Source organism: Plecotus auritus, assembly GCF_963455305.1.
Source record: "Plecotus auritus genome assembly, chromosome: 12".
Lineage (NCBI taxonomy): Eukaryota > Metazoa > Chordata > Mammalia > Chiroptera > Vespertilionidae > Plecotus > Plecotus auritus.
In genome coordinates, this window is record NC_137778.1 from 31827547 (window position 1) to 31887759 (window position 60213).

Sequence of the window (60213 nt, forward strand, 5' to 3'; positions counted from 1 at the left end):
GACTTCTGGGCTGTGCCTGTCCCTGTGCGTGTGTGCGTGTGTGTGTGTTTTAGCCTGTGTGGGTGTCCCTGTGGAGGTGAGAGAGCCTGTCTGCTGAGCTGATCCTTGCAATAGTTTGGTCAATGCTGGGAGCTGGGTGTCTGGGGAAAGCACAGAGCGATGGGTGTTCCAGGCGTGAGGAGTAAAGCTAGTGCTGGAGTCCAGAGAGTGGGCAGGTAGTGAGAAGACAGGACTGAAGAGGAGCGGGGAGGAGAGGGCAGGGATTGATGAGCAGAAAGCTCATGCTGAGTCATCAGTGACAGTCCACTCCGCTAGCGGTGGAAAGAGGCGTGCCATTACCCACACAGGGCCCTTCCCATCTGCCTCTGTCCTTGGATCTACAGAACCAGCTCAGACCTGGAGCACTGCACCCAGCTGCTCCTTTCAGAGCTGGAGCATTGTGAGCCCGCAGAGGCAGAGGCAGAGGCAGAGGGTGAGGAGGCCTGGGGGTGGATGGTGTGGGTGAGTGGGGGGCTAAGCTACACAGAGAAGAGCTCCCAGAGGCTGGGGTTAGGCAGGAGCAAAGAGTTGCTCTGATCACTATCCCCATGGCCTGCAGTCCGGGAGGACTTCCTGGGGTGGGCTCTTGAACGGGACTCCATCGATGAATAGGAGAGATTTTCTGTCTCTAGAAGGCACATTGAGGCAGTCATGGTGATAAGACGTTCTCTTCTGGGATCTACAGAACCAGCTCCAGAGCAAGAGCAGAAAAGTCCTCAAGAGGCAACGCCGACTCCAGTGGCCTCCCCAGAGCCAGAGCAGGCTCCGGGCACAGCCTTCACTGACCTCCAAGAGGCAGAAGAACCGCCTGCAGCTTGTGGGCGACTCGCCTCAGCTCCTGCGAGGCCTGTGGTCCCCGGTCCTGGGCCACAGCGTGTGTCAGCTGCCACGGCAGAGAGGGCTCCCCCTTGAGATGCAGTTTTTAAATATTTGTGTTTATCTTACATTTGCTTAAATTTTACTGTAGTTTTTGTACCATGCAGTTAAAGTAAAATGTATTTTATTTTATTTATTTATTTATTTAAATATATTTTATTGATATTTTACAGAGAAGAAGGGAGAGGGATAGAGAGCTAGAAACATCGATGAGAGAGAAACATCGATCAGCTGCCTCCTGCACACTCCCTACTGGGGATGTGCCCGCAACCAAGGTACATGCCCTTGACTGGAATCGAACCCGGGACCCTTCAGTCCGCAGGCCGACGCTCTATCCACTGAGCCAAACCGGTTTCGGCTAAAATGTATTTTAAATGAAATATAATAAAATGTTAATGAAATTTAATTTAAATAAAATGTAATTTATCTATGATCCTTAGAAATGTACATGCCAGCGACATTAAGTACATTCACAATTTTCCACAACCACCACATCACATCACAACCTCTCTCTAGTTCCAAAGCCTCTTCATGTGGCTGTGGGAGGTGCTGTCAGTGGAACAGGGTGGCTCAGGCAGGGGAAGTGGTGGAAATTCATTTCTATCCTTCCCCCAGCACGTAGCACACATGGCAAAATTTGGAAGAAATGTCAGTGTTCAGCAAGAATTAACCTTGAATCGTATGAACCTAATGTAACTTAAATGGCAACTGGTAATGGATTAAAGAGCAGTTAAAAATCAGGCTACATTGACTTAGTGCAGTGGTCAGCAAACTCATTAGTCAACAGAGGGGCAAACCATGCTCGTGAACTGCATGTGGCTCGAGAGCTACAGTTTGCCGACCACTGACTTAGTGTGTGACAGATGTCCACAGCATCTACACTAATAAAAGAGTAACATGCTAATTGACCATACCTTTATGATACCCACCAGCCAATCAGGAATGAGTATGCAAATTAACCCCAAAAAAAGGTTAATGTGTTGGGTTAATTTGCATATGCAGGCGCTGAGCTGCCCGGGGTGGTGGTGCAGGCATTCTGAACCACCCCAGCTGCTCCAGGCCTCTGGTCACCATGGGAAGGCAGAAAGGCGGCTCCAGCCAGAGCAAAGGCGGTATGGGCAGCCAGGGGAAGGAAGGCCCATTCTTGCATGAATCTTTGTGCATCGGGCCTCTAGTAGTATTAATGAAAAGACTAGTTACAGCACAGCTGTAAGGAGATCATCACTGTGTATTGGGATTGTGTTGGGGGGGAGGGGTTTTGTCCCAGATTGAAAAAAAGGCAGGGTGAAGGGGGTACAATATGAAACCTCTACCCCCAACAAGCTCTGTGTCTAAAATGAATTATTTTTAAGTGATAAATTATTATCTTTAAATTGTCCAAGTTTATATTGGCACACCAAATTCCTTAATTAGGTGGCTTCTAGGTTTTTATTTTTGCTATTTGGCTATAGAACTTGCTGTGGTAAACACCTACTTATTGCTTTTTCTTACCAGACTTATTGCTGTTTAATTACTTTCTTGGGATGAATTCCCAGGGGAATGATGGCTGAACCTAAGGTATTCAATAAATTCTCTGTGACTCTAGCTTGGCATTGCAAATTGTTTTACCTCTTAGACACGTGAGCCATTTTTATTTTATTTTAGTGTATTGCTGAACCACTTATTTGCCGAGGAAATCATTATGTTGGGTAGATGAAGGCTCACCCTGCAAACTGGAAGAAGTTTGGCTTCAGTATTTACCTGTTTCTCTCAAACCTTCAGGGATGTGGAGGCTTAATCTCTGGTTCAATAACCTGCCCTTTGGCGCCCCCTTCTGGGAGATCCACTCAACCGCTGCGTGCCCATTCCAGGGATAGAAGGGCTGGCTGGCTGACAGAAAGCTGGAGATGGGGGAAGGAGTTCACCTGCCATGCAAAGGCCCAGGTGGTGGCTGTATGGAGGCCAAGCCTACACACCTGGCTTCTTTCAGAGTGGGGTCAATGCCACACAGCAGTCGATTATTGCCTTATAATAAAGCTGTTCCTACCACTTGTCTCTCACCTCCCACCCATCACCTACCATCTGAGATCCTGTGCACAGGAGGAAGCTGCAGCTCTAGCTTGGCACACAGGGCCCTTTGCATCAGCCTCCATCCTCCTCTCCAGCCCTGGGTCTCCTACCTGCTCCTCATGAACCCCGTGGACACCTTCCCCTCGCAGGCCACCCCACGCCTTTGACCATGTGATTCCCTCCGTCTGGAGTGCTGGTCCTCCATGCTTCTCCTCTCAACAGCATCTTTTCTTCAGTCCCACCTAAAATGTTGCCTCCTGAGGAAGTCTTCCTCAACTCTGCAGGCAGACAGTGTGTCTTCCTGGGTGCCCAGGGTGCCCCATTTGTGCCACTAAATTAGCAGTGTTCACAGTGTGTGACTGTCCCCTCCGCTCGTTCCCGCCCTGTGAGCTGGCCGCGTGTCCTACTCATATTGCCTGGAGAGTCCTGGCACACGGCAGGGCCTCGAGAAATATTTGTCGGATGAGTGAATGTCCTTCATGACTGTGTCCTACCACTAACTGAGGTAGGACATGCAAGGGAGGTGTACTGGAGTTGTGTGTGTAGCCCCACCCAAGCCCTGGAGCTGGGAGGATGAGCTGGGAGGCAGGGAGATGGAAAACCTTGTGACCTTGTGTGGGTCTGAGATGCTTCAGATCAGGCTCTGAGGGAAGGTGGGTCCCTGAAACTGGCTGAGTTAATCTTAGGGAGCAAGTGCGTGTGATGTCATCTCAGGAAGGCAATGAAGGCTCCGCTGTGCTGCCGAAGGACCTGTGAGGCATCACAACACTGGCTGCCATCATTGGAGGCACTGAGGATGGGCAGGGAGGGGCCCTGAGACAAGGCAGGCAGGAAGCAAAGGGCTGAGGATGCTTGGGCGGGCCCAGAATAGGTGCTGCTCTCACTTCCCAGATTCTCCACTGTCTCCAGCTGCTCCACCTCCACATCTCTGGAGTTGGCCCTTGTCCGCTGCCATCAGAGGGGCCCCGCAGCCATGACGGACACGCCAGTCGAGGAATCCCTCTTCCAAATCATCCACAGCTACCACCAGTACGCGGCCCGGGAGGGGGACGTGGAGACCCTGTCCCTGGAGGAGCTGAAGGCCCTGCTCATGGACAACGTGCCCCGCTTCATGGAGAGCCTGGTGCGTGGGGCCTGGGGCAGGTGGGGTGCAGTGGAAGGTGGGTTGTGGGGTTTGAAGTGAGGGTTTTATACAGGGAGCATCTCCCAGGAGCATTGGAACTTAGGGAAGGGGAGTGCTGAGGCAGGATCAGCGGCCACAGGGAGGACGGCCCTGGCGGCTTTTCCTCCTGAAACTCCCTGCCTGGCCCCACTCCAGCCCAAGCATCGCTAACCCCCGAAACTCCATCCTAACCCCAAAGCTGTGTGTTGTTCTGCTTGTTTTGCTTCCCCTGAGAACAGGTCCTAAACCCTCCCTCTGCCCCTAGGCCCTGTCCCACCTGCCCCTCGAGTCCAGCCCCTTCTCCTGGGGTCTAGCACAGCCTCCTCCTACCCACCCCCATGCTGGGGAGGATAGCCGGGCTAAAGGGAAGCCAGGAGGGACTAGGTGTGGGCAGTAGGAAACGGAGCTTCCCCTCCTTCTCTTGTCCCAGGCAGAGTCTCAGACCAGCCTAGGGGCCCAGCCCCGAATCTAGGCTGCTCAGCCACCCTGCTCAGGCCTGGAATCTTCTCTGCATCAGGACCAGCCATGTGATTACCCGGCTCCCTGGGGACTGCAAGGCCAACCCGAGTGTCTGCCCTCGGTGCCCGCGGTGCTTTGCCCCCGGGGTGACCCAAGGCTGCTGCATCCAGGACAGGCACCCCTAGTCCCTGCAGGTCTCCCTTGCCTCCCTTTGGGGACCATCAGAGGAGAGTCTTGTCCTGGGCTTATTGGAGTGCAGCCACCAGGTCACAGCGGGGGGACTGGGTGGCTGTGATTAGTCCCCTGTTTCTAGGGAAACCTTGTCACCTGGGCACGGGGCCCCAGGGCAGGCACCTGGGCACAGGGTGGAGATGGCAGCCTGGCCAGGGGGGCTGAGGGAAGCCTGGGAGATCTGCCCCGGGCAGGAGGCCTGTGCGCTGTCGGGTCAGCCAGCTCTGTGGCGGGGCTCCCTCATCTTCGCCTGTCCCGTCTCCTCATGCACTGTGACCGTTGACCTCCTCCCTGCTGTCCCTTCCACCTCGAATGCTCCTTCGCTCTCCTAGGCCACCCCCAGGCCTTAGCCCTCAGGGCCACTGCTCTGGGACCTCCGGACCGTCCCAGGGCCCATGGGGTTGGCCTTCCCCCCATTCCGCACTTTCCTTAGGATACAGGCCAGTTGCCATGAACAATCCTGGGCAGATGGCACCCCCTGCGGAAACCTGACCCCAGATGTCTGCGAGTCGCTGGGTCTGGTGCCGGTGCTGCCAGGTGGAGGATGAGGGGTCTCCCGTGTGCATTTGCGGGGGCCGGGGGTGGTGGCCCTGAGTGTACGGAGGAGGGACAGGAAGGCTGCACGGTGCTAGGAGGGCGTGCGCTCACACTTACCTGGAAGGGGAGACACGTGATCACGGAGGTGGTTCTCCGGTGCTAGGCTTGGCCATGCACACAGGGGGTGTGGAGCCCCACCAGCTCTCCCCTGACCTCCCGGGTTCCCGGTGCCACACGGCACCCCTCCATCCTCACAGCGTGTGCGTTCACCCCACCCAGCGCTTCACCATCTCCCAGGCTCTCCCATTTCAGGACCCAATGTGTGGACCACTCCACCTCCTGCGCCGCGCCTCCTCCTGTCCAGAGACAGGGACTCCCACAGTCACCACAAATGCCCCCGGTGCGTGGTGCTGGGAAAGCGTGACAGATGTGTCCCCATGACCTCCCACTCCACCGCTCTTCTCTGGCCAGGTCCGAGGGAGGCACTCCTTGAAAAAGATGAGGCCAGAGCCCTGCCTTTCCCTGGGGGCTCCCAGCTCCTGGTTCCCTTTCAAGTGCTCCCTTTCCCTCCCAGGGCTAGCCACCTGCAAAAGTTTATTTAGCATGCAAAACGAAAGAACACTGGAGGAGAAGATTCAAGGGGGCTGCTCAGAGAGATGCCTTGGCCTTTAAGAGAGAAAGTCATGGAGGCAGAAGTGAGCCAGCTGGGCTGCGTGGACTCAGAAAACAAGTTACAGAGACAGAAGAAGAGCCCTTAGAGCTTAGCAGAAAGAAAGCAAAGATGCACGCCTGAAGGAGGAAGGCACGTGCATGCTCTAGAGAGAGAGAGAGTGTGTGTGTTCGTGCTAGCATGTGCACTGGGTCCTTTGCCTTAAATGTTTTTACCTGTTTTCTAAAGGCAGGAATTTTAGGGGAGGTCTCAGGGAGGATCTCAATAGAATATGCATCTGCTTTCCAGGTGTGTCCTTTAATATGGTGATTAATCAAAATTAGCATAGATATGATCAGGGTCGTGGTCTCTATTAATTGGTTGGTGCTAGGGTGTGTGTCTATGCGGGGGGAGGGGGTGGGAGTTGGGAGTGGGGGGGTGGGGGGGATCCTTGGTCCTGCTCCCAGTCATGGTGTCCCTTTCTCTGGTTTGGGTGCTTTTCTGGTCCTGGAGTTGAAACACAACTGAGGCCTAGATGTTATCTCTAGTTTGAACAAAACGCTGTCTCTGCAGTCAACAGACTGGAGGCGTTGTTCCTATGATTATTTGATGCTGATCAGACCCTCATTGTCCTGAGGGCTTAATGTTTAAGGCAGATGAGTCAGGGTGCTGTTGGATGAGGCCAGTTGGAATGGGCTATCTGTCTCAGTTTCCCATTCCACTTGCCAAAGCATTCTCCTAAATTTTTACTCTCCTGCCTCACAGTGAGGAGAGCAATGGACAGAGAGAATCCGGGCATGTGGGAAAAGTCTCCTTCAGGTACACAGCAGAGTACTGATCAGGACATGCTTGTGAAGAAACTGCCTGAGGCCAAGGAAAGAAACTTCTGTAGAGATCCTAAGTCTACTAGAGACTTAACCAATACACACTTATTAGCTCAGGGTTTCTGTGAGGATGAATCCAGCCTGGCTCAGCTGGTACTACTGCCAGTGTCTCTCACTGAGGTCTCAGCTGAGGCAGGATCTGTGTCACTCTGGCTCTGAGCTCACCTGTGTGTGTGTGTGTGTGTGTGTGCTGGGAGGAGGGTCTTCAGGCTTCAGTTGGATTGAAGGCCTGACTTCCTCTCTATCTGTTGGTCTCATTCAGTGCTAGGCCATGTGGATCTCTCCAGATAGCAACTCATAACACAGAGGCTTATTCTTCAGAGTGACTGAGAGAGACAGAAACAGAGACAGAACACAGGTCAGAGTGAGCAAGTGGGTAGGCATTGATTTTTTTTTTAATTAAAAAAATGATTTTCAAAAGAGGAAGGAAGAGAGTGAGAAACATCTATGTGAGAGAGAAGCACTGATTGGTTGCCTCCTGTACACTCCCTGACTTAGGATCGAACCCACAACCTAGGTATGTGCTCTGACCAGAAATCGAACCAGCAACCTTTTGGTGTTCAGGATAATGCTCAACCAACTGAGCCACTCTGGCTGGGCTAGGCACTGGCTTTTTATGACCAAATCATGGAACTAATGTTGGATCACTTTGCCATCTTCTATGGAATCATTACTGACATCCACACTTGAGGGGAGGGGACACATTCGCACTACAGGAGGAAGATGAAGACCATGGGGAGTCACCGAGGAGAGAAGCTGGTGACCAAGAGGTCCATGCCTTGCCCAGAGTCACAGACTGGTCAGAATGCAGAGCCTGAGATAAACCCAGCTGTGTGTCCTCAAAGTTGGGGTCCTGGCTGCACTCCAGTTTTCTCAGTGGCTCTGAAAAAGGCTGTGCTGATGGCATCATGTACAGACATGGAGATGGCGTGAGGGAGACAGTGAGCACTGGGCAGGCTAGATGGGCATTTGGCCAGTATTTGGCTGAAAAGGAGCCCAGATCTGGAACCACGGAGGTGCACCTCTGTCCACAACCCACCCAGAGTGGAGGGAGCTGCAGCCCCTTTATGCTGAGCTCATGCTTATGCAGGTCTGAACCGCACCCTCAGTGGATAATTGGGAAGCTGAGGCCCATAGAAAGGCAGACACTGCCCAAGGTACATGACATACAGAGTCCTGAGTTCAGGAATGTTCAGACCTTCCAGTCCAAGGCTTCAACCCTCCCAGAGTTGGTTTGGAAATTAGAAATCCTGACATATTGGGAAGCTCATGCCTATTCCTCCCTATGTGGGGGCCATTTTGTTCTGGGATCCAGAATGGGATTGGCACGTGAACTGCATCCAGCACGACCAGCGGTGAACCTGAGGAGGGGCGGTGAAGGATTTCTAAGGCTCTCTGTCTCACCTGAGCCCAGGGACAATTGTGCGCGCACCCCCAGACCTCTGCCTTCCCTGGCTCCTGAGTCTCTGCCCCAGAGTCCAGATTCCCCCCACAAGAGCATGGGTCCCCAGAGGCTCGCCTGGAGCTGGGGTTCAGTGCAGTCAGAACTGGGTTTCAATGCAGTCAGGAGCTTCTGACTCCCTTCTGCTAGGGAAAGCCTGTGGCAACCTCCACAGCCTTAGTGTGCTCTGGTGCGTGGGCCCCGAGACCCCTGCCCCAGGGATCCCCCGGGTCTACCTCCCTTCCCCCCCCCCCCCCCCGTCTCCGAGTCTCCGGGTGCCTATCTCTCTATCTGACAGTCCAGAATCCCCCTGTATGAGCCTGGGTCCACGGGGTTTCGCCCGGAACTGGAGTTCAGTGCAGTCAGAACTGGGGTTCAGTGCAGTCGGGGGCTTCCTTCCCGCTCCCGCCAGAGAAAGTCAGCCAGGCTCTCAGCCGCCCTTCCTCTCTGCGCGCACAAAGACCCTTTGCTGTACCTCCAATTCTCTGTGAGCTTTTCTCTTTCCTTCTAGTTGTAGAATTTCCACTCAGCCAGCTTTCCTGTGGTTCTGGATGGTGTCCGTTGTGTCTTTTAGTTGTAGTTTTGAAATTGTTATGCGAGGCAGCAGTTTAGGTGCTTACCTATGCCGCCATCTTGGTCGGAATTGAAAGATATTTCAGGCAGAGGGAAGCATTAGAAAAATTGAATGAGTCAGGAAACAATAAGATACGTTGGATGGGGTTGCAGGGACTGGGACCATCAGGAGGTAAGTTCCCAGGACAGGAACAGGGATGGCTGAGCAGAGAGGAAGTCAGAGACCAGCTCTGGGGGCCCCGGCAGGATGGTTCCTAGCAGAGACCAGCAGTCCTGGTACAGGAGTGAGAAGACAAGTGGAGGGATTGGTTCAGGCTGGGAGGTTTGCAGGGAGGGTGTGGCCCACAGGCAAGTTAGCACCAGAGATGCTAGTCGGTGGAGAGCAGTTGGTGTGGCGGATCATGGGGTGCAGGCTGCAGAGAGACAGAGCAGGGTTCTGACAGGATAAAAGTGAAAAGGTCTCCCTGAGTTTGAGAGCAGATGGAATGAGGAGGGGGGGAGGGGACAGACAGTAGCAGCAAGAGAGTGAGATGTAGGCAGGGAAAAGCTCAGACATGTCCTAAATGATGACAAGCTGCAGAGGATGGGCAGGAGAGGATGCCCCTGAAGTGGACGGAGGTGATGGTCTCAGAACTGAGATGCTAATGAGACAGTGAGAGTAGGAGGTGGAGGAGTCATCCACATGTACCAATACCTCACCCACCGAGATTCCTGCAGGTGGGACAGAAGGAGATTTTGGAGGCAGTTGCCTAATTTCTCCCTGAAGAATGTGGCCTGATTGAGGGGTTAGCAGGAGACTGTGAGTAGGAGGTAGGGAGTGACCCAGCTGGATGATGGGATCCTCAAGGAGGGGAGCTACTGAAGCAGCAGGGACGTGTCTAGAGGTGGCCCTGGATGTACAGGTGAGTGCTGACTGGCCTCCGGGCACCATGGAGAGGCCCCATCTGTGGGAGAGCCAGCACTTGCTGAGAAAGCACTTGCAGTCCTGCTTGTAATTGAACTCCTCAGCCCCAAGCACATTTTATGACCTCAAAGAGCCCAAGGGTAATGACATGCCCCTTCCTGTGACAGATAAGGGGAACTGTCACCTAGGATGCTCAGCATGAGCTCTCCCCTCCTCCCTCGTGCCCTCTCCTCCCCGCTCCTCTTCAATTTTCGCTTCTCACTTGCTGCCCAGACACTCTCTGGACTCCAGCACTAGCTTTACTCCTCACGCCTGGAACACCCATCGCTCTGTGCTTTCCCCAGACACCCAGCTCCCAGCATTGAGCAAACCATTGTGAGGATCAGCTCAGCAGACAGGCTCTCTCCTCCACAGGGACACCCACACAAGCTAAAACACACACACGCACACACACACACACACACACGCACACACAGACACTCACACTCACAGGGACAGGACACAGCCCAGAAGCCCAGGACACAGGACAAGGGATCCAGTCCTCTGGGCACTGCTGAGTGTCCCATGCACAGTGACCAGTGCCCATGTGCCCCCAAAGCCCTCCACCCAATGCCTACTTCAGTGGTGCCATCTCCCCTACATCCCTGGGGTCGTGCTGGGCAGGAGGGTGGGGGCATGAGGCACTGTGTTCACAACTCCCTCGGCTCCTGCTCCCTGCAGTTCCTGGATCCCCAGATGCTGATCGCGGCTTGAGAAGGAAAAGCATGGCTGGGGCCAGCAGAATGCTTTGCACTGCTGACCCCGGGACATGTCACGCTGGCTGCGCTAGGGAGCAGGGGCAGAGGTGGACAGAGGCCCTGCTGAGAGAGGTGGTCAGTTGTGCTGGAGGCCAAAGGGAGGGCACCCTCCTGACACATTCCTGGGTAATCCCCCCATGGAGAATCCACAATTACATTCACCAAGAAGGGGCAGTTCTGACAGCATAAGTAGCCAAAGAAAAGCAGGAAACAGGCCATATCTGAGCAAGAGACACTTTATTGTTTCTTGGGGTTTCTGGAGGCCTCAGGCTGGGCTGGGCTCACTGTCCTCCCCCAGAACAGAGCGGGGCTCCGTGGCTATGATTGTGGTAGTCCGTGGCTATGACTCCCAACACCGACAGGAACTCGGAAAACTCGATCTTCTTATCCTTATTCTTGTCCTCGTCCTCAAAGATATGGGCCAAGAAATCTTTGCCCTTTTTTTCCTGTTGAAAAGACAAATTGAGTTCCAAAAGTGTTATGGGAGGAATAGGAGGAGGAGGAGGCACAGAGGGGGAGAAAAGCACCTGGGGCTGCACAGGTGTAGCTGGTGTGGGCCACTGGGGGGTGTCTGGAAATGAGGGGGACAGTAGCATTACCCTGCAGGTCACTGAGGGAGATTCCTTGGACCAAATATCAGCATGAAAGAGAGACCTAGTGGTGGTGGGCAGACTCTGCCCAGAGCTTCACTGATCAATGAGCTGGTGGGTGGGTGGACTTTAGACCCTGACCTGCACCCCCAACAACTTCCAGGACCCCATCTACCTAAGTTCTACCCAGAAACTAAAGAGAGGCCCTACCCCTTGTCTCTTCATTCCTAACCCTTCTCTCCTATCTCCTATCTGCCTTCCCGAATCTTCCATGCTCAGTGCCCTCTTTTGCTCACCTATTCTCTGTGTCACCTAGTAGCCTCTCTTTCTGTAATCAGTTCATTATATTCTGTCAGACTAAATCAGGTCTTCGAATGAGCTTTTCATTGTAATGAAAGGTGTTAAATTTTATCAGCCATGGATTTTCTATCATCTTCCCTTGGATCTCAGAGAACTTAATGGAGGCAGAGCCTGAGCCTACGGGCTTCAGTCTCCTGGATGGACAGTGACAAGTGGGAGGGGACCCATTCTTCACTCTCCTATTTGACCACCTCATAACCACCCTTGATCTCCAGATGCCTTTACACTTGGCCATCTGTTTCATCTCTTTCATCCTGATAATAACTCAGGAGAGTCTTCTTAGGCCTTTTGACAGATGAGAATATGGAGGATGAGAGAATGGGATTGACTTGTCCAAGGTCTTTCACCATGCCAGGCCCAAGCAATCTTGAGAAGTCACCCAGACTCACACAGGCCTTGAGGAAGTTAGGGAAATTCTCCTTCAGCATCTTGAGCAGGCCCTGCTTGTCAATGGTGTCATCGGGTTTGGTGTATTTGTGGAACAGGACGATCAAGTCCATCACGGACTGCTCAACTGGAGTATGGCTCATCTTGGTTTTCAAGGAAGCTGCTGGAAAGAAAGATGAGGACCTTTGTTATCCTTCTCCCCAGGTGAGGGTCCCTAAGTCAGGACAATGGGGTGGGAACTGGGCATCTAGTGAAGGGAGGCTCAGGTGGAGCAGAAGGAACTGTATCAACCTAGGAGGTGGGATGAGATGCTCACAAGGAGGAGAGTGTGACCAAGGCTGGGGGCTGGCACATGCAGGTCAGGGTCCAGAGGAGATGGAGGAGAACATAGAAGCCCACTGTGGACAGAACCACAGGAGGCAGAAGCAGAGAGGGTAGGGGTCTACCACACGGAAAAGGACTGACATTTTAATTGAGATCTGAGCCAAACAAAGCATTTGGATGACTCTACTCTTTAAGAGCATCAACACCAACTCCTCCAGGGTCAATGTCAGGGTTAGAATCAAGGGGACAAAATAACTTCCTGACTAGTCTGGCCTCACCCGCCCTGAGCTGCTCTTGGAAAAAGACCCCTGAGGAGCCCATTGTGAACATGAAGCAAGCTGTAAGTGAAATGGGCCCTGGAGGCTCCCAGTGATGAGTGTGAGTAGGAAGGTCAGTGTGAGCAGATATACAGCCCTGTCCTGAGCTCCCGCAAGTTTTCCTGGACCATCCCTACCAGTGGGAAAGAAGGACTGCTGACCAGTGTTGGCATCATGTTTGAAATAATCAGAAATACCTGCCTCAGTTTTAGACTCTTGGGTGGAATGTAGGGAGATAGGCTCCTCAGATGACCTTTGTACCTCCCTGCTATCTGGAACCCCAAGGCTAGACCACATTTAAGTAAAGAGGTCTGACTTCCCTAAGCCAGTACTTCCACCAACAGTCCGGACCCCAAGCAGAGAAATAGGACAATGCAGCCCTCACACCCCAGACTTTCCAAAACTCTCAAGAAATGTGTATGGCTCACATGTGCGGGCATCTAACAAAAACTACATTTCCTCATCATCAGGGAGAAAGAACCTTGCTGCTATTCCCTAAGTGGAATTACCCAAGGCCTTCTGTGAACTTGGCCAAGGTCAGAGCTGAGCTCTGTGCACAGAAAGTCCCTCGTCATTCCCTCAGCTGGGGAGAAGGTCCAAAACCTTAGTTGATGGGTCTCTGATCCATGTCATGACAGATCTTCTCACCAGGACAAAGTTAGTGGGAGTCCCAGGCTTGGGTTTAGGAGAACCATCAAGACTTTGATAGAGACACCCACTCTCCCCAGAGGTTGGGGTGCAAATTGAGTCTTCCCCAACCTGTGGTCTGAGAGTCAGGTGAGTCCAGAGAGTAAAGAAGAGAAGGAGACAAGAAGGGTCATTTCCTCAGCTCCCACCAGAGATGTTTCCACAGAGTTGTCACACAGAGGACAACAGAGCAATGGGAGCATTGGTCCAGCCATCTTGTAGATGAGGTCCTCAGGACCCCAGTGTAATGAAGTTACTTATCTCCATTACAGGCAGAGTCCCATAAGAGGCATAGCCCCATTTCAGGCAGAGCCCCATAACAGGCAGAGCCCCATTACAGGCAGAGCCCCATTACAGCAGATCCCCATTACAGGCAGAGCCCCATTACAAGCAGAACCCATTATATCTGGACACAAGCTCCTGAATCCTCTCCCATCACTGCTTTCCCTACTCCTGGACCCAGAAGAACACACTGGGCCCTGACGAAACCCCCTGGCAAAGAGACAGGCGCAGACTTACCAAAGCTGACGAGGTGTCACTGAGGAGAAGGTAAGTGTGCTGTGCATCTGGGCAAAGACTGGTCCCTTTATAAGGCTCAGACTGGCTCCTCCCAGGCACTGGGTGCCTTTTGGTCATATCTGTCTACTTCCTGGACCATTGTTTCATTCAGGTGGGTGGCATACACCTAGGAGTGTGTGATCAGCATGTTCCTGTAAAATCCCAGGCAACTCTCAAGGGAAAACACCTAGAGCCTTCTTCTGTCCTCACTTTACTGGGGTTAGGGGTGTGGAAGACAATGGGATGTGTCTTGAAAGCACAGGAATTGTGGTAGAGAAAACTGGGTTTCTGAACTTAAAGAGGATGGGACTCTGAAAGGCTACATGGTCTGTGTTTGCTCATCACCCAGTCCTTCCACAAGTTTGTTCTGGTATCTAACCAAAACTCTCTAGCGGTTTATAAGTTCATAATGATACCATGCATCACCTTACCTGTCATATTGATATTCCTCCTAAACCTTCAAAATTTTATGAGATGGCGCTGTTACCCTCATGTTGAGGACGGGGAATTGAGGGATTAAAAGATAAGGAAAGTTCCCATGTGTACAAGGTTAATAGCATGCTCAAGATGTGATCCCAAAAAAGCCTGATTCAAAACTTCCTCCTAACCCCAATACTAGACCTCTGGGGTCACTGCAGGGCCTGTGAACTCAAAGTCCAGGGTCACCTCACTCCAATCTTCATGTTGAGTCCTCATTGGAGGGGTAGAAGGCAAACAGTTGGCATGATCCACAGTGACAGACCAGAAAACACAGAGAGAGTAGTGGCTCAGCATGTCACCTGCAGGTGAGGGAAGACAGGAGGTCAGAGCTCTGAGTCCTGGCGTTAGCCCCACACTCTAGAAATTCACTTAGTAGCTCCAGGGCCCACCGGGGCCCACCAATGAAGCCACTGTGTGAACTCAGGGATGGTGACCACCATGAAATGAGCCAGCAGGAGATTGGGCAAAGTTGCCACTCCTCCCATGATGATGCCTTCCTATAAATTCTTTAATGATGTTTCTCCTTCCCTTATGCAAAACAGTCTGCTTAAGGTCTGCTATGTCCTAACCTGCTGTGAAAAATCTAGTTCAGGAGCGGGAAACAAGAGCTTGGAGGTCAGGATGAAACCTGGGGACCTCTGGGGACATACCATGCTGATTCACAGAAGAGTCCTTGTTCCTGCTCTCTGCTCCCCTTAGAACATCCTCCCATGGAGTAAGGGGACTGCTCAGGCATTGGGCACCCTGGGACCAGGCCCACCGCTGAGCTCCCAGGTCAGGCCCCCCAATGCACTGGGCCTCCATGCTTCAGCCTGGCCTTTCTGTCCCCAGTTATGTCCATATTTGCATCAGCACCAGACCTCTCTGGTTCACTCATTTAATTTATTCTCACCCCCACTCAAAGCCTCCCAGGAAGGATACACAGAAAACCTGGAGCACGAACTGCCTTCGGGCAGGGGAACTGAGATGGCAGGCCCATTTGGGCCTTGGTGTAGCTTTTGAAATTTGAACAATGTCAAGATACTTTAAATTAGTTTCTAATTATTTTAATTTAACTTTTGCTTTGTTCAATCCTGACCTCACTTTCACAGTCTGAACCATGTATAGTCCTCAGCTTCCGGAATCTAAACATCATTGATCTGTTGCAAGGTCTCTCTCTTATTTTACTTATATACTTATTTTCCCTTAATCTTCATTACTATTCAATTTCTCCCAAAAAGCCAAAAAAAAAGAGAAATATATGTTTTCTGTTTATTTTTATGAATACTCATCAATGTAAATGATTATTTTGGCCTGTGTTCTATCTATGCCCTTTATTTGATACAGATCAATCACACAAAAAATACAACGAACTGCAATGTACAGCCCAATGAATTATCTCTAACACCTGTGACTGCCACCCAGGTCAATGAATAAAATATTGCCACCACCCCTACCAGTCACTGCCCCTTTCCTCTCTTCCCCAAAACCATCATCTGGACTCTTATGGTAAGGCTCTCTCTTTGTTTCATTTGTATTTTACCACTTAAGCAAATTTACTTGAAGGGGAACTATTCTGTATATTCCTCTATGTCTGCATTAGTTTGCCCAGTATTACATTTATATGCTATATCCATGTAGTACTGTTTGTTCGTCATTATCTTGGTATGAATAACACATCATTTTCTGCTTTAGATATCGCATGCCCTTAATTTCCTTGTTTTCCTTTTGTATGGTTTCCAGCTCAGGTGACTAGGGATTTTGACCTCTGACCTCATGTTCCTGTGGGGATCAGCCACCCTGTCTGGTGAGGATGTGGAAAGGGCCCAGGGCAGGCCCTGGTTGTGTAAGTCCAGGGTGTTTAAGGAAGAAGAAGGGGATGAGTCCATGTTTCAGGGACCAACTTCAAAACAGCCCTGTTTATTGTCAGAGACATTAGTGTTTGCAACTATTGTGACTAACAGCCAAGTCCCACCCCAGCATCTCCCTTATCACTCACCACCACCAGAAAGGCTATAGGTATCTTCCAATCCCTGAGCCAATAGTCCTTTGGCAACATGGTCTACACATCCAAGTCATCACTTGGAACCATCTCGCAAGCATTTACTGTTTATACTGATCCACTTTTTCATTCATCACAATGGACTCTGGACCCCAGCTGTCCTTGGCTGTTTGGAGCTGAGACCTGGACCATTTGTTCAAGGTACAAAATTTAAGGAGAACCCACTGAGCACCACTCACTGTGCTTTAGAATAAACTTATGGCAAGAGAAATTTTTAAAGAATTTATCTCCCTTCAATGCTCACACTTTAGAAGTGAAGACAAAAAGAATAAAATAGAAACTGTGGATGTTGGAGATGTACAGTGACACCCTGTATAACCCAAGAAGAGAGGGGCAACTTTCTGGGGAGGAGAGGTGGACTGAGATACCTTACATGTGGCATTTGAATGAATGTCAACATCTAGTGTTCAAGCAAGCAAACCAGGGAAAGAGATTCCAGCGTCCAGACCATGACATGTGAGCAAAACTACAGCACAGAACAGACATGACATCAGGAGGACAGAAACAAGTCTAGAGCCAAGGGTGTTGGAAGTGAGAGGTTTGGGACAGGCACCAAGTATGTCCAACCCAGTTCCCGACCCCTCGTCTGAACTAACAGAGCCCGGTTTTGCTGGGGGTTAAGGTGCCCAGTACGACCATGTGTGTTGAGTCTCGTCTAAGCCATTCTGACAGTCCGGTCCCTGCTTTCCCTGTGCCCCTTACAACCAAGAGTGAACATGTGTCCCAATGAAACTGAGTGATGCTGGGCCAGGCTTCTGGGACTCTGCTTTTCTGACAGAAGGGGACAGGGAGAGCTGGCCCTGCCCTGCCTCAACCCATGCCTGGGTTGCTGGTCCTGTCACAGGCAGTCGTCAAAAAATACCCAAGTGAGTTGAAGAGTTATAGCTTCATAAAAACCTCCAAATGGATGGTTTTAGAAGCTTTAGTCATAATTGCCCCAAACTGGAAGTAACCAAGATGTCTTTCAAAAGGTGAAGGAATAAACAAACTGTGGTAAGCCATACAGTGGAATGTTATCCAGCAAGAAAAAGAATTGAGCTATCAAGCCACACGAAGACATGGAGGAAACTACAAGGATAGTGCTGAGTAAAGAAAGCCATTCTGAAACAGCCACATACTGTATGATTTCAAATATATGACGTTATAGAAAAAGCAAAACCCAATATATTGACAATAAAAATATCAGTAATCATCAAGATTCAGGATAGGAGGGGATGGCTGAATAGGTGGGGCACCGGTGATTTTTAAGGCAATGAAACTACTTTGCATGATACTGTAATGATGAATATGTGGCATTACACATTTGTCAAAAAACCACAGAATTTCACAATATGAACTGAACCCTAGTTAAACCAGGGACTTTAGTTCATAATAATGTATCAATATCGGTTCATTAATTATAACAAATGTTTTACGCTAATTAAGATGTTAATAAAATGGGGACATGTTGGGAAGAGGGGATATATAAGAAATAAACTCTCTGTTCCAAAATTTTCTGCCAATCTAAAACGGTTCTAAAAATTAGAGTATATTAATAATAAAAATAATAAGATCATGTTTCTTTTTATTGTAAGACAAGTTTGATTGAAATTAATAGCCCTCAAGAGTTATCTAGGAGTACCCTCCTGACCTATGATGCTGGGTTTATGAGTAAGCATTCTATTTTCTTCTTTTCTATATTTCTCTGGAGCTCTCTTACAATCTTATCTGAAAGCTAGCTAATAAATTGAATCTGTTGTTTGAGAACTAAGTCTCTGAATGTAAACTTATTAGCATTTTAGATTTTCTGTCCAACAGGAAATTACTTAACCAATTTATTTTATTTATTTTTTAAAATATATTTTTATTGATTTCAGAGAGGAAGAGAGAGTGAGAGAGAGATAGTAACATCAATGATGAGAGAGAATAATTCATCAGCTGCCTCCTGCATGCCCCACACTGGGGATTAAGCCTGCAACCTGGGCATGTACCCTGACCAGGAATCGAACCATGACCTCCTGGTTCATAGGTTGTTGCTCAACCACTGCGCCATGCTAGCTGGGCCCAATTTATTTTAATTCTTTGGCCTATTGACCTCTCCTCCCCAGGAAGTTACCCTTCTCTTCTTGGGTTATAGAGTGTGTCACTGTACATCTCCAACATCCACAGTTTCTATTTTATTCTTTTTGACTTCACTTCTAAAGTGTGAGCATTGAGGGGAGATAAATTCTTTAAAAATTTCTCTTGCCATAAGTTTATTCTAAAGCACAGTGAGTGGTGCTCAGTGGGTTCTCCTTAAATTTTGTACCTTGAACAAATGGTCCAGGTCTCAGCTCCAAACAGCCAAGGACAGCTGAGGTCCAGAGTCCATTGGGATGAATGAAAGAGAGGCTCAGGATAAACAGTAAATGCTTGCGAGATGGTTCCAAGTGATGACTTGGATGTGTAGACCATGTTGCCAAAGGACTATTGGCTCAGGGATTGGAAGATACCTATAGCCTTTCTGGTGGTGGTGAGTGATAAGGGACATGCTGGGGTGGGACTTGGCTGTTAGTCACAATAGTTGCAAACACTAATGTCTCTGACAATAAACAGGGCTGTTTTGAAGTTGGTCCCTGAAACATGGACTCATCCCCTTCTTCTTCCTTAAACACCCTGGACTTACACAACCAGGGCCTGCCCTGGGCCCTTTCCACATCCTCACCAGACAGGGTGGCTGATCCCCACAGGAACATGAGGTCAGAGGTCAAAATCCCTGGTCACCTGAGCTGGAAACCATTCAAAAAGAAGACAAAGTGATGAGCATGTGATATCTAAAGCAGAATTATGAAAAAATTATGTCACATTCATATAAAGATATATATAGTACACTAGTACAGTGAAGAACAAACACAGTACAACATATAACTTATAAAAGTAATACTGAGAAAAAAAAGCAGATACAGAAAAATGCATAGAATATGTTTCCCTTCAATTAAATTTGAAAGTGGGGGAAATAGCAGCGTTCAGGTATGTATGCTTAGGTGGTAAAATAAAAATGAAACAGAGAGAGGGTCTCATCACAAAAGTTCAGATTATGGTTTTGGAGAAGAGAGAAAGCAGGCTGGTGTGGGTGGTAGCAATGTTTTATTCATTGACGTGGGGGACAGTCACAAGTGTAAGAGATTAGACTGTGTATTGTATTTTGTAGTATTTTTCTGCATAATTTATATTTTAAAAAAATGGATTGAACACGGGCCAAAAGAACAATTTACATTGCTGAGCATGCATAAAAATAAACAGAAAACATATATTTCTTTTTTGGCTTTTTGGGGGAAATTGAATGGTAATGAAGATTAAAGGAAAATAAGTATATAAGTAAAATAAGATACCTTGCAACAGATAAATGATGTTTAGATTCCGGAAGCCAAGGACTATACATAGTTCAGACTCTGAAAGTGAGGCCAAGATTGAACAAAGCAAAACTTAAATATAAAAATTAAAAATGAGCTTTAGGTATCTTGACATTGTTCAAATTTCAAAAGCTATACCAGGGCGAATGTGGGAACGACATTTCAGTTCCTCTGCTCCAAGTCACCCCCTGCTCCAGGTTTCCTGTGTATCCTTCACAGCAGGCTTTTAGTGGCGGTGAGAACACATTACATAAGTGAACCAGAGAGGGCTGGTGCTGGTGCTGGGACAGAAGGGCCAGGTGTGGAAGCCCAATGCATTGGGGGTGGGGAGGCGGGGGCGGAGGACGAGGCTGACCCAGGCTCATCGGTGAGCCTGGTCCCAGGGTGCCCAATGCCTGAGCAGTCTGCTCACTCAATGGGAGGATGTTCTTAGGGAAACAGAGAGCAGGAACAAGGATTCCTTAGTGAGTCAGCATGGCCATTCCCCAGAGGTCCCCAGGCCTCATCCTAACCTCCAAGCTCCTGTCTCCTGCACCTGAACTAGATTTTCCACAGCAGGTTGGGACACAGCAGACCCTAGGGCATGGCCACTGACTCCTAAGCAGACTGTCTTGCATAAGGGAAAGAGAAACATCACTCTTCAGTGATGATTTATAGGAAATCATCATCATGGGAGGGGAGGCAACTTTGCCCAATTTCCTGCTGGCTCATTTCATGGTGGTCACCATCCCTGAGTCTAGACAGTGGCTTCCTTGGTGGGCTCAGGCAGCCCCTGAAGCTGCAAAGTGAAGTTCAAGAGTGTGGGGCTAACGCCAGAACTCAGACCTCCTGTCTTCCCTCACCTGCAGGTGATGTGCTATTCTCTCTGTGCTACCTGGCCTGTCACTGTGGGTAATGCCACCTCTTTCTCGCCTAGCGTTTCAGTGAGGACCCCACGTGATGATGGGAGTGAGGTGATCCTGCCTCCCTATCTTGGACTTTGAGTTTGCAGGCCCTGCAGTGACCCCAGAGGTCTAGTAGTGGGCTTAAGAGGGAGGTTTGGAATCAGGCTTTTCTGGGATCATATCTTGAGCTTGCTGTCTATTAGCCTCGTGCACATAGGAACTTTGCTTACCTCTTACTCCCTCAATTCCCCGTCTTCAACATGAGGGTAACAGCACCATCTCATAAGGTTTTGAAGGTTTAGGAGGAATATCAATATGACAGGTAAGGTGATGTGAGGTATCATTATGGACTTATAAACCACTGGAGAGAGTTTTGTTAGATGTCAGAGCAAACTTGTGGAAGGACTGGGTGATGAGCAAACACAGATCATGTTGCTTTTCAGAGTCCCATCCTCTTTAAGTTCAGAAACCCAGTTTTCTCTACCACAATTCCCGAGCTTTTAAGACACATCCCATTGTTTTCCCCACCCCAGCCCTAGGTTGCCTTACCCACAGAACAATGCTCTAGAATAGTGCTATCCCTTGGGAGTTGCCTGCGATTTTACAAGAACATGATGAACACACACTCCTAGGTGTGTTCCACCCACCTGAGTGAGGCAATGGTCCAGGAAGCAGAGAAAGAACATGGCCCAAGGGCTCCCAGTGCCCTGGAGGAGCCAGTCTGAGCCTTATAAAGGGACCAGTCTTTGCCCAGATGCACAGCACACTCATCCTTCTCCTCAGTGACACCTCGTCAGATCTGGTAAGTCTGTACCTGTTTGCCAGGGGGGTTCATCAGAGCCCAGTGTGTTCTTCTGTGTCCAGGAGTAGGGAAAGCGGTGATGGGAGAGGATTCAGGAGCCTGGATCCAGTCTCAACTCTGCCTGTTATGGGTCTTTCCAACTTCATCCCACTGGGTCGCGAGGGCCTATCTACAACAAGATGTCTGTACTGATGCTCCCATTGCTCTCTGGGCTCTTCTGTGACAACTCTGTTGAAACATCCCTGGTGGGAGCTAAGTATAGGAACCTTCCTCTCCTCCTTGTCTTCTTTTCTCTCTGGAATCACAGACTTTGCACCCCAACCACTGGGGACAGTGGGGTCTCACCCAAAACCTTGAAGATTCTCCTAAACCCAGGCTAGCAATGCCCACTCACCTTGCACTGGTGAGAAGACCTGCCACTACATGGATCAGAGACCCATCAACTAAGGTTTTGGACCTCGTTCCCAGCTGAGGGAATGACCAGTGACTTTCTGTGCACAGGGCTCAGCTCTGGCCTTGGCCAAATTGATAGAAGGCCTTAGGTGGTTTCACTTAGGGACATAGCAGCAAGGTTCCTTCTCTCAGATCAGGAGACAATGGTAGTTTTTGTTAGATGCCCACACGTGTGATCCATGCACATTTCTTAGGTGCTTTGGAAAATCTGGGGTGTGAGGGCTGCATTGTCCCATTTCTCTGCTTGGGCTCCAGACAGTTGGTGGAGGTACCGGCTTTGGAAAGTCAGACCTCTTTACTTAAATGTGGTCTAGCCTTGGGGTTCCAAATAGCAGGGAGGTACAAAGGTCATCTGAGGAGCCTATCTCCCTACATTCCACCCAAGAGTCTAAAACTGAGGCAGGTGTTTCTGATTATTTCAAACATGATGCCAACTCTGGTCAGCAGTCCTTCTTTCCCACTGGTGGGGATGGTCCAGGAAAACTTGCAGGAGCTCAGGACAGGACTGTATATCTGCTCACACTGACCTTCCTACTCACACTCACCACTGGGAGCCTCCAGCACCCATTTCACTTACAGCTTCCTTTATGTTCACAATGGGCTCCTCAGGGGTCTCCTTCCAAGAGCAGGTCAGGGGGGGTGAGGCCAGACTAGTCAGAAAGTTATTTTGTCCCCTTGATTCTAACCCTGACGCTGACCCTGGAGGAGTTGGTGTTGATGTTCTTGAAGAGTAGAGTCATCCAAATGCTGTGTTTGGCTTAGGTTCCAACTAAAATGTCAGTCTTTTTTAGTGTGATTGACCCTTACCCTCACTGCTTCTGCTTCCTGTGGTTCTGTCCACAGTGGGCTTCTATGTTCTCCTCCACCTCCTCTGTACCCTGAACTGCACGGGCCAGCCCCCAGCCTTGGTCACACTCTCCTCCTTGTGAGCATCTCCTCCCACCTCTTAGGGTGATACAGTTCCTTCTGCTCCACCTGAGCCTCCCTTCACTAGATGCCCAGTTCCCACCCCATTGTCCTGAATTAGGGACCCTCACCTGGGGATTAGGATAACAAAGGTTCTCGTCTTTCTTTCCAGCAGCTTCCTTGAAAACCAAGATGAGCCATACTCCAGTTGAGCAGTCCGTGATGGACTTGATCGTCCTGTTCCACAAATACACCAAACCCGATGACACCATTGACAAGCAGGGCCTGCTCAAGATGCTGAAGGAGAATTTCCCTAACTTCCTCAAGGCCTGTGTAAGTCTGGGTGACTTCCGAAGGTTGCTTGGGCCCTGGCATGGCGAAAGACCTTGGACAAGTCAATCCCATTCTCTCATCCTTCATATTCTCATCTGCAAAAAGGCCTAAGAGGACTCTCCTGAGTTATTATCAGGATGAAAGAGATGAAACAGGTGGCCAAGTGTAAAGGCATCTGGAGATCAAGGGTAGTTACGAGGTGGTCAAATAGGAGAGTGAAGAATGGGTCCCCTCCCACTTGTCACTCTCCATCCAGGAGACTGAAGCCCATAGGCTCAGGCTCTGCCTCTAGAAGCCTCCATTAGGTTCTCTGAGATCCAAGGGAAGGCGATAGAGATTCCATGGCTGATAAAATTTAACACCTTTCATTACAATGAAAAGCTCATCCGTAGACCTGATTTAGTCTGACAGTTAGAATATACTGAACTGATTACAGAAAGAGAGGCTACTAGGTGACACAGAGAGTAGGTGAGCAAAAGAGGGCACTGAGCATGGAAGATTCGGGAAGGCAGATAGTAGATAGGAGAGCAGGGTTAGGAATGAAGAGACAAGGGGTAGGGCCTCTCTTTAGTTTGTGGGTAGAACTTAGGTAGATGGGGTCCTGGAAGTGGGTGAGGGGGGGAACATGTCAGGGTCTAAAGACCACCCACCCACCAGCTCATTGATCAGTGAAGCTCTGGGCAGAGTCTGCCCACCACCACTAGGTCTCTCTTTCATGCTGATATTTGGTCCAAGGAATCTCCCTCAGTGACCTGCAGGGTAATGTTACTGTCCCCCTCATCCCCAGACACCCCCCACTGGCCCACACCAGCTACACCTGTGCAGCCCCTGGTGCTTCTCTCCCTGTCTCTGCCTCCTCCTCCTCCTATTCCACCCATAACACTTTTGGGACTGAATTTATCTTTTCCACAGGAAAAAAAGGGCAAAGATTTCTTGGCCCATATCTTTGAGGACGAGGACAAGAATAAGGATAAGAAGATCGAGTTTTCCGAGTTCCTGTCGGTGTTGGGAGTCATAGCCACGGACTACCACAATCATAGCCACGGAGCCCCGCTCTGTTCTGGGGGAGGACAGTGAGCCCAGCCCAGCCTGAGGCTTCCAGAAACCCCAAGAAACAATAAAGTGTCTCTTGCTCAGATATGGCCTGTTTCCTGCTTTTCTTTGGCTACTTATGCTGTCAGAACTGCCCCTTCTTGGTGAATGTAATTGTGGATTCTCCATGGGGGGATTACCCAGGAATGTGCCAGGAGGGTGCCCTCCCTTTGGCCTCCAGCACAACTGACCACCTCTCTCAGCAGGGCCTCTGTCCACCTCTGCCCCTGCTCCCTAGCGAAGCCAGCGTGCCGGGTCCCGGGGTCAGCAGTGCAGAGCATTCTGCTGGCCCCAGCCATGCTTTTCCTTCTCAAGCCTGATCAGCATCTGGGGATCCAGGAACTGCAGGGAGCAGGAGCCGAGGGAGGTTTGAACACGGTGCCTCATGCCCCTGCCCTCCTGCCCAGCACAACCCCAGGGATGTAGGGGAGATGGCACCACTGAAGTAGGCATTGGGTGGAGGGCTTTGGGGGCACATGGGCACTGGTCACTGTGCATGGGACACACAGCAGTGCCCAGAGGACTGGATCCCTTGTCCTGTGTCCTGGGCTTCTGGGCTGTGCCTGTGTGTGTGTGTGTGTGTGTGTGTGTGTGTGTGTGTGTGTGTGTGTGTGTGTTTTAGCCTGTGTGGGTGTCCCTGTGGAGGTGAGAGAGCCTGTCTGCTGAGCTGATCCTTGCAATGGTTTGCTCAATGCTGGGAGCTGGGTGTCTGGGGAAAGCACAGAGCGATGGGTGTTCCAGGCGTGAGGAGTAAAGCTAGTGCTGGAGTCCAGAGTGGGGGCAGGTAGTGAGAAGACAGGACTGAAGAGGAGCGGGGAGGAGAGGGCAGGGATTGATGAGCAGAAAGCTCATGCTGAGTCATCAGTGACAGTCCACTCCGCTAGCGGTGGAAAGAGGCGTGCCATTACCCACACAGGGCCCTTCCCATCTGCCTCTGTCCTTGGATCTACAGAACCAGCTCAGACCTGGAGCACTGCACCCAGCTGCTCCTTTCAGAGCTGGAGCATTGTGAGCCCGCAGAGGCAGAGGCAGAGGGTGAGGAGGCCTGGGGGTAGATGGTGTGGGTGAGTGGCGGGCTAAGCCACACAGAGAAGAGCTCCCAGAGGCTGGGGTTAGGCAGGAGCAAAGAGTTGCTCTGATCACTATCCCCATGGCCTGCAGTCTGGGAGGACTTCCTGGGGTGGGCTCTTGAACGGGGACACCATCGATGGATCGGAGAGATTTTCTGTCTCTAGAAGGCACATCGAGGCAGTCATGGTGATAACATGTTCTCTTCTGGGATCTACAGAACCAGCTCCAGAGCAAGAGCAGAAAAGACCTCAAGAGGCAACGCCGACTCCAGTGGCCTCCCCAGAGCCAGAGCAGGCTCCGGGCACAGCCTTCACTGACCTCCAAGAGGCAGAAGAACCGCCTGCAGCTTGTGGTCGACTCGCCTCAGCTCCTGCGAGGCCTGTGGTCCCCGGTCCTGGGCCGCAGGTGTGTCAGCTGCCACGGCAAAGAGGGCACCCCCCTTGAGATGCAGTTTTTAAATATTTGTGTTTATCTTACATTTGCTTAAATTTTACTGTAGTTTTTGTACCATGCAGTTAAAATAAAATGTATTTTAAGTGAAATATAATAAAATGTTAATAAAATTTAATTTAAATAAAATGTAATTTATCTATGATCCTTAGAAATGTACATGCCAGCGACATTAAATACATTCACAATTTTCCACAACCACCACATCACAACACAACCTCTCTCTAGTTCCAAAGCCTCTTCATGTGGCTGTGGGAGGTGCTGGCAGTGGAACAGGGTGGCTCAGGCAGGGGAAGTGGTGGAAATTGATTTCTATCCTTCCCCCAGCACGTAGCACACATGGCAAAATTTGGAAGAAATGTCAGTGTTCAGCAAGAATTAACATTGAATCGTATGAACCTTATGTAACTTAAATGGCAACTGGTAATGGATTAAAGAGCAGTTAAAAATCAGGCTACATTGACTTAGTGCAGTGGTCGGCAAACTCATTAGTCAACAGAGTGGCAAACCATGCTCAACAGCCGCATGTGGCTCGAGAGCTACAGTTTGCCGACCACTGACTTAGTGTGTGAAAGATGTCCACAGCATCTACACTAATAAAAGAGCAACATGCTAATTGACTGTACCTTTATGATACCCACCAGCCAATCAGGAGTGAGTATGCAAATTAACACAACAAATGGTTAATTTGCATATGCAGGCGCTGAGCTGCCCAGGGTGGTGGTGCAGGCATTCTGCACCACCCCAGCTGCTCTGGGCCTCTGGTCAGCATGGGAAGGCAGAAAGGCGGCTCCAGCCAGAGCGAAGGTGGTGTGGGCTGCCAGGGGAAGGAAGGCCCTTTCTTTTCTTTCTCTTTTTTTTTTTTAAATATATTTTATTGATTTTTTACAGAGAGGAAAGGAGAGGGAGAGTTAGAAACTTCCATGAGAGAGAAACATCAATCAGCTGCCTCTTGCACACCCCCTACTGGGGATGTGCCCGCAACCAATGTACATGCCCTTGATTGGAATTGAACCTGGGACCCTCCAGGCCGCAGGCTGACGCTCTATCCACTGAGCCAAACCGGTCTGGGCAGGAAGGCCCTTTCTTGCATGAATCGTTGTGCATCGGGCCTCTAGTAGTATTAATGAAAAGACTAGTTACAGCACAGCTGTAAGGAGATCATCACTGTGTATTGGGATTGTGTTGGGGGGGAGGGGTTTTGTCCCAGATTGAAAAAAAGGCAGGGTGAAGGGGGTACAATATGAAACCTCTACCCCAACAAGCTCTGTGTCTAAAATGAATTATTTTTAAGTGATAAATTATTATCTTTAAATTGTCCAAGGTCATATTTGCACACCAAATTCCCTAATTAGGTGGCTTCTAGGTTTTTATTTTTGCTATTTGGCTATAGACATTGCTGTGGTAAACACCTACTTACTGCTTTTTCTTACCAGACTTATTGCTGTTTAATTACTTTCTTGGGATGAATTCCCAGGGGAATGATGGCTGAACCTAAGGTATTCAATAAATTCTCTGTGACTCTAGCTTGGCATTGCAAATTGTTTTACCTCTTAGACACGTGAGCCATTTTTATTTTATTTTAGTGTATTGCTGAACCACTTATTTGCCGAGGAAATCATTATGTTGGGTAGATGAAGGCTCACCCTGTAAACTGGAAGAAGTTTGGCTTCAGTATTTACCTGTTTCTCTCAAACCTTCAGGGATGTGGAGGCTTAATCTCTGGTTCAATAACCTGCCCTTTGGCGCCCCCTTCTGGGAGATCCACTCACCCGCTGCGTGCCCCTCTCAGGGATAGAAGGGCTGGCTGGCTGGGAGAAAGCTGGAGATGGGGGAAGGAGTTCACCTGCCACGCAAAGGCCCAGGTGGTAGCTGTATGGAGGCCAAGCCTACACACCTGCCTTCTTTCAGAGTGGGGTCAATGCCACACAGCAGTCGATTATTGCCTTATAATAAAGCTGTTCCTACCACTTGTCTCTCACCTCCCACCCATCACCTACCATCTGAGATCCTGTGCACAGGAGGAAGCTGCAGCTCTAGCTTGGCGCACAGGGCCCTTTGCATCAGCCTCCATTCTCCTCTCCAGCCCTGGGTCTCCTACCTGCTCCTCATGAACCCCGTGGACACCTTCCCCTCGCAGGCCACCCAAGTTCATACCCCCACGCCTTTTGACCATGTGGTTCCCTCTGTCTGGAGTGCTGGTCCTCCATGCTTCTCCTCGCAACAGCATCTTTTCTTCAGTCCCACCTAAAATGTTGCCTCCTGAGGAAGTCTTCCTCAACTCTGCAGGCAGACAGTGTCCCTTCCTGGGTGCCCAGGGTGCCCCATTTGTGCCACTAAATTAGCAGTGTTCACAGTGTGTGACTGTCCCCTCCGCTCGTTCCCGCCCTGTGAGCTGGCCGCGTGTCCTACTCATATTGCCTGGAGAGTCCTGGCACACGGCAGGGCCTCGAGAAATATTTGTCGGATGAGTGAATGTCCTTCATGACTGTTTCCTACCACTAATTGAGGTAGGACATGCAAGGGAGGTGTACTGGAGTTGTGTGTGTAGCCCCACCCAAGCCCTGGAGCTGGGAGGATGAGCTGGGAGGCAGGGAGATGGATAACCTTGTGACCTTGTGTGGGTCTGAGATGCTTCAGATCAGGCTCCGAGGGAAGGTGGGTCCCTGAAACTGGCTGAGTTAATCTTAGGGAGCAAGTGCGTGTGATGTCATCTCAGGAAGGCAACGAAGGCTCAGCTGTGCTGCCGAAGGACCTGTGAGGCATCACAACACTGGCTGCCATCTTTGGAGGCACCGAGGATGGGCAGGGAGGGGCCCTGAGACAAGGCAGGCAGGAAGCAAAGGGCAGAGGATGCTTGGGCGGGCCCAGAGGAGGTGCTGCTCTCTCTTCCCAGATTCTCCACTGTCCCCAGCTGCTCCACCTCCACATCTCTGGAGTTGGCCCTTGTCCCGCTGCCATCAGAGGGGCCCCGCAGCCATGACAGACACGCCAGTCGAGGAATCCCTCTTCCAAATCATCCACAGCTACCACCAGTACGCGGCCCGGGAGGGGGACGTGGAGACCCTGTCCCTGGAGGAGCTGAAGGCCCTGCTCATGGACAACGTGCCCCGCTTCATGGAGAGCCTGGTGCGCGGGGCCTGGGGGCAGGTGGGTGCAGTGGAGGGTGGGTTGTGGGTTTGAAGTGAGGGTTTTTTACAGGGAGCATCTCCCAGGAGCATTGGAACTTAGGGAAGGGGAGTGCTGAGGCAGGATCAGCGGCCACAGGGAGGACGGCCCTGGCGGCTTTTCCTCCTGAAACTCCCTGCCTGGCCCCACTCCAGCCCAAGCATCGCTAACCCCCGAAACTCCATCCTAACCCCAAAGCTGTGTGTTGTTCTGCTTGTTTTGCTTCCCCTGAGAACAGGTCCTAAACCCTCCCTCTGCCCCTAGGCCCTGTCCCACCTGCCCCTCGAGTCCAGCCCCTTCTCCTGGGGTCTAGCACAGCCTCCTCCTACCCACCCCCATGCTGGGGAGGAGAGCCGGGCTAAAGGGAAGCCAGGAGGGACTAGGTGTGGGCAGGTAGGAAACGGAGCTTCCCCTCCCCCTCTTGTCCCAGGCCGAGTCTCAGACCAGCCTAGGGGCCCAGCCCCGAATCTAGGCTGCTCAGCCACCCTGCTCAGGCCTGGAATCTTCTCTGCATCAGGACCAGCCATGTGATTACCCGGCTCCCTGGGGACTGCAAGGCCAACCCCAGTGTGTGCACTCGGTGCCCGCGGTGCTTTGCCCCCGGGGTGACCCAAGGCTGCTGCATCCAGGACAGGCACCCCTAGTCCCTGCAGGTCTCTCTTGCCTCCCTTTGGGGACCATCAGAGGAGAGTCTTGTCCTGGGCTTATTGGAGCGCAGCCACCAGGTCACAGTGGGGGGACTGGGTGACTGTGATTAGTCCCCTGTTTCTAGGGAAACCTTGTCACCTGGGCACGGGGCCCACAGGGCAGGCACCTGGGCACAGGGCGGATGGCAGCCTGGCCAGGGGGGCTGAGGGAAGCCTGGGAGAGCTGCCCCGGGCAGGAGGCCTGTGCGCTGTCGGGTCAGCCAGCTCTGTGGCGGGGCTCCCTCACCTTCGCCTGTCCTGTCCCCTCATGCACTCTGACCGTTGACTTCCTCCCTGCTGTCCCTTCCACCTCGAATGCTCCTTCGTTCTCCTAGGCCACCCCCAGGCCTTAGCCCTCAGGGCCACTGCTCTGGGACATCCGGACCGTCCCAGGGCCCATGGCGTTGGCCTCCCCCCCCACGCGCCCCTCCCCCCTTTCTGCACTTTCCTTAGGACACAGGCCAGTTGCCATGAACAATCCTGGGCAGATGGCACCGCCTTCTTTCTTTAGGCAAAGATTATGTAAAGCCAACCCCAGGATTATGTAAAACTGACCCCAGATGTCTGCGAGTCGCTGGGTCTGGTGCCGCTGCTGCCAGGCGGAGGATGAGGGGTCTCCCGTGTGCGTTTGCGGGGGCCGGGGGTGGTGGCCCTGAGTGTACGGAGCAGGGAGGGGAAGGCTGCAGGGTGCTAGGAGGGCGTGCGCTCACACTTACCTGGCAGGGGAGACACGTGATCACGAAGGTGGTTCTCCCGGGCGAAGCTCGGCCATGCACCCAGGGGGTGTGGAGCCCCACGAGCTCACCCCTGACCTCCCGGGTTTCCGGTGACACACTGCGCCCCTCCATCCCCACAGCGTGTGGGTTCGCCCACCCAGCGCTTCACCATCTCCCATTTGGGGACCCAAGTGTGTGGACCACTCCGCCTCCTGCGCCGCGCCTCCTCCTGTCCAGACAGGGACTCCCACAGTCACCACAAATGCCCCCGGTGCGTGGTGCTGGGAAAGCGTGACAGACGTGTCGCCATGACCTCCCACTCCACCGTCCTTCTCCGGCCAGGTCCGAGGGAGGCACCCCTTCTTGGAAAGATGAGGCCCGAGCCCTGCCTTTGCCTGGGGGCTCCCAGCTCCTGGTTCCCTTTCCAGCGCGCCCTTTCCCCTCCCCCCCTCTTCCCCCGCTCCTCCCCTCTTCCCTCCGCCTCCCCCCTTCCCCCTCCCCCCTTCCCCCTCCCCCCTCCCCCCCCTCCTCCCTCCCCCCCCCCTCTCTCGTGCTTGAGAAGGGAGTTGGATCAACCTTGCTGCTTCTCTTGGCTCAGCCCATCGAGGGGGCCCGACCCGAATCGTCGCTCCTCCTTCAGGGGCCCGGGTCGCGCGGCCCGCGGAGCTGTCCTCGGGGAACAGCAGGATACCCCGTGGAGTCTGCTCTTACCCAGAAGAGACGCCGGCAAGCGCTCCATCAGAAGCCGGACTCTGCGCGCTGCACCGCGGAGGAGCGACGTTGCGGTGGGCCGTCCTTCCGTCGGAGGTCCTGGGAGAGGAGAGGCGATCTGGGCTGATGCGCCATTCTAGGCCGCGCCGTCTGAGACCGAGGGAAACAGGGCAGCCCTGACGCCGGTAGTCGCAGAGACTTGAGGAGCAAGAGCTCCCGGTCTGCACCCGGGTTATCTGACTGCTGTCTGCGTCTCACCGGCTGCAGTTGCCCCCGCCCCGCCCCCGCCTCGTGCCCCTTCTCCTCCTCTCCCTCCAACTGCTCTTCCTCATTCCTCCCCCACCCCTCCCTTCTTCTCTCTCCTGGGGCTCCTTGAACCTATCTTCCTTTTGTGCCATGGAACCCCTCACCCTCCACCGCTGGCCTACCAGCAGTCATTGTGCCTGCAGCAGCCAGGGAAAGAGGTCTGCTGTGGATGTGCTCCGCTCTGGCCCGCTTCTGGTTGTGCCTTCTTTCTTTAGGCAGAGATTATGTAAAGCCAAGAGGACAGTCCCTCAGGGAGTCCACGTCCTCCCTCCCCCGTAGGCCTATCTGATGTGCAAAGAATCCCAGAATCCCTGACCCAGGTGTCTTTTAGCCCACGTGTAGAGTGTGTGCATCTTTCTTCCCTGCCTTGTCAAGTCGAGGGCAAAGGTGTGTGTGTGTGTGTGTGTGTGTGTGTGTGTGTGTGTGTGTGTGTGCGCGCGCGCGCGCGCTCCATCTCAGGGCTTGTGGGTAATGTGGTTCAAGAGGCTGCTAGCATTTGGTATAAACAACTGGTACTGGATAGATTTGATGAGTTATTTTAAAACAAGAAGAAAAAGACAGATAGACCTATGGAAAATGAACCAAGGTCTTGGGGACAAAAACCTTATAAGAAAAAAATCCAAGTGGCTACCAAACATGTCATAGTGCTCAAATCCATTAACCATAAGAGATATTAAAAATGAAACCCCAGTGAGAGATTTTACAGATTGGGGGGGGGGCAAATTAAGTGGGAGTAAAGGGATGCGATAGAAGGTTAAGACCTAGTAAAGCATGGGAGGAGTTGATTGAAAGACTAATACTGTTTTACTTCTTTATCTGTGTGTAGGTTACACAGGGGTGTGCCTTATTTTATAATCATGTTATATTGTACATCTAGGTTCTGTGCATTTTAGTTTATGTATATTAAACATTTTTTTCAAACGCTCCTTCCACTCCACAGTGAATCTTAGGGCAGAGAGAATGTGGTTAAGATTTCAAAATGTTTCAAGAGAAAGGTGTGAACATGACTCTTTCCTGCAACCAAGGACAACCCTATGGAGACAAGGCCCATGAGGTTGAGCTGTTAGCATGATGTGAGCTTGAAGAATACTCTCTAGGAACCAACCTGTAGTTGAAAATAAAAGCTAAATTCCTTTATTTGTATCATCTGAATATCCTGAAAAGGCTATAGGTTAAGCCAAAGCTATTCACATGTCTGCTTTGCTTTCCCGTTGCTTACTTCCCACCCCACAGCTCCTCTTTCCGCACTCCTTCAAGCTCACCAATAAAATCCTCCTGCAGCCCTTGCTTTGTGGGTCCTCATCCCTCTCCCCCTGCGTTCTTCCAGCTTCTTCATTGAAGAAGGGACCAAAGAAGGAGAAAGAGGAGGAAGAGAAGGAGAAGGAGGAGGAGGAGGAGACTGGAATATGGAGGGAGCTTCTCACAGGCCATGACTTTCCCTCAGGAAGGGGGTCAAAGATAGAATTTTTTTTTCAGCAAACAGTAAAGGGGAAATCTGGAGATATTACAGTCTTTAAAAACTTTATCTTCTAAGTAATTAATCCTATTCCTTTAATAAATCAGAATTCCTGCTGTCCTCAACCCCTACCATCTAAATCCTGATTCCTGTCTACAGAGACAAAAGCAAGAAATTATACCACAGTTCAGAATTTATTAAATTTCAGACTTCCAAGAGAGTTAAAAAAAAAAAACACACCCACAAATACATGCATAAAACAACTTCAATGCTATCAACAGGATCACCATTGTTTTATACTTAAAATGTAGAGAGACGATCTCAGAGGGAGGAAACTTTTTTGGGGGTGTCTTTTGTTTTGTTTTGTTAATCCCCATTCTCCATTGATTTTTGGAGCAAGTGAAAGGGATAGAGAGAGAGAGAGAGAAAGAGAGAGAGAGAGAGAGAAACATCAGATGTGAGGGAGACACATTACCTGTTGCCTCCCGCATGTGCCCCAAGAAGGGGTGGAGGGGGACTTCGGGGATCTTGCAACCCAAGTATGTGCCCTTGACCAGGAATCGAAGCCCCGACTCCTTAAGCCACGCAGGTCAGGGCAGACTCAGGAAACCCCTGAAATTAAATAAGTCAAGTTTATCTTTAAAACAGAAAGGGGAAAAAACCTCCCCAAATGTCACTGATCTTGTATTTAAAACCACTGTTGGTTAGGGGGCTTCTCCAAAGATTTTTGGATGAAAATGAATCACATGTCGTCTGTAAATCAATCACATTGTTAGCATTCTCAAATCGGAATCTGTTCCAAGTATTCAAAGGGAATGAACGAAAGCCACAAAAACGCTCCCAGAATCTGTAGTTTGTTTTCCCCTTTTATTTTATTTTTTTTTCAAATTTTTATTAAGGTATTATATGTGTACATATCTTACCATTGCCCCCCACCCCCTGTTTTCCCCTTTTAAAAAAGTATGAATTTCAGACCAACACTTGTGGACACACATGGCCAGGTACAGAGGATCCTTCCTGGGACAGTGAGGGGCCCAGGAGGCACGGATGGCTAAGGAAGCTAACATTTGGCTCAGGGTGTGGCTCAGGGTGTCTGGTGTAGATTCTAGGGTCCTTTCGCCAGGTCCATGCAGACCTGAGCGCTCCCTCTCAGGATCTTTCCATGGAGTGACCTGGCCCAGTTGTCAGGCAGTAAAAGGAAGTCACACAAGATGCATTGGCCGGGAATCGAACCCGGGTCTCCTGCGTGGGAGGCAAGAATTCTACCACTGAACCACCAATGCCCTTTGAGCTCAATGTTCCTGCTACTGACACACCAACGTCCCTTAATATTAAACTGCATAACAGCTCAGTTGTCTTGGGAAGATGGAGCTCACAAACCAACAGACATTCTGGTCAAAGGCTTGAGGCATCAGAAAGCAACATATTCAAATTCCAATATCAAAATATCTGTTTTGTCAGCTCACACCACAACTCTGATAAAGACCCTTTCCAACTGTATAACAGACCCCTGCAGAAAAACATGGGAAATTCATCCAGATCCCTTGTTCATGACCCCGCATCTGCAATTGTCCACCTCAAACTACTTACCTTAGAGAGTCTGAGGAAGTAATCTAACTCGCTAGGTTAGGCAAGTAAAATTCTAATCCAAGAAATAAGTAAGGCCCTACCTGGTTTGGCTCGGTGGGTAGAGCATCGGCCTGTGGACTGAAGAGTTCCAGGTTCATTTTGGGTCAAGTGCACATGCCCAGGTTGCAGGCTCAATCCCCAGTAGAGGGTGTGTAGGAGGCAACCAATCAATCAATCAATGATTCTCTCTCATCATTCATGTTTCTACCTCTCTCTCCCTCTCCCTTCCTCTTTGAAATCAATAAAAAAAAAAATATTTTTTTTTTAACGGAAAGAAGTAAGAAGCAAAAGCAGAATTAGATTGCCAGTAGAAGCGGGAAGGGCCAGAATAAAAATAGAGATAATGAAGAAGCACATTTTTGGTAAATGGAGTTAGTTCTTTGTAACCATTTTTTTTTTTTTTTGGTATGGGAATAATGAGTCAGTCTTGTAATCATTATAACAATAGTATGTGTCTGTTTTTAAGGCATTCACAGCATTTGGATGGATACATACTATATCATGATTATGAAAATATTAACTAATATTAGGTTTGCAATCAATTTGTGAGAAATATTTATGAGAAAGGGAAGGAGGACAATTACATCAATAGATAAAAGGTATTTATTTATATTGCTGCAGATAACACAGTGATGTTTTTATTTTAATTAATTAATTAACTTATTTATTTATTGTTAATCCTGACCTGAGGAGATTCAACAGAACCAAGGGAAGGTGAGCCAATAACTCTAAGATGCATTGCCAGGTGCAGGATTCTGTTGGTTCCAATGATTTTTCTCAAATAGGATAATTTTTACAGAAACAGCCAAACACTGTCACGGAATCATATAGAGGCAGTTATCAGCATGCTGACGAACCCTTGAGCAGGAGGAAGACCAGTCGTTAGATTGTATGCGACCAGTGAAGGAAACCATACAATTCAAAAAAGGGAAGGGAAGAGGAGCAAATGTCTGGCACCAGCTTATAGATTCCCCTCCAATCTGTAAACTGCTTGGAAAGGGGCGATCCAGGGGTATTCTGTAGTAGTTCCTGCTAGCACGTGCACTGGGTCCTTTGTCTTAAGTGTTTTTACCTGTTTTCTAAAGGCAGGAATTTTAGGGGAGGTCTCAGGGAGGATCTCAATAAAATATTCATCAGCTTTCCAGGTGTGTCCTTTAATATGCTGATTCATCAAAATGAGCATATATAGAGTCAGGGTCGTGGTCTCTACTGATTGGTTGGTGCTAAGATGTGTGTATGTGTGTGGGGGGAATATCCTTGGTCATTACATCTGGTCCTGATCCCAGCCATGGTGTCACTTTGTCTGGTTTGGGTGCTTTTCTGGTCCTGAGCCCTACACAACTGAAGCCAAGATGTTATCTCTAGTTTGAACAAAACGCTGTCTCTGCAGTCAACAGACTGAACGCGTTGATTATTTGATGCTGATCAGACCCTCATTGTCCTGAGGGCTTAATGCTTAATGGAGGGCACGTGCAAGGGAGAAGAGGCAGGTGAGTCAGGGTGCTGCTGGATGAGGCCAGATGGAATGGGCTGTCTCAGTTTCCCCATTCCACTTGCCAAAGCATTCTCCTAATGTTTTACTCTCCTGCCTCACAGTGAGGACAGAGAGAATCCGGGCATGTGGGAAACGTCTCCTTCAGGTACACAGCAGAGTACTGATCAGAACAAGCTTGTGAAGAAACTGCCGGAGGCCAAGGGCAGAAACTTCTATAGAGATCCTAAGTTCCAGTGGGTGGTGCTCACACAAGGTAGGGATCATACTCCCACCGGCTAGACCAGACAGGATTACTCATAATTCATGGGCCACTGCGCAGAGCGCTCAGGGAGGTCTCACCTCAGTGTGGGAGGCTGACCTACCTAAAAGCTCAAAAAAACAAGCCCCCCAGGGACCAAGCTGTTGACAAGTCACTCAACTGGACCCCAGAACAAAACCGCATAAGATTTATAGCACTACCAAAATAGCCAGTCCCCAAGAAGGTAAACTATGACAATGCCCACCTTTCATCAAAGAATGCCAGGCGTGCACAGAGGAGAATAATCAGTGCATTGAGACCCAACCATAACTGACACGATGCTAAAAGTAGCAGAGAGGACATGAATGCTGTTATCATGACTGTTGCGCATGTCCAAAGAGTACATTAGAAACCTGGAACATATGCGAATATGTAGAGTCAATCTTTAGAGATAATAAATTCACTAGATTAAATGAACAGACCAGACATTGCAGGAAAAAGATTAGAAAACATAACGCCATGAGCAATGGAAAATATCTAAAATGAAACAGTGCAAAATTATTATTATTATTATTATTGCAAAATTATTTTTAAGTCATTGCGTGATACGGCAAATTTAAAATGCCCAACCTAGGAGGAGCTCCCGCCTTTTCGCGTTTGCCCCCTTTGACTCCGCCCCGCCCACTCTTTCTGACTCCGCCCCGCCCACTCTTTCTGACTCCGCCCCGCCCACCTCAATCAAGTGAAGCCAGCGGAGCGCCAGCGGCCAGGCCATCGGGTGCAGCCTGAGCAAAGGGGGAGAGCCGTCACGGGAGCCCACGGGCCGTTCGGCTTTCCCCTGCCCCCATCCCCCCTTGCCCTCCATAGGGCTCAGAATCTGAGGCGCTAGTGGAGCAAGGCCGGGTGGGGTTATTCGGCTGCTCCATTGCCTTCAGAATCGACCAAAGCACGGGTTTCAAACGCAACGTGGACTCCACTTCTTCGGTTCTCCGAGGTTTGGGAGTCTGCACGGCCCTCTGTCCAGCAACAAGGGTATGGCTCTACCTAGCAGTGACTGAGGACTTGCTCCCTGTAGGTCTCTGTGGCGCAATCGGTTAGCGCGTTCGGCTGTTAACCGAAAGGTTGGTGGTTCGAGCCCACCCAGGGACGCCTTTGTTATTCTTTAAAAGCAAAGGTCAAACCTTTGTTATCTCTCTCTTCTCTGCACTCTCTTTCAACCATTACCGAAAAGAGACTTCCTCCACTGCTTCCCAAGTTTGTTGCTGTCATTATGGGGTTACAAATAATGGTGTTCTCATAGTCTTATACACATATCTGGACAGTTGTTCAAACATTTCCATAGGGTAGAAAGATCAATAGCTCTAACGCAGTGTTTACGTGCTTTCTGCAAGACTCCATTTTCTCTCCTTTTGTCGACTTATTATATATCACTCTCTGTTATTTCAGCGGCTGCTTTAGGCTCTAGAGCACACATCTGTAACTTACCACAGTCTGCCTTCAAGTGGTAGAGTACCTCTCCCCATTTCCCTCCTGCCTGCCCTTATGCTGTGGTCGTCATGCATTGCACCTGACCTATGCTATAAGCCCCGAAATCCACCGTTATTACTGTTGTTGCGTCTATCCCACGTTCTTAAAGAGATGTACATGATAAGAAAGACGTCTTACATCTATATATCTATATCTGTTCCCATGCAGGTTCCATTCCTGTCGTCCTTCATCCTTCGTGTACACCCTATCTTTTTTTTTTGCCTTGATTCCCTTGACCATCCTTGCCTTGGAATTTTCTTTGGAGTTCTGAGACCACCCACTGTTCATGGTTATCTTCCTGTCTCTCTGTAATACCTCTGTGACAAACCACCACCACCAATAACATATGACAAGAGATGTACCTGTCACACAGTGGAAATTTGATAAATGTTAACACTGTTACAAGAGCTGTAATAGAGATAAATACAAGATGCTACCGGAACGTTCGGGAGAGCTGGGAGTGAAATGGTAAGGGGGTCAGAGGAATCCAACACGGCTGCAGAGCAGCTGGAACCTCCCACCGCTGGCTCCCAACCCTGGACGGATTTGCGGCTGAACTGCAGGGCAACCTGCTGGTAAAACTAGCTGAAGCATAGCTGCTCTGAAATATTGTGAACAGGGAACACAGAGGAAAGACAGAAGGAGACGAAGAGGGGGTGAGGCAGCTCCCACAGGTGTGCAGCTTGGAAGCCTTGGGCTTTGGGGGGTGCACTAGTGAAAAAATTGACCTGCAGGGTTACTATCTCAGGAGAGACACTGGGGGCGGGGGGCAGACCTCCAAAAGTCACACACCTCTAACTAGAGATATTCAGAGACCTGGACTGATTCCGCTGAGATCTGCTGGTCACCGGCCTCAGGTCTCCCAGGTTCCACAGACTGTTCCACGGTCTCATGAGCAGACCACTTGCTACCCAAAGGCTCATATCACCAAAAAGGGGAACATGATTGACAACTGTCTCTAATACATCACATGTAAGGCCAAAAGGTACTTACAAAGATAGATCTTTGTACATGGATGGAGGGAGAGATGTAGGTAGGGATGGAGGTGCACACAGAAGGTGGGACCCATCATTTTACGTGTCTGTGTCACAAGTGACATCTGCCCGGCAGTGGATCATCTTATTTTTGTTACTTGGAGGGGATTTTCATTAGCTTCCAAATGAAGGTGAAGAGGAAAATCAAATAAATATTCCTCGACATTTATCAAGCACCTCTGAAGAAAGGGAACTTGTGAAAATTGGAAGTGGGTCAATTTCATTGTCATGTGCTGCAATGCACTGCCCTCTAGTGGATGAGTGAGACATGGCACACGTGTTGTAGGGCTCATGGTTCTGTCAGCAATAGAAGCAGCCCATTGTCACTGTTATGTGACCCCTGAGTCCTCTTTCAGGACATTCCTGTGCAAGATAGAAAAGAAATCACAGGCCCCATGACCTCAAAGACACGGTGACCTAAGGAATAGGTTTATTTTTTCACCAGTTTATTTTTTTGTGAAATAATTTCAAGAGCTCATGTAAAGACAGCACCGTGAGCAACACATAACAGCGGCTGGTACCTGGAGACACAGCTCAATACATTTCACCAGCCTCAGTTTGGCTTTGGTAGGGCAAGCTGCCAAGGGTGGTGGCCCAGAGAGCAGAGTGAAGCCAGGTCCCTGGGGAAGAGAGGGCTCAGAACGTGGCGTGGGGCTCTGAGGGGTGAGCTTCAGAGCCAGATGTCAGAGCTGCAGTCACCCCCAGGGTAGCGGAGCTCATGGGCCAGTGCTGGGCCAAGGGGCTCCTTCCCGAAGTCCACCAGGAAGTTGGGGTTCAACTTCAGCCCTCCCTTTACTGTGTCTACATCAACCTGCAGCATCACGGAGCCTTCCCTGGTGGCAATGAGGCGGGGGGGAGAAGAGAGAGGTCAGAGGGGGCCATCCCCTTCCCCCAAGGCATTGTGGGTGCACAAGTACCCAAAGAATCTTCAGAAAGCCAAAGACCTCTGGGGGCGGGGGAGGGAAGGCCTGGGGAGGCAAGCCCAGGCTGTCTGCTTCTCACCTGATGAGATCAGGGTAAAACTGCTTGTCCCAGGCACTGTACAGCGACGTGGTGACATAGAGGCGCTTCCCATCTAGGCTAAGCTGGATCATCTGAGGGCCTCCAGCCACCCGTTTCCCCTTGGGAAAACCAAGGGTCAGTCCCCAGGGCCCTGGAGGGGATCACAGGCACCACCCAAACCCCAAGAGCTTGCTGGGATGTTTCCCCTCCCTTCCCCCATACCCCTCCAGCATGGACCTGAGTGTGCCCGTGGGCAGGGAGAGCGCCTCACCTTGACCACCAGGGGCTCTGGCTGGCATTTCAGCTCCTGGTCCTCCAGCACTTGCACAGGGCCTCCCTTCACAATGCTGCCTCCCAGGAAGAGCTGGGTGGGAAGGGGCAGAGAATGTAGGACGACAGCGCAGGAAGAGCCATCTGCCTCAGTCAGGATCTCTCCCTCCCTCCCTTTCCCAGGTAAGCCAGGGCTCCCCACAGTCCTGGCCTGTGCCATCCCTCAGCCCCCATTTTTGCCTTTCCTGTACCTCCCTTATCACCCCCAGCCCCTTCACACCCTTTTCCTTGTGTAGCTTCTCTTCTTCTCCCCGTCCCCCCGCCACCCTGGCCACTAGGGCTCCCACCTGTCCCGTGAGTCGGGGCCTCTGTGGGTCAGAGATGTCATATTGACGCAGGTCCCCATGCAGCCAGTTGCTGAAGTAGAGGAAGTGGTCATCCAGGGACAGCAGGATGTCAGTGATCAGGCCTGGGGTGGGGGTACGGTTCAGAGGCTTTAAGGACTCCTGATCCCTGGGCCAATATCAACCTTCTGATTCCCACCCACTCCTGGGCACCCACCTGGCATTTCAGGCAGGATCCATCCCTTCACTTTCTTTGGGGACACCTGGATGACCTTCTCTGCCGACCAAGTGCCTCCCTGCATGGGGATTAGGAGGTGGAGAGGGGAGCCTGTCAGAGTTGGGGGTGGGGGCAGATCTGGGTCTCCCCAGGGCTTATGTCTGCAGGGAGACAGTGGATACAGAGCCTCCGTACCACCAGGGTCTAGTTCCAGTGCAGGCTCCTTAAGGCAGGAATCATGTCTGCTTCCCCACTGTATGCCTAGCACCTGGCACGGTGCGGACCTACAAGCTCACACCATCTTTTGTTCAATAAGTGAATGAATAACTATGGCCAGTTAGGGTTAAGGTGGAAATAGGCTAGGACCGAGAGTACAGAGGCAGGCAGGTGGCCCTGTTTGGGGCCCTGGAGAAGTCTGGGCGTGTGGAGACAGGCCGAGAGGCCTGGTGAATCCTAGGGAGAGGAGAGCGTCATGAATACAGAAGCCTGGACAGAGGCGACAACAGGATGGCTGGACAGGGCACGTGTCACCTCATTCTTGAAGAAGCGCTGGATGTTGGAGCTGAGGGCACAGCCCACGAAGCCCTGGGCAGCAGCTGGGTTGTGCAGGAAGCGGATCTCCAGGGGGATGAGCCCATCCTGTAAAGGCAGGGTCTGCACGATCTCATGGCGCTGCCAGTCCCACACGTACAAGTGGCTTCCGTACAGTCCTGCGTGGGAACGGGGCCGGAGGGTGGGCTCAGATTTGGGGCAGGAGGGCCTGGGCAACAGCTGGGGCCCGACCCTGAGCAGAAAGTTGGATACGGGTCGGTGGGATCAGGACACTTGTGCAGTCAGAGCACTCAGCACATCCTATCCCTTCACCCAAGAGGCTGGGGTCCAAGTGAGGGAAGGGAGGGGTTGGAGAGCGGGGTTTGGGAGCAGAAAGAGGGCATGTGCCCACGCTCCTGCTGACCCCTGGGGGAATTCTCACCAGCCTCCACATCAGCGGGGTTGAAGCCTTCTCTTAAAACTTTGGGAGCTGCCCATTCGGTGCTGATCATGACATTGTGTCGAGGCTGGTACCAGAAGTCATAACCCAAAGGTGCAGCGCCCCCAGGCTTCTCCCACGTCCCCTTCACCTCAAAGGTCTCTCCATCCAGCAGCACGAAACCCCCTGAGCAGGGAAGCAAGTAGGTGGCAGTAGGGGCAGTCCAGACAGAGGACCCCTGCCCAGCCTCACCCCAGGCATGTCCAATAGGCACCAAACCCACTGCTTGGCACCCTCTCCTCCCACTGGGGTTGGCAGCTCCTTAAAGTCAGGTGTCCAAGGGGTCTCACCAAGAGTGTCAGGTGGGAGGTGGGGACTTCCTCGGTGGCCCTACCTCACATCCCACCTCATCCCTCTCCCAGACCACAGGGGGTGCTTCCCTCCCATGGAGCCAAGAGGCCTTCTGGGACTCTGCACCCTGTGCTTCTCTCATCTCGCCTCCCACTCTCGGGGTGCGATTCCTGCTGGGGTCTAAGCTCCAGTCTGCTCACTTTATTTTATTTATTTATTTATTTTTTAAAGTATATTTTATTGATTTTTTTAAAATATATTTTATTGATATTTTACAGAGAGAGGAAGGGAGAGGGATAGAGAGCTAGAAACATCGATGAGAGAGAAACATCGATCAGCTGCCTCCTGCACACCTCCCACTGGGGATGTGCCCGCAACCAAGGTACATGCCCTTGACCGGAATCGAACCTGGGACCCTTCAGTCCGCAGGCCGACGCTCTATCCACTGAGCCAAACCGGTTTCGGCTATTGATTTTTTACAGAGAGGAAGGGAGAGGGATCGAGAGCCAGAAACATCGATGAGAGAGAAACATCAATCAGCTGCCTCCTGCACACCTCCTACTGGGGATGTGCTCGCAACCAAGGTACATGCCCTTGACCGGAATCGAACCTGGGACCCTTGAGTCTGCAGGCCGACGCTCTATCCACTGAGCCAAACCGGCCAGGGCTATTTATTTTTTTATAGAGCAGACAAATTATATTTATTTGTACATCAACGTGAACACCCAATGTTTTTTCCTTGCTGTGTATGTTATGACAGGTTGACACTTCTTTTCTAATACAATTCGATGTCTACTCCTAATGTCATTAAATGTAGGAATGTGGCCCTGACCAGTGTGGCTCAGTTTGCTGGGCATCGTCCCTTGCACCAAAAAGCTGCCGGTTTGATTCCTGGTCAGGGCACAGGCCTGGGTTGCTTGCATGCAAGAGACAGTTCATTGATGCTTTTTCCTCTCTCTCCCTCTTCCTTAAAAATCAATAAACGATTCTTTAAAAAAAAAAAAAAGTCTAGGAATGTCATGGTCCTACCATCTCCCAGAAAAAGCAGTTAAGTAGATCTAGAGCAGTGACATTAACTCGATGACCTTAACGGACATTTCACTCTAATCTGCCCCCCCCCCCCGCCTTCCTAAAGATCATAGTAGCTAGCACCCATCTCCTGGGCTGTGTCTGCCACATAAGACATTTTGTAAGTGTCAGCTCCGATCACCATCACAGACATAGCAAATGTAAAGATTAAGGAACCCAAGAACTGTGAGATTTGCTCATAGTTCGTGAAGGTTGATTTACATGAATGTGTTCTCTGGGGCCGTATCTGTGCGCATACACTCCCCATGGCAGGCTGTTCTAACTACGACTTTGAAGTGAATTCATTAGTCAAGGCCCACTTCCATAGAAATAATGGAAAGAGCTGAAGTTACTTGACTGTAGTTTAAATGTTGGGTGCGACCAAGCCCCCTGGTTCTCCCTGGAAGGTTATCCCACCCTTCCCCAGCTTGGGGCCTGCTCCCCGTCACCCCCCGAGATATGCTGCAGTGCCAGCAGGTACCTTTGCCATTGCCCTTGGGGTCTCCCAGGGCGCTGATCATCACCTCCCCGCTGGCCAGGCAGTGGCTGGTGTGAAGGTAGCCCAGGCCACACTTGGCATGGATGTCCTCGGGCTCAATGACCTGGAGAGGGGAAAGGAATGGCAGCAGAATCTTACAGGCCTGGGGGGCCCCACTCCCCACTTCTTCACCGCCCCTCCCCCCCATTTCTTCCTGCTGACCAGACTCTTTTCCTTCAAAACGACACAGTTTCCCTGTGGGAATGTGGCAGGGATTCAGTCTGGTCACTTAGGAGCAAAGAGAGTGTCAGAGAGACTGCCAACTCCTGAGGCAGAAAGCACTGGCTTCGCCCCCTCTGTCCCGAGGCACTCGCAGCCCCGTGGGGCCATAAGCTGCTTGTGGGAGGGGTCAATGCCACGTCCACTGTACACCAGCAGCCGGCAGCGAGCGCCCACTGAGGAGGAAACGCAACCAAGTGTTGAGGGGAAGGATTGGAGGCTCTTGCCTAAGGGAAGCCATGGGCTCCTAACTGGTCTCCCCACTCAGAGCCCAAACAAGTAGCCCCCACTGCCCTCCAGTCCCTGCCCCGCGGTGCTGATTGAGGCTGCCCAGGGTGGTGGGTACAGAGAACATGCCTTGTGCAGCTTCGGGGCGCGGGGCTCGGTGCCCACATCCACCACGTAGACGCGGGAGGAGATGAGACAGGGCAGCACCAGCTTGCTGCGGGACTTGCTGCTGTCCCCGTAGCAGCTGCTGCACGTGTTCCATCCTGAGTGATGCAGCTCGTCCTTCAGGTGGGGCACGGGCAGCCGGTGGATGACCTGGATGGGAAAGGGGCAGAGGGAGGTGCTCGGCCAGGCCACGCCTCTGCTTCTTAGGGACTAGGTGCCCGCCGGGCCCACTTTGGCTTGCAGTGCAGTGCAGGCTGGACCCTCACACGCCCCTCGCACCTCTGGGGTGCCTTGTGCAGTGAACAGCTGCCCCGCCATAATCAGGAGGACGAAGGATCGTGGAGCTGGGGAAGGGCATCCTGGGGCCAGGGCTGCAGCAAGCATCGTGGGGTACTTGGCTGCCCAAGCCCCACCTACCTGGCAATACTGGGGAGACTTGGGGTCAACGTCCACTGTGGCTAGATAATCCGGGGCCTCAGTGCCGGTGTTTCGGTAAATACAGGGCAGGTAGACAATCTCCTCCCTGGGCCCTGGGGGTAGAAAGCAGGCTGTGAGGATGGTGGGGTGGAGAGGAATAGGCGGGGACAGCGCTGGCTGTGCCTGAGGGTAGAGGCCAGGGCTTGAGATCCCCCACCCCCAGCAGCTGTGGCATCAGTAGAGGGCGCTGGCTTGCAGAGTTCCTTCCCAAGGTGCTGAGTCTCCAACATCGCCCCCTTACCTTTCATGGCCTCTAGAGGAGAAGAGTACCCGGGTCCACACCTCCCGCACTTGGTGGCTGCGGAAACAATGGGCATGGGGGTGGACCACACTCCGGAGGGTGAAGGTTCCTCCCTACTAGCTGCAACCCACGCCCTACCATGACCAAGGCAGACTTGCTGTGTAGGGAGCAGCTATAGGGTTAAGCCTTGTACTGACCTGTTTGCAAAGCCACAAACAAGTCCCAGCTTAGAGGACACAGCCCGCTTAGCATAACTAAGCTTGACCTTATGCTCCCTAGATCCTTCCTGGGTAGCTAATGGGCTGTGGGAGGTGCAGCAAGTGCTGCCAAAACAAGTGAAACTCACAAGAACACTGTAACTATGGTGACCACTACCTTGTTTACCTCTGACTATAAAATAAAGGCGCAGCTTGCTCTCTGGATCTTTTCTCTGTGGCCTTAGCCAGGCACAGGAGATCCACCCAGCTTATTATTTTTATCTGTCTTTTCTACATCCTTCTCCGCCCTTTCTCAGGCTCGCCAAGTTTGGCTGTGCGGGCACAGCACATTGCTGTCCCAGGTCCTGACCTACTCCAGCCCCTCCAGTGCCTCCAATCACCCTCTCAGCACCTCAAAGCCCTGATGGTGCTGGGTGTGACCAGAAGGGCTGTAGACATGTGACCTGAAGGTGGACAGACACTCAACAGGACTCAGGGGGAGGGCAGGAGAAGGACCAGTGCGGGGGAGGCTGGATGGCGCCGTGGTTATGCTGTTGACTTGGGTCCCATTTTCAGTTGGTCATGCAGTAAACATGGGAGCTGAGACACATGACTTAGCCTCCCCGTATCTGCTTCTGCCGGAAGTAACCGAGAGGGCTGGGCCGGGGAAAACTGGCTGTTCCCCAGGAGCAGCCCTCAGGGCTCAGGGTGGTGCTGTTCACTTCCTTCCCCAAAAGGTCTGTTCCAGGCTCTGACACTCCCCTCGCGGTCCTGACCCAGGCTTGGCCAGAGCCTGGATTATATAACTGGTCCATCACGTTCTGGTGAGGCTTAGGAGGCTGAAGTTGAAGACTTCCGGGCTCCTGGATGTCCTTAGACCAGCTTAACCCCGGGGTGGCCCCCTTTCTTCATATGCACAATAGAGGGTTTGGCCCACTCTGAAAGCCCACCCACCAGGGCTATAGGGAGTGGCTCTCCTGTCCCCTGAAGTCTGGCAAGAGGAGCCACATTGATCTATGGGAAGAAAGTCAGTTGCTGAGAAGGAGGGCTGCAGGACCAGGCATCAGGGTTCGGGCCTGACCAGGAGGAAGGGCTGAGGAATCACACAGAGGCAGCTGCAGGCTGAAGGACATCCCTGCGCGGAGCTCTCAGGCCTGGGCACTCCTACCCTGTCCCGGGGCCAGTCTGTCCAGTGTCCTGACAGCTGGGGCCGCACGTGGGGAGCCAGAAGTAGCCAGGGTGGAGCCTGCACTGTGCCTGGGCCCAGGCCTTCAGCCAGGGAGCAGGTCCCACTCCTCGCAGCTGCCAAGGGCTTAGGAGGCTGAGAGGCAGCTGCAGCGTTTGAGAGTCCAGGTGTGATATCTACTCTCTCCGCGTCCTCCCCTTCACTTGCTAAAAGTGCCTCATAATCTCCGACCTTCTTCTCTAGGTGGCTATGCAGGTCAAATAAAACGGTGTGCAGGAGGACTGTTGTAAAGGAGAGACACTCCTGATTTAAGCATGGGTAGGTACCAGGAAGGGGTGGGGATCCCAGGCCGATTCCCACTTGGTGCCCTGAGTGGGGTGGGTGGGAGGAAGTGGGAGGTGGGGGCAGGGTGAGAGAGGTCCAGTCCAAAGGAATTAAGGGGAGTTGTTCTGTTACACAACCAGGCGGTCAGAAAGTGGCAGGGAAGACGAGGGGGAGGGGAAGGAGGGTCTGGACGCAGAGAGGGAAGGAGATTCAGTACTCCAGATGTGAAGACAGAGATACAAGCCCTGCCAAGCCAAGCAGAGGCTGAGAGCGAAGGTACGAAGGAGGTGATGCCTCCTGCAGGGTCTCCCCCGAGCCCACCCCTCTCTAAGCATCTCAGGCCAGATCTCCGAACATCTTTGGGCTTGAGATGAAGCCAGGGAAGTTCATTAAGTTTTCCCAGTGCCAGGCTGCTTGCTGGGCATCCTGCCAGCCCAGGAAAGAGCCAGATTTAAGAGGACAAGGACTTGGACACTTCCAGCCAGACCCAAACTCCTCCTCAGCCTGACATCCGTTCCCGTGGAGTGGGGAAGGGGAGGACTTTAGAGACTGAGAGGATGATGGTGAGGCGGCAGCAGGCCCCTGGGAGGGACTGTGGGCTTCCCCCTCCCCCAAGAGGGACTGGTGATTTGGGGTAGCTAGAGAGCAAGCCTGTGCATTGAAGGCCTGGGTTCCCTGCTCCCGAAGAAAGAAGCTGGCCCAGGGTTGAAATCAGGATTGTGCCTCTTATGGTGACTGCCAGGGACACAGAGGTTCCACTCGCAAGCACCTGATCTTCTCAGCCGCAGAAAGGCACCCTGTCCCCAGGCAGCCACCTTTCCCAGCAGCCCCTCTACCCTCCTTCCCAGTCCCTCCAGGTGTGGGGAGAAGGAGGGGACAGAGGATACGGATCCAGCCTTTTGTTCTGTAACCAGCTGCCTCCCACCCAGGTTTCTGCCACTTCCTACAGGTGGTCCAGGTGGTGGTGCAGAGGCCTGCTCCTTACCCATGCTGGCTGGTACGTTTGGGTCCTGCTGGGTCTGCCAGGAGAGGGCAGAGGAGGGAAGCTGCGCTGTAGTGAGAGGCAGGAAGTTCCTGGGAGGCTGTGCCGGGCCAGGGGCAAAGGGAAGGAATTTATTTGACCATTGGGTTTGGGCGGAGCAGAGGGAGGGCTGGGCTGCAGCCAGAGGGAATGACTAAGTGCAGCTGGCCAGGAACATGGCCTGGGCAGCTGGAGTTTGAGTTACAGGGAGTGAGTGTGTGTGTGTGTGTGCCTGTGCACATGCAGTCTGTGTTGTGCCTGCATGTGTATCTCCTTCATGCGTGCCTGGGCATGTGTGAGTTTGTGTCTGAGCCTGTGCGTGCTCCTGTCACCTCCGTGGTGCCCATGTGGGCGCTACTGTGTATGTGGCTGCATGAGTGTGTGCCTGTGTCTAGGTCTGAATATGTGCCTGTGAGCACACATCTGTGCTTCTGTATGTGTGTGTGTGCCTGTGTTTCTGGAATTGGGCGTGTTCTGTGTGCTTATGGGACATGTGCCTGCCAGGAGATTCAGCCTGTGTGGGCATGTGCATATGTGCCCTGTGGGTGGTGTGATAGCATAAGCGTGCATGTCCTGCACGTGTCCTGGGCCTCCTGGACCTGTCCTTGGACTTGTCTGCTGGGTTTAGGGGCACCCGGAGCTGTGGGCCTGCTTGCTTCTCCTTGCACAGCCAAGTCAGCTCTCCCCTGAGATGGTCCTCTTATTCCAGACATCTGTGCTCCACCAGGCCCAGCCCTGCCCTCCCACGGCCAGCAACCCCGTCTTCCTGCCGCAGCTGCCTGCCGGGAACCAGGACGGGTAGCGTGTCCAGATCCCACTTTCTCCTGCCCATTCATTCCCTTTGAAATGAGGGAAACTCCTCAACACTCATTATTACCTCCCTAAACCTCAGGAGGCGGAAACGGAGTGCCGCCCCCTCACGTCCCAGCGGGTGCCTCAGCAGCTCCCCAGGGTCGGGTCCAGAGCCCAGGGGCAGTCCCCATGCTGCGAGTGTCCCTAGCTGACCTAGGATCAGTCACAAGACTCAGGGTCTTCATCTATCCAGGAGGGAGCCCCCCAGCTAAGGATTCCGTGATGGCCAGGGCGCTGAGCCTGCGACTACAGTGTCCCAGGGACAGGCCAGGGTCCCCAGGCAAACGACAGCTGCTTGCTGAAGAACAGAAGCCAGATCCAGGCCTGATCTGTTAACTCTCTCTGCGCTGCCTCCTCCGGAGTCGCCGGGGTTTGAATGTCTGGACAAGGGAACTCCCCCAAACTGGTCTCCATCCTGAAGCCAAGCTTCCTCTTTCCTCCCAGTTGGGTGCCCGACAGGGTGATCCCTGCCCCACTCTTCGAGGAGCTGTGTCCACAGTCATTTTCCTCTCCCTGATGAAAGCGCTGGGTGCCGTGTTTACTGGGTAGTGAAAGGGACACATTTGGGTTTGAGGTCGCCAGTGGAAAGAGCCACAGGGCTTCTAAACCAGAGTGGAGGGAAGGAGGGCCAAACTGGTCCCCACGTGAAGGATGTCTGTCCCCCTGACTTCCATGGGCGAGGAAGGGTCATGAGTCCACAAAGGGAGATCTTCTTTGGCTGCCCAGGGCAGGGGTCCCCTCCCATCCCCAACATCACTCACGACCCGTGGCCCTTTCCTGCGTCTGCATCCTCACCACGGCACCCCTTTCCTGCGTCTGCATCCTCACCACGGCACCCCTTTCCTGCGTCTGCATCCTCACCACAGCACCCCTTTCCTGTGTCTGCATCCTCACCACGGCACCCGGGCGCAGCTGCCCTGCGGAGGGTGGCCCCTGAGGCCTGCTTCTTCCACTTTGCTAGTCCCCTGGCTGCCTCCACTCACCTGCCTGCATCCTGCCCCCAGGGCTCTCCTTCTCCGGAGGGCCCCATCTCCCACCTCCTCTCTACTCTCCTGCTTTTTGGCTTGAAGTAGCCCAACACCTAAGACACCTCATCGCCAGCCTCTTATCAAAAGCTCTGGAATGTTTAACTCCCCAAAAGCAGTTCTTTTGCTTGTCCCAGAGCCTGTGGTTGACTGCAAGTTCTTTCATGCTCTGCTCTGACCTGGCTGGTCCCTGTGGCTCCTCCAAGGCACCCTCACCGCGGGTTTCTGCCCAGATGCACAGCCCCAGACAGACACAAAGGTATGCAGAATGCTGTTCCCCAAGCCCGCGGCGCTGTGCTGTGCTTTGTGCCGGTGGAGAGGAGGGTGGGGGGCCCCAAACCAGAAGGAATGGTCAGGGTTTGGCATTTGATTCTGGAAGCCTCAGGACAGAGAGGCTCTTTCTCTGAAATGGGGAGAGGAGTGGAGAGCAGATGTTCCTGACGGAGCAGTTGGGTCTTCATGAGGAGGTGGAGGCGCCTGTGAGGGAGGGAGGACTGAAGGGCATGCATCCAAGTGCTAACCATGGTTGTCTGGAGAGGCACTGGGAGAAGGGATCGAAAATCCACGTTTACTTGATTTACTTCTGTGTTTTTTAAACTAATGAGCATATATTACCTTAGTTACCAAAACCCCAATTAAAGAGACAGAGATAGAGATAGGGATATATGTATGCGTGTGTGTGTGTGTGTGTGTGTGTGTGTGTGTGTGTGTGTATATATATATATATATATATATATATATATATATATATATGAGAGAGAAATGAAGGATGGAAGATCATACGTGGTACAGGTGACGGCCACAGAGGGAGCCCATGGGGAGGACCGACCCTGGTCCCTTCCTCTGTGCAGCTGTCCCACCAACCTGCCTGCCAAGTCCTTTGGAAGACGCACATGCGCATGCTCCATCATTCCTTCGCTCTTGCACTCCACAAACATTTCTGTTTTGGCAAAGAAAGTGGTGAACGAGACAAGTGTCTGTGGTCATAGAGATATAACATTCTAAGGGAGGCAGCCAATGACCAAGTAAACATATAAACGAGTAACATCATCTCAGGTAAGTGCTATGAAGGAAGTAGGAAAATGTAGGGTGACTGAGAGTGTGACATTAGACAGGGTTCTCTGGGACACACAGGCACAGAATTGTATGCAAGGAACCGCGTGTAGGAACTAAAAACACCCAGCGCACAAAGGTATACAAAATGCCTGTAGCGGACCAGGTGGCAGCCTGTGAGGCCTGAAGCAGGACTGGCTGGACAGGTTGAGGTTTTGGGGAGCTAAGCAGAGTTTCTGAGGCCGAACCTGCTAATTTTAACCACTGTCATTTAACATTTAACAGACCAACCATAGGACCTCGGAGGAAGGGAGTGGTGTTTACTAACCTGTTAACGGGTGTGACTGGGGTGGGCCTGAGCTCTGCACCCCAGCGGTTAGTGCGGGTTCCGCCCACAGCAAACCTGGAGAGGTATTTAAATAGCCTTTTCAGCCCTGGCCGGTTTGGCTCAGTGGATAGAGCGTCGGCCCAGGTTCAATTCTGGTCAAGGGCACATGCCCGGGTTGTAGGCCCGATCCCCAGTGAGGGGTGTGCGGGAGGCAGCTGATCCATGATTCTCTTTCATCATTGATGTTTCTCTCTCTTTCTCCCTCTTCCTTCCTCTCTGAAATCAATAAACAATATTAAACAAAACACATAAATAGCCTTTTCATCTCACATCAAGGAAGCAGAGTTTTACTCATTCATCCAGCTGTTCACACTCATCTCACAGCACCTCCCTGAGTTCAAGCTCAAGGCAACAAGGTAAATAAAATAAAAAGCCAATGCCCTCTGCCAGGGCTTCCCATGAAAGGCATGACGTGAGAGGCACTTGGAGGGCTTCCTCTCCACCTCCATCCCACTCGGAAATAGTCTCTTTGCCCCTGGCTGTTTGCCCCTAGCTCGGTTGGTTGGAGCATCGTCCCATACACCAAAGGACGGCAGGTTCGATTCCAAGTCAATATTCGTTCAGTGTTCAAATTTCCCCTCAATATTTGTTCAGTGTTCAAATTTCCCCTACTGTCACATACATCTTTGTATTACAGTTTACTTATTTGAATCAAGATCCAAAGAGGGTCCATACCTTTCTATTATCTCTTCTGATAAATCTCTTAAATCCTGTTCATCTCACATAGGTGAGAAAGGGAGGTGCCTTGAAGACTCATCTGTTTAAGTAAAGAAGGGTCTGACCAGAACAGAAATTAGGTTCCGTGTCTTGCTACACATCTAATCTACAGGGAAAGAGGTGACGTGGATTTGCAAACCAATCCTGTGGCCTAGAAGAGGTACCAGCAACCTCGGTTACAGGGACTCAGGCGAAAGCTTGCCGCCACCCCCACCGCGCCTCAGCCTTCCTCAGGGGCCACGCCTGGCTCCAGAAGAGCTGAGACCAGAGCCATAAAGTGGCTTTCATGCAATCATCTCCCCCTTTACAGAGGTCCGCTTGGCTCGCGCATTCTCGGTTAAGAGCCCTGGAAAGAAAGAATTGCATCAGTCTTGGTTAATGGCCCCAATTAAGCCATGAAAACCCTTAGGGTAGCCTCAATTTTGGACATGTTACAAGACTGTAAAGAAAATATCCAAAGGAAATTAAAAGCCATTTCTATTTGAGGCTGGAATGTCATTTGGTCCCTGGAGTCAGATCCCTGAGCCAAGCTTCTCTACTGAAGCTCAAGACAAGCAGGAACATATCCCCCCAATTTCCTGGGGAGCCCAGGACCCTGGTTTTGTCAGCTCAGCACAAAGATGCCACCCAGGAAGGAAGTAGGGGATACTTCTCCAAGAGTCCCAGAAAGACCGGCATCCCCAAGGCTTGACAGACCCATCTTCAGTTCTACATGGAATCAGAGGGAGGCCCGGGAAGAACCTCGGGCCTGTCCTGGATTCTGGCTTCCATACACCATCTCTCTCCTGCTCTTTCCACCAGGACCTGCCCAGGGTCACAGCCATGAGTAGAAATGTGCAAAGTGTCACCCTGGGAAAGGAATATTGTGTATTTCCTCTTTCAGCTTGCCAAAAGTCTGCTCAGAAACAGGAGTTTAAAGAGGCTGAAACGGAAAAATGTTGATTGCTCCTAATACACAAAGCTCTCCAACCAATCAATTGGAAAAAGACAAACAACACGAACAGAAAAATATTCCAAGGATATAAAAATGAAAGATCAATGGCTAACAAACATAAAAAAGATCCCAATCTCACTAGTAATGAGAGAAATGCTTGTGAAAGTATATTATCTTAAAAAATAAAAAAAGATTTGTAATATATATAGGTTGGAGAGAGTGTGAGAAAGGGCATTCTTGTACTTTAATGGCAAGAGTATTAAATTGTGGAACATTTTTATAAGACAATTTAGCAACACCAAGCATCATTTTTAATAGAAATCCACTTTTAGTGACCTACTCTGTGGAAATAGACAAATACTCAAATATATGAATAAGATGGTCATTGCAACTTGTTAACAATAGTGAAAAGTTGGAAAAAACCAATAGAGGAATAGTTACATGTGTCATGAAACATCCATAATGTATAGCATTCTATATACTGGTATGGAAGATATCCAAGAAATATGCTGAGGGGGGAAAAGCGAAAAACACTATTAGTTAAACCACAGAGTCTTAATTAATTAATTTGATTACTTCATATATTATTTAATATATAATATAAAAGGTATGTACGTTAATTAATTTGATTATATTATGCATGGGGTTATATGATAATAGGAGAGAATTTGTGGAGATAAAGATTTTTTTATTATACCAAATGCAACTACAGTGTTGACCTCTGAGGACTGGGATTATAGAGGGCAATTTTTATTTTTCACATCATGTATCAACTATGCATTTTTTAAATTTTACTGTAAACTTGAAATACATGCATAATTAAAAAATGAATAGCGAATAAATACAATAACACTCTGCCTTTTAGATGAGTGACCGTGTAACAGGTTAAAATCCAGTATTGGTGAGAACACGAGGAAAAGGGCACACTCATTCAGGATTGGTGAGTGTCAACTGGTACCATATCAACAAATGCAATTTGTCAGTACCTATCCCAAGTTAAACTGTGCGTACCATTGTACCTAGGAATTCCACTTCCAGGATGCAGTCCATAGACATACCTGGACAAGCAGGCAAGAGACGGGTAATAATGATAACACACAGCTATCACTTAGAAAAATGCTTCAGATGTCCTTGGTACTGTCTACGCACTTAAACACAAAGACATGGACCACACACCCTAACCTAAAAGCTTACTCTGTAAAAAAATAAAAAATAAAAAAATAAAAAATAAAAATAAAAGCTTACTCTGTGCCAGGTGCTTTTCTAAGCTTTTGTTTTTAAACAAACTTTTCTTTAAAAAAAATATTTATTGATTTCAGAGACAAAGGGAGAAGGAGAAAGAGACAGAAACATCAATGATGAGAGAGAATCATTGATTGGCTGCCTCCTGCACACCTCCTCAAGCGGGGGGAGGTGGGGGCTGGAATCGAACCTGGGACCCTTCAGTCCACAGGCTGATGCTCTATTCACTGAGCAAAGCCAGCTAGGGCTTCTCTAAGCTTTTTACAGGCTCTGCTTTATGCGATCCTTACAACAACCCTATGAAGTGGCACTCTTAGTATGCCCGTTTTACAGAGAAGGAAGTTATAATACCAACGGGAATTAACTCGCTCTAAGTCATGCAGCTACTCAGTAGCAGAGCCAGGGATTTGAATGCAGGCGGTCGGCTTCAGACTGTGTGTGTGACCACTACTCGGGAATGTAGTAAGTCGTACAAACTTCACACCAGCTCCTTGAGAGAGGTCTTTGTGTTGTATTGTTAGGGGCTTGCTAGCACATGTAGCCCCTTTTTATGTTTATTGGGAGACAGAACCCACCGCCACGATAGGAACCGGAGGCCAGATGCTCACTTTCCCGGGTCCCCTTGCAGCTAGGAGCAAGCATATGGCTTGCTTGGGACAGCCAGGTGTGCCCAAGGAGGACTCTGACACAGACGAGTAGGAACAGCGGGGAGTGGGCTTTGCTTGATGAGGGGGCAGGTGAGTATGGGGTTGGTGCCAAGCCGCAGAAGCTCCCCGCTCAAGCTCCGCTGGTGCAGCCAGGGCTGCACTTGGAGGGGCAGAGGCAGTGTTCTGAGGGTGGGGTCTCAGAAGAACAGGCTCTCTGGCTGCTCCCAGCAGCAGTTCAAGTACACCCACCGCTTTTTTACTCAGGGAACCAGCACTGCTTGACAAATTGGGGGGATCCAGGAGGCTGTGGCAAGCAAACCCAGAAGGTGGCCCAAAAGGGATGTTGAGGCCCAGGCCACTTGAGCAAGTAACAGTTCTTCCCTCGATAGTCTTTTGAGAGCTTCTGGTCCCAATAGAAACCAAATATGGGACCGTGGGACACCACGTGACTTTGAGACCCAAAGCACCTAGCCGGCCCAAGTCTCACAAGAGCCAGGGTTCCTCATCCTCAAGTAGGGTGGATCCTGAGAATATCCCGGAGAAAGAAAGAAGCCACAGGGTGCCCTCTCTTGCCAAATAGCATCTCCTTCCTCAGTCTACTCTAAAGGCTCCAGGAGAAGTTATGCAGGAAAGATATTGAGAAGAAAACTCATTCTAGCTTATATTACAGGAAGATAGTTATGGCAAAACCTTCCAAGTCTAGAGTATCGTTTATCCTCTGAACCAGCAACCAGAGTCCATGCTGGGCCCAGGAACAGAGAGAGGTAGAATGGGACCTCTCACTCTTTCCCCTATTAACCCATTCACAACATTTTTGCTTGAAGGCCCCGACTCTGGGCTCTGTTGGTTTTGAGGTTTGGTATCCTGTACAAAGAGGCAACACCAATAGTTCCTTGAACTGGAACCAGAGACAACTACCCAGCCATTTGGGGCAGAAATGGGAGACAAGATATTAGCTGGGTAATTAATGCTGATGATTTAAAAATAATAATGTTCCTGTCCTATGGCAGGGTCAGGGAGGGAGATACCCCAAGGATACCGTGTATCTCCATGTCTAATGGTTAAATTAACAAAAGACTAAAGCAGCAGAAGCAAGATAACTGAGCGTTCAGTTCCTCCACGAGCGAAGGTTTAGATCGCTCCATAAGAAAGAGCCATTGGCCCTAGCTGGTTTGGCTCAGTGGACAGAGCGTCGGCCTGCGGACTGAAGGGTCCCAGGTTCAGTTCTGGTCAAGGGCACATGCCTGGGTTGTCAGCTCGATCCCTAGTGTGGGGCGTGCAGGAGGCAGCCAATCAATGATTCTCTCTTATCATTGATGTTTTTCTCTTTCTCTTTCTCTCTCCCTCTCCCTTCCTCTCTGAAATCAGTAAAAATATATTTAAAAAAAATAAAAAAGAAATAAAAAAGAAAAAAGAGCCATCTTAGCCCTGGCTGTATAACTGAGTGGTTTAGAGGCTGAGTTCTGGTGCCAGACTACCTGGGCTCAAATCTGGGCGCCAACACATGCACGCTGTGTACCTCTCTCTGCTTTAGTTTCCACACCTGTAAAATGCGGATAATAATAGCTCAGACCTTGAGTGGCTATTTGAGAATTATGTGAGTAATACTTGTAAAGCACTTAGGACAGGGTCCGGCATGTAGCAAGCACTCTATAAATGTTAGCTATTATTAAGACAAGGGAACAAGAGGAAAGTCATAAATACCAGCCAACCACAGTATCAGGGTCAGTTGCCAGAATGAGAACAGTACACACAAAACCTCGTACGGGAATGCTTATACCACTTTCATTCATAATAGCCAAAAACTAGAAAGAAACAATAGTGATGTCTCTCAACATGTGGATAATTAAACAAACTGTGGCACATCCACACCATGGCGATTACCTAGCAATAATAAACAACAACAACAAAACACCATTGTGCAGCAAAGGAAACCATCAGCAAAATGAAAAGGCAATCTACTGAATGGGAGAAAATATTTGCAAATCATATATCTGTTAAGGGGTTAATACCCAAAAATAAATAAGAAAATCATACAACTCAATAGCGAAAAAAAAAAAATTTAAATTGGATTAAAAAATCGGTAGATGATCTGAATAGACATTTTCCCAGAGAAGACATACAGATGGCCAACAGGTCCATGTAAATGTGTTTACATTGATAATAATCAGGAAAATACAAATCAAAATACAATGCGATATAGCCTCATGCCTGTTAGAATAGCTATTATTAAAAAGAAGAAATAGGCCCTGACTGGTTTGGCTCAGTGGATAGAGCGTCGGCCTGCGGACTGAAAGGTCCCAGGTTCGATTCCGGTCAGGGGCATGTACCTTGGTTGCGGGCACATCCCCAGTGGGGGTTGTGCGGGAGGCAGCTGATCGGTGTTTCTCTCTCATCGATGTTTCTAACCCTCTATCCCTCTCTCTTCCTCTCTGTAAAAAATCAATAAAATATATTTAAAAAAAAAAAAAGAAGAAATAGCAAGTGTTGGTGAGGATGTGGAGAAAAGGGTATCCTTGTAATAGTGGACTTTTTGTCTAGTTTCTAATTTGAATACTTCAGCAATTAATATCTGTTTCATTAGTTTTTGCCAAATAGGCATTATTATGTTCATGTCTTCTATTTACATTCCTATTTTGCAGAATTTTATTAGGAATGGCTACTGATATTCATAAAGTGTTTTTTGGGGGGAATCTGTTGATATGATCCTATGGGCTCTCTCCCTTACTTTATTGATGTAGTAAATTATGTTCACAGAATTATTAAAAATAATAAATTTAACATCCACAAATTATATGAGGAAAAAGATGAATTCTTAAAGATCAAGAAATTATTCTATGGTGCCAAAACCAGTTTGGCTCAGTGGATAGAGCGTCAGCCTGCGGACCGGGGGGTCCCAGGTTCGATTCCGGTCAAGGGCATGTAACTTGGTTGCGGGCACATCCCCAGTAGGAGGTGTGCAAGAGGCAGCTGATCGATGTTTCTCTCTCATCGATGTTTCTGACTATCTATCACTCTTCCCTCTTCTCTGTAAAAAATCAATAAAATATATTTTAAAAAAAAGAAATGATTCTATGGAAAGGTGAACAATATTTCTAGCTGGGAAAATCTATATATATAAAACCCTAATATGCAAATAGACCGAATGGTAGAACAACCGAACAACCGGTCGCTATGACTTGTGCTGACCACCAGGGGGCGCACGTGGAACATGGCGGGCATTGGCCATGGTGGGATGGTGGAGCAGGTGAGCGGGGGTGCCTTACCAAGGCAGGGTGCCGGTCGCTGTCATCGGGGTGAGCCTCTGGTGGTTACTGAAAATTCTTTGCACCCGCACCACGGTCCTGCCCGGTGCTCACACCTGCTGCTGGTGTCCAGCGCTGGCCCTCATCACCCCTCAGGGCTTCTCCACCTCCCCCTGCTCCTGAGGGGCCATCGGGGCCAGCACCCATGCAGAGGATGGGCCAAGACCTGCCCCTGTGCCCATCGCAGCCTCGCGGCCCACAGTTCCTTTCAAAGTACACGAATTCATGCACTGGGCCCCTAGTTTAATATAAAAAGTCATTCTCAAATTATTCAGTAATTATCATCCATTAGGAATTACCATGGATTTGAAGGAATGGAAGACATTATTTTAAAGTTCATGTGGAAAATAAACGAGTGGCAAATGCCTATAAATCTACAATAATCAAAACAATGTAGTAAAGACAGATACATAGATTAATGGGTGTCAAGACCATTCAATAAAGAAAAGGCAGTCTTTTCAATAAATGGTGCTGGGAAAACTGGATATCCAACATGCAAAAGAAGTTGATCCTTTTTTTAAAAAAATAACCATATATAAAGTTAACATAAAACAGATGAGATTTAAACATCAGAGCTAAAACAAGAAAACTTTTGGGGGAAAAAACACAGTGGAAAATCTTCATGACACTGTATTTGGCGATGACTTCTTGAATATGACATCAAAAATATGGGAACAAAAGAAAATAGATAACTAGGACTATATCAAAATTCAGATCTTCTGTGTATCAAAGGACATTGTCAAAGACAACCTCAGTTCCTGCCTTGGTGGGTCTTTTAGTTTAGCAAGGCAGACAGTCTCCAGACAGGTGTGACGCATGCTCGGAGAGGCATATTGTAGAACTGAATTACAGAGGATGTAAAACTGCAAACTCCTCAGGGCAGACCTGCAGAGCAGTGTAGCCATGGGCAAGCTGGACATGTTTTCTCTCTCTTTTTTTTTTTTTGTTATAGTCCCTGGGGCCAAGCTTAAGCAGTTTGGGAAAAGATGCTTATGTAACTCTTTTGTAGTTGAAAATTCATTTTTCACTTCTCCTAAAAAAAAAAAAAAAATGGAGTAGTGGAAATGTTTGTGAGATGGTGGTGATAGTGGTTTAGTTTTATTTCTTTTCTGAGAATTTCAGGACATCTCCTATAACCAAGGACATTCTGCATATTATAAAATCAGTCTAGTCATTACTGACGTAAAAGCTTAAACTTTGGTGGGAGCTAAATGCTAATAAAAATCAAAGTAATAGACAGCCACAGAAAGCTGGGTACACTTAAAAGTGTTCCTCCATAATATCAGACCTGATTTAAAAATAAAAATAAAAGAATATTCCAAAATTTCCCTTGTGGCAAGTTTAACTTATGTGTTTTTGAGCTCACCTTAGAACAGAACACATGCTGGTCACCTTCTGAGTAGTGCACCATCAAATGTTAGTGGTTTGCTTTCTTTGGCTGGGTGATTCCAGATCCTTTCACTTTTCTGCTTTAAGACCCTATGGAATTTGGCTACCTGCCAGACCTCTGGAACCAAAACTGGCCCTATCAGAGCCTTAATCTAGAGACTTAAAAAGGAGTGAGAACAGATACCAGCAACCCACCTCTGGCCACTTCTAAACAAGGATATCGCCAGTTCATTGCTGGCTGATTGATTTAAGTTCATATGATGAGGGCTCTAGTGGGGAAGGGGGAGGTACTTAGGGTTTTTTGAGGAATCCCAATAAGCCCATTGTCATCACGTCCGAGCACGGTTTTTGTTCAAGTAAGCCGATGAATGGCCCAAAAGTCACCTGGAATTTGGGGCTTGGGGTGTGGGTGACTATTAATTAAAGCAAAAAAAATATATGTATATCGATCTTTCAAGATCAAAAGTTGATATAAAGAGTTGGGTGCCTCTAACATACAAAATTCTTTTTTAAAAAAAGATTTTAAAATATGTATATTTTTAAAATTAATTTCAGAGAGGAAGGAAGAGAGAGGTAGAAACATCAATGATGAGAACCATTGATTAGCTGCCTCCCACACACTCCCCACTGGGGATCAAGCCAGCAACCTGGGCATGTGCCCTTGACCAGAATCGAACTTGGGACCCTTTAGTCCACAGGTCGACGACGCTCAATCCACTGAGCCAAACCAGCTAGGGCCATACAAAATTCTTTTATATATATATTTAATTGGTTTTTTACAGAGAGGAAGGGAGAGGGATAGAGAGTTAGAAACATTGATGAGAGAAACATCAATCAGCTGCCTCCTGCACACTCCCTACTGGGGATGTGCCTGCAACCAAGGTACATGCCCTTGACCGGAATCAAACCTGGGACCTTTCAGTCCGCAGGCCGACACTCTATCCACTGAGCCAAACCTGTTAGGGCCATACAAAATTCTTGACCCTTCCCTTTCCAGGGTTTCATGATCTAATAAAATATTTTGTTTTTCAATAATGTTAAAATGTCACGCATTGCTCTGATTCAAATCAACTCAGGGAATTTAAGAAACAAAATCGATTTGGTTTCCTGCTGAGTAAAAAAAAACACCGACATTCAAATTGTGTAGGGAGGACTGTCAAAGTAGTGGTT

At 50.2% G+C, this 60213-nt stretch overlaps 3 protein-coding genes across 6 annotated transcripts; 1 reads left to right on the top strand and 2 right to left on the bottom strand.

The window, feature by feature from the left end:
* Positions 1-10821: 10821 nt before the first annotated feature.
* On the bottom strand, positions 10822-31525 carry LOC308237627 (protein S100-A7-like). Of its 4 annotated transcripts, none has more exons than XM_080648442.1 (4): positions 31417-31525; positions 30989-31138; positions 11941-12098; positions 10822-11047 (listed from the first exon to the last, which is right to left on the bottom strand). In XM_080648442.1, the coding sequence occupies exons 2-4, from the start codon at positions 31014-31016 to the stop codon at positions 10883-10885; spliced, it is 351 nt and encodes a 116-aa protein (XP_080504568.1). In that variant the 5' UTR covers positions 31017-31138; positions 31417-31525; the 3' UTR covers positions 10822-10882. The 4 variants fall into 4 exon arrangements, with proteins under 4 accessions (XP_080504568.1, XP_080504567.1, XP_080504566.1 ...); XM_080648441.1 differs by having other exon boundaries at positions 10823-11047; positions 11941-12101; XM_080648440.1 differs by having other exon boundaries at positions 10823-11047; positions 30989-31087; positions 31417-31491.
* LOC308237556 (protein S100-A7-like) lies at positions 22954-24171 on the top strand (the record flags this gene model as incomplete). Its single annotated transcript, XM_080648299.1, has 2 exons — positions 22954-23094; positions 24007-24171. The coding sequence occupies 2 exons, from the start codon at positions 22954-22956 to the stop codon at positions 24169-24171; spliced, it is 306 nt and encodes a 101-aa protein (XP_080504425.1).
* Positions 31526-39081: 7556 nt separating the features above from the next.
* On the bottom strand, positions 39082-47575 carry SELENBP1 (selenium binding protein 1). Its single transcript, XM_080647753.1, has 12 exons — positions 47456-47575; positions 44764-44820; positions 44463-44575; positions 44010-44195; positions 43377-43497; positions 41480-41662; positions 41038-41216; positions 40507-40585; positions 40293-40414; positions 39947-40039; positions 39676-39794; positions 39082-39506 (listed from the first exon to the last, which is right to left on the bottom strand). The coding sequence occupies exons 1-12, from the start codon at positions 47457-47459 to the stop codon at positions 39344-39346; spliced, it is 1419 nt and encodes a 472-aa protein (XP_080503879.1). The 5' UTR covers positions 47460-47575; the 3' UTR covers positions 39082-39343.
* Positions 47576-60213: the final 12638 nt, after the last annotated feature.

Excerpts from the sequence above, each read along its gene's own strand:
- LOC308237627 (XM_080648439.1), bottom strand. Across the intron at positions 12,102-30,988 it reads CTTGCCGGCGTCTCTTCTGG|CAGCTTCCTTGAAAACCAAG; the intron begins GTAAGAGCAGAC and ends CTTTCTTTCCAG. Across the intron at positions 11,048-11,940 it reads CTAACTTCCTCAAGGCCTGT|GAAAAAAAGGGCAAAGATTT; the intron begins GTGAGTCTGGGT and ends TCTTTTCAACAG.
- SELENBP1 (XM_080647753.1), bottom strand. Across the intron at positions 44,196-44,462 it reads AGTCTCCCCAGTATTGCCAG|GTCATCCACCGGCTGCCCGT; the intron begins GTAGGTGGGGCT and ends TTTCCCATCCAG. Across the intron at positions 43,498-44,009 it reads GCGCCCCGAAGCTGCACAAG|GTCATTGAGCCCGAGGACAT; the intron begins GCATGTTCTCTG and ends TCCCCTCTCCAG.